At 42.1% G+C, this 72,089-nt stretch overlaps 1 pseudogene; it reads right to left on the bottom strand.

The window, feature by feature from the left end:
- Positions 1–31,099: 31,099 nt before the first annotated feature.
- LOC139706733 (myosin regulatory light polypeptide 9 pseudogene) lies at positions 31,100–43,052 on the bottom strand (annotated as a pseudogene).
- Between the last annotated feature and the right edge of the window lie 29,037 nt (positions 43,053–72,089).

The following is a 72,089-nucleotide window of genomic DNA, read 5'->3' as shown; positions in this document are numbered from 1 at the left end:
TCCCTCCCCAGGTGTATCAGGAGTGAGTTTCTCTCCATTTCTTCTACTGTGCCCTTTCTCTTCCTGGCCTGCATGTCTTCTTCACCTCTCTTCCCAGAACCCTTTTCTCCTCCTTCACTCCTTCTGTTTCCTCACCATTTCCTCCAGGAAGTCCAGGGGACTCTGCCAGGTGCTCCTTAGCATCATTCCCTCCCCCCATCTTTCCCACATGGCATACTGTTTTGTGTTTTTGAAGCCTGAATTCAGGAAATATGTTTGTCCCATTGCATTGCCAGCTCCTAACCCAGCTCATGGCACCAAAATGCCCTGTAAATACTTGTTGAATGAATGAATGAATGAGCAATATTGAATCAGAACTGGGTTATCAAGAAGACTTTCCAAATTCCATTCCACAGATCTTCAGTGGGAAAACCACCATGGAAATCTAACTATAATCCACATTTGCTATGAAGCATAAATTTCCCTTCCAGAATTATTTTGTCACTTATCTACCAAGAAACTCTCTGGAGAGTTAAGTCTAGGAGAAACTTGAGGAGGAGAAGTCACTGGCTTTAAACTATGAGTTTAACCCTGGAAATTAACAGCAGAAACAAAGAGCCTATCACAAAACCAGATCTACAGAGTATGACTTAATTTACTGAAGCATTTGAGTGACAGATCTTTCTTTACATTTATGTTTGAATAGCAACGGAACAATTATGTACAGTTTCAAAACACCGTTGATTGCAGGTTGTCACCAAAAGTGTGGTAGGTTTCAACTTTAAGCAGAGGTTTATCTGCAAACATTTCAGAGCATCCTGGTATCCTGCTGTTCACCTATGAGGAGTCTCTTGTAGGGGCAGGATAGAAAAGGTGGCTGAGTCAGGTCACAGTCAAATGCCATGGCAAATGCCAACCAGGGCAGATCCAATGCTGTTGTGTGCCTCTGCACTGGACCCCCATAAATAGAGTGATGATGTATTTATTGGGTTATTTTTGAGACTCCAGTTGACCGAAGCAGTATCTGACATCTCAATTCCATGGGCAGGTTTTGTCATTTGAGTGCTTCTAAGGTACAAGCAGTACATTCATTCTCATCGGAATCTAGAGTTACAATTTAGATATAAGGGACAGAAGAAGGTCCTTAGCTCTTCATCCACAGTGCCTTTAAAGAACAGCATGGGTTGCTAAGGAACAGCAATAGCCCACTCTGGCGCACACAATTGGTCTGCTGGGAATTCACATCACTGTTTCAACCAGGCTGTCTCCCCGGAAGGAGGCAACGTTTCTTGTTTGTTTCCTGGTATAATGGCAACATGCTGACTTCAGTTCACTTCATCTATTTTGATCGAGAGGAATCTCTGGTAAACCTTTATAAGGGCAAAAGAGAAGTAAAGAAGACACATCTGCTGTCCATTGAGCAATGACTTGATTCTGGAAGGAAAGAATAAAAAGAGCAAATCCATCTTACAAACCGTAAGTCATGTTAGTACTTGCACCATCTGCGTAAAGCCCCTCCACTTCTCTCCCCGTGGTTAGAAGGGTCACGAGTTCTGCCTAATGGACAAGAAAACTCAATAGCTTACTTTGGAAGAATGAAAACTCTTAGAGCCTGAGGATCATGAAAATTTGTTGGAATTTCTAGACTCTTATTAAACCTGGGAAAACACTTTAAAGCTGTTTTCCCAAAATGCCCTTATCTAAGCCTTTTAGAAGAGAACCAATTGAAATTTTTTTTTCACAGCGAGCATTTCCACCAGCTCTTAAAATTCACTCAATGTAGCAGTTTATGGTGACTTAATTAAAAAACAACTGACAATATCATTAAGCTGGTGAGCAAAATAGAACTAATTTCAGACTCAAGTCCTACCTCCAGGCTGCACAGAGCTTTGATTCAATATTTGGGCTTCTTTCCTTTTGTACTCAGGCCAGAATTTAACACTGGGGATTGGTTTGTGTTCTATGTCCTTAAATAGGTGGGTTTTCAGAATAAATGAAAACTAACCAAAGGAAATTGACCATGATTTGTGCAGAATCAAGTAGATTATTGTGTCAAGCACCATGCTAAACATGATGTTCCTTTTAGCCACAAAAATTGCATAAAACTCGCAGTCAAGAGACCCAGATCCCATCTTGGCTCCATAATAAACTGTGTGATCCCAGGCAAAGCCCGTGGACTTCTCTGGAGCAGGTGGATTCCAAAATTCCTTCCAGCCCTAAAATTTAATTACATGTTACTGTCTGAGCTCAAGTGGAAGCACTTGGCAAGCTTCTCAGGAAAGTAATAGCTGTAAAATATAGTGGGCACCTTGCATGTGTTCTCTGTGTTTGCAATGCATTATTTTACTCAATCTCTGTAACAACCCTGTGAAATAAGTACCTGTCAGTCATCCTCTCAGTTTTGTTAGGAAGGAAAGCAAGGGAGGTTACGCAGCATGCCCACAGGTCTGAGGTTAGATTAACCCAACTGTGTCCTGTTCTATGGGACACCTGAAAAGCCTAAACTGACTTGCAAATATACCACGAATGGTAACTTCAAAATAAATATGTGTGGTTTTAGAGTTCTATCCTTTTGAGATAGGTAATAGATAAATGATTAGAGGTAATGTTTATTAATATTATGAATGATACCATTAGTATTACTAAAGATAATAAATTATATAATAAGCTCTAGATCATGGGTTCCAACCTATTTTAATGCACCTGTGTCAATTTCATAGAAATAGTTGCAGAATTGAGAACTTGAGGCTTCAGGGGTTAAGATGGTCAGAGAAACTGTCAGGGACCTGCTTTCACCCTGTCACCTCTGTTTTTCATTCAGAGTCTGGTGCCCATCAGGCCCTTGGTTTTTGAGTCCTCTGTCTAGTCTTGCCCAGGGCAGGAGCTCTGCATTCATTCCAGTGATTTCAGAAGAAATTCTGCCTGTGGGGATTCTACAAAAATGACTGAATGAGGGAAAATTACTTCCAATAGAGTTCCCCAAGAGGAACTTCCAGTGTCCAAAAAAAAAAAAAAAAAAACAAAAAAACCACAAAGGTAGTCTGCAGAGATTGTATGAAAAAACAACATGTTGTCCTAGTGTGCAGCATGATTCAATGTGACGGAAAGGGGAAGCGCATGTATATAAAGTCCCACTTCCCACAGGAAAGCTTGTACCTGTGAAGGTGGGTGACACATGGACGACATCTCCATGTGCAGCATCTTTGAGCTGTCCCTAATAGTACAGTAGACTCGGCTTCTCCTTTCTCCTGAGATAGATCATAGCACAGCCATGGTCTTCAGAAAATAGTGATTTTGTAGGTATTTGCAAGTCAACCGAGACACAATTTAAAAATAGTTTGCGTTTTATGACTCTCCTCAGTTTGCTGTATTAAGTGCAGAAGACGATGTGACAGTTTGTCCCCAGGAAGCACAGAATTTAATTAGACACACAGTTTATGGATGTGATATACATGAATAGATGATCCTCTCACATAAGGTGTTTAATGAGTAGTGCAAACAGCACATTGGAATGTGCCTCATTTGGCTGCAAAGATGTGTAGCTCAATAGCCTTTTAACTAAAAGATTCAAATATGGAACTCCAAAAACTTTGACTTACTAATTATGCGATGTAGCTAGTCAGTCTCTCTGAGCCTTGGTTATCTCATTTTGTAAATGATGGGGAATCAAATGAGAAAGTGAATATGAAGGAAATTTCCACCTTTCTCTGTAATGTTGTCATTTTCAACAGCAGTTAATGGTGTTCACCACAAATGTCCATCTGTGCTCTCTCAAGCATGTGGTGGAACTGAACTTCCTTGTCTCTTTTGCAATTAGGTGTGGCCATTTTACTTACTTTGACCAAAGAAATGTGGCCCCAATGGACATTCATCACTTCCAATTAAAAGTTCTCAAGAGCCTGTATGTGAGTTACCATTTTTTCTCCACCATTATGATTGTGGAAGCAATATCTAGTCTTAATCAACCTGGGAGTTTCTTGAGTGGCCATGATGAACAAGCCCCAGCTATTGGGAACACAAGCAAGAAGTAAATGGGTCTTGATAAAGTCATGTGACTTGGTTGCTTGTTATTGCAACATAATCTGCTAGTTTGGTGGCTAGAATATGTGTCATTCATCCTATCACTTGGGTACCTGTATATTTAGGTGCTAGATACGGCATTATGGTACTGTCTGCTACATCTTGGAGTTGTTTATATCTTTTTAAAAATCCAGTTTTGCAAAAAAAGATGTTGGCCTTAAACTAATCATGCCTTTCTCTCATCTTTCCTGTTCCGTATTAAGTTATATACAGACCAAGAATAGAACTGGGTTTTTCTATCTACTTCTATTCACTAAAAACATCTTAATTGAAGCAAAAAGTTACTGGTCAGGACAAGATTCCTGTACAGATCATAATCATATTTGGAAGAATGGTGGCGTAAAACCAAAGGCAAATTATTTTTATTGTATATATTTCTTTTTTAAACAAGTCTTTAATTATTATAACAAAAAGTTATACCTGTGTCTTATAACTTGGGGCAAAGTAAACTCTTGCACTAAAGTGACACATTTTTTTGATAGAAAAAAAAAATTTATATGCCATAAAGTCAAAAGGAGGGAGACAACCCCTAATTCAGCCACGTGTGGTAAAGCATTGTTGGAGCCTTGGTTAGCAGTTCCTTCCTGAGCTCCAGAGTGTGCAGCATCCATGGGGGGAAATATGAGAGCAGTGTCCCCCTCCAGCAGTGCTTGGAGCCTTGAGGTGAGGGGCAGGAGATCAATTCAGTAACTCGGCAATTGTGATAGAGGTGCCCCTGCTCACTGTCTCCTGTTGAACTTCTCCACAGCTGGCTAATGGCGGCCAGCTGCTAATCAAGGATCATGAGAAGTTGGCTGACACAGTAGAGTAACAGCCCCCAAATATGCTCACCAGGCTCTAGAAACGCCGCTAGCCTTTCCCAACCAGGAGAATGTTGCAGCCAGGCTGACCGTTAGTGCGCGTGAAGAGTCACCCAGAAAAGGGCAGCGAAAATGTGGGCTTGCCTTATGGAAAGGAGGATCTTGCATCCGTTGTCTCCCCAAATTTCACTTTCAGATGTCCACTGTCCCTCACAGACCATCCTCTGTGGTTTCCCCCTGTTTAATGAAGCACGTGAGCTATTTCAATCATCCCCTGTCTCACCCGTTCACAGTGCAGAGTTGGAGCTCCTCACTAGGACATGTTTTACGTTTATTCCACCTGTAAACTAGTTGTTATTTGAGTTTTGCTAATTAATTCAGGTAAGTCTCTGCAGCCCATTTCCTTGGGATTTAGATCTCCTAAAACACTTGACGGTGGTGCATTATTTCTCTCTGTTCTCCTTGGCTGCACTTATCTGTGTTGTAAATGGCTCATTTATTTTCCTCCATCTGCTCTAAAGCATCTACCCCTTCAACTATGCAATCTTTGAGGGCCCTGGTACCTTACCTGGCATCTCCCTGGTATAATTCTCTCCAACAGTAGGACCCCCAGTTTACTTACATTCAGTTTGAAGACCTCCACGGCAGTGAGCTCTGGGCCAGGCACTGCTGGGGTGTTGTTAACTCAGGACTCAAAACCGCTTGCCAGCCAGCGGGTACTGTGGTCTTCTGCTGTCTGCAGGTGAGAAAACGAAGACACAGAAGGCTTCTTGACTTGGCCAAGGGCACACGGCTGACAGTGGCAGAGCTGGGACCCCGCCAGGCAGTGTGGCTCTCAGATCTCTTTCTTTAAATTGCTGTGCTGTGCCCACTCTGCACCCTTTCACTTTGCTCCCATTTGGGCTTTTTCTCCAAGTGCTTCTTCATAACCTATGTGAGGTCTCTTTTTCTGTTTTGTTGGGCTTTGTTTACAAGGACCCTATTAAGACATGGGGAGAAGGTAATGGCTGTGCTCCTGATAGGGCTGCAGGGAGAGTGAGGGTTGAGGAGTAGGGGAAGGGCAGGCAGCAAACAGAGCGTGCCTGGTTCTCTGGCACCTTCTCTGCTGCTAGCATGGAGGTCTGCAGCCATCTCCTGAGATGCACTTAGCAGGGTCTGGCCAGTCTGAGCCAGAAGCCCTCCTCCAGGGTACATTGGCTTCCTCTAGGCCTCCTCTACCTCAGATGGGTCACTTAGCTTCAGGACTTCACTGTGATTGCTGGTCAGGACCAGGAGGCTCAGCATTCCATGATGAAGAGAAGATGGTTCCAGAAAGCAGCACTGGTGGGAGAAGAGGAGCTGACACCATGCCAGGGATGGGGTGGGGGGGTTACCTGAGGAACTGTGCTTCCTTGGTTAGTGGGTCTGAGTGTGCAACTGTGAGAGCATGGGTGTGTTTCAGCTCTCCCACTAAAGCCACAGCTGAAGAGTTGGCCTTAGGTCCAAAGATGCTCTTGTTCTGCCACCACCAGGAACCAAACAAGACCAGTGTACATACTGGGTTCCTAGAAGTCGCCCAGTCTTTGGACTTATACCTAAAAAGGTGAATGTTACTCCTCCAGATTTAAGTTAAAAATATTTCAGTCCCTGGGGCCAGGTTTCTTGATTTAGGACATGGCAGGACTATCACCTTGGGCGGCCACCCTCAAGTGCTTTCCATTTATAGAAGACCGATGGGCTTTGCCCTGGGTGGATCTGGTCAGTGGCCACACCTCGCTGTCACTGCACTACCAACCTCTGCTAGTCTGGTCTCGGCAAGTCGCTCAGCCCACCCATCGCACCCCACTTCTTACATGTCTGGGTTGTTCTACTGCCATCCTAAGCAAAGCCCTCATCCTTGTACGATTTCTTGTGCCTTTTTAGTGTATCCTTTGAGGATTTGATGCCAAGCATGGTACCCAACATTAAAGGTACACTATCCCCTGTAAGGGCCTCCTGACTGGCCCACCTGCTTTCATCCTGTCCTCCACCTGCCTCCAAAAGCAGTGCTCTATGATCTTTTAAAAATGAAAATTCATGCATGTCACTTCTTAGCTTAAAATCCTCCAGTGACTTACGAATTTTTGTCAGATTGAATAAACTCCAGACTTCTCACCAGAGCCCGCAGAGCCCTGCTGGATCTGCTCCCTGGGCTTGTCTTGGATGCCATTTTTTACCTGCCCTTGATTCAGCCACAGTGACCTTGGCCTTGACACTCCCAGCGCCCGCATTGGCACTCGGGTACAGCCGTTTGTTTCCTGGCAGGCTTGTCCCCTCCTCACCTCGTGGCTGGCTTCCTCACACCATTAGATCTCAGCCAACATCCTCCAAGAGGCACTCCTGAGCACCCCATCCAGAGCTGCCACGGCCACTCCCTGGGCCTCTTATTAGCAAATCAGCTTCGTGAGACGGGAGCCTTTTGTGTCTCTGTGTCTCCTGTGCCCAGAATAGTGCCTGGGACGTTGTGGGTGCTGCTATTTACCGAATGAGGGACACACATGATAAGAGCTTGCCACGTTAGCTATTGTTATTAATTGCATTAAAATCTTAATGAAATTGGGGTTCCATTTAGTCCTGGTTCTGTGCAGTAATATGTTCAAAGAAACAGTTATCCAGCAGAGAAAGAAGGCTAAAGGCAAAAACATCGTTACTCAGTCCTCCAAGGGTATATTTTTCACCTGTAACAACATGCTAAAATCCTGTCTTGCCAACTCTGATGTAACATCTGACATGCCACAGCTCCGCCAGCTGCATCTTCCTATCTCCCAGCCAGCCGCCCCCACCAAGAGTTGTCCTCAAAAACCTGGTGTAGCCTGGCTGAGTGCCTTTAGGTGTTGCAGTTGCTTTTTTGTGTGGGTGATGGACCCAGTTTCCAATCAGCATAACCAGAGGTCAGGAGTCAGCAGGCATGCTTGGACCTGGAGTGAAGTTGGTGGTGGAGGTGAAGCTGAGGACACGCTGGACAGTTTGGGTTCCTGCTACAGGGGAAACTGAAGATGTCAGCAGATTCTAAACTGAATGCTATTTAAGGAAAACTACAGTAAATAGCTGTACTTAGGGAGCACTGAATTCTAGGTGCTTTTCTCAAATAGATAGCAGGTAAATCTCCTAAGTCCTGATGTCCTACTACCAAGCTTTAAAACCAGGGTAGAAGGAGGTCTCTACTATCACGGAGCAGGTGCCTTCACACCATGCGTGCACTCCCTAGCTTATTCCTGGCGACCTTATTGACTCTGATTAGATGTTGTTATAAACTTCTTTATTATTTTGTTTATTACTTCTGCTGATCAGAAATGGAACCTAAAAGGGAAGGGGAACTGCGAGAGACAAAGGACATGATACCAGTTGGTCAGATGCAAGCAGACTAAAGTCAAGAATGATCTCATCCCACCATCATAACAGTGACCCTGACTCCTAAATGGGGGGAGGGTCAGATCATGTTTTATCCCCCAAATTGTTTCTCCAGAAATAGATTCTGGCTTCTAGAATCATCGGTGCCGCTGTTCAGCTCCCTTCTATCCAACACACATTTGCAAGGCAGAGTCTTCAGATGACAGGATGTGGTCTGGGGAAGGCAGGGCTTTCCTCTGCAGCAGATCTGGCTCTGCCAGAGCATCCTTCCTGAGCCCTGGGCTTCATTAGCACACTGCTCCAAGCTGACCTCGACTGACTCATCAGGTTACAGAGCAGAGTTGGGAATAGAAATTATTTCCCTGGGGGATCCCAGCTGGATAATAGCTATCATTTGTATGCAGTTAAATGATTTGCAGGGTAGCGCAGTCCAGAGCTCCCAGCTGCATTCTGTCTGTTTATTTCTGGCAGCATATGAAGCACTTTGCTGGGAATGGTTTCTAAAAGGTAAGGTGGATGTGACAGTGACGTCTGGAGTGAGGTTTTTTCCTCCCATTCCATGTAGATTTGGGTAGGAAGCTGGGTTTCAGGTCTGTTGCCAACCACAGGCCTGTCCGTTCTCCCTCATTTCTACCTGCTGCAGCCTCTGGATCCTGCCAAGGGAAAGAGGCAGCCGTAAATATTCATGAGGGACAGAGATTCAGGAGGCAGAGGTCAGGGAACCCTTTTGCCAGGATGGGCTGTTGGCTTCCTGCCTGGCTTCCCTCCTCCTCTATCTCATTCCTTTAGAGGAAATTAACAGATAACGGAGCCATTAGCTTCTCCCTCCAGTGGGAAGAGGCAGGGCCATGTGGAAGGGGCAGGAGCTTCCCCGTGTTCTGCTCAAAGGTGCAGGACTTCCCTGCCTAACATACACCACTGATGAGGGACCCAGCCCAAATAATCCCCAGGCACCTGGAAGCCAACGAGGGTGGGACAAGAGGAGCAGACAATTAGAAGTGGCAATGGTGGTGCTGGTTGGCCAGGGATGGGGGAGGGAGGTGTTCCCGCTTGTCCTCTCGAGGCTGTTGGGATCTCTGCCCATGATAGGGGACTCTTTCCTTCATAGGGGACTTTGCCTTACAGGGCGAAATGCAGTGAAACCTAAATCACAGGTAATTTAAAGTGTGATTAAGTCATTCACGGGCTCGCCTTGCCTCCTTTCTCCCAAAAGTTAGGTTTAAATGAGGCACAGCTGTAGCCTTGCGGGCTGTGGTGAGAGGCTATTTCAGCCCTTTGCCTCACCCAGGGACAGGAGATTGAGAGCTCAGTGGCCTGCACCTGTAAGCCTTCTGGAAATGTTGCCATTAGAAGGAACATCGCCCTCTGCTCTCCTCTTTCTCTTCTTTCTGCACTGAAATCAACACAGACCATGAATTTCCCACAGCTGACTGCTAGCAGAGGACCCAGTCTGTCCCAAGTTGGGGATTTTGCTCTGACAGCCCCATGCTTCTGCCTCAAGTTCCTGAGTTTGAGTTTTTCACTGTTCTCTGGTAGGATCCACCGAGCTCTACCCTTCCCTGAGTTTCGTCTTCTGAGCAGAGATGCACACTTTATCTCTTCATAACCACCCATTCACTTTCTTGGGAGAATTGGTGTCTTAAATCGGATCAATTTACAGAGCAGCCACCACAGCTGTCTCTCTGGCTGCCTTTGCATCAACTGTGCTTGGTTCCCTTTTCTGCTGTGCTGCAAGGAGAGTGGAAGCAGATTCTAGAACAAGTCATACTAAAGAATGTCCTGAGAACCATCACATGTAAGCTCCGGGTCCGTACACTAGGGACAGACTGCTGCAGTTGAACATGATCCCTTTAAACTGCTCTTCACGTGGGCTCCAGTTGCTTCTCTACCTGGGAAGAGGATCTAGTTCCTTTTTCCCTGAGATGCTTTTCAGGCCCTTGGGACTTGGAAAAGGCAATTATCTATCAAATACCAGATGGCTGCGTAGATTAGCCCTGATGAGTAAAAACACAGGGATGGGAACAAAAGATGGTGATTAGCTGGTTGAATAACAGCAGGCCTCTCAGTGCAGATGTGGGAACAAGGGCAGGATCCGATACTAGTTTCTGTTTTCTTGGGTTCATTAACAATGCATTCATTATTTCAATTCTGCTCTGATGTTCGCAGTGGAGAGATAAGGAGAAAGGGCTAACTTTCGTACTACAGCATTTTCATTTTTATTAAAATAACATTTCCCTTAAAATTTTCTGGTAAGAGATGACTCAATGTTATTTTCCACCCAGTTGTAAAGAATAGTGATGTGTACTTCCTGGGAGTTTGATTTTTTTTTTTTTTTTTTTTTTGAGAATTTCAATCTAAGTGTTAAAACTCAGTTTATATGACTACTGTGGAAAAAATGAATATTTACCCTTCCCATATATGCATACCCAGGACTGTGTCGTATAAAAAAGGGAAGACATTCGAGGGCACCCACATGATTTAGGCCACCAGTAAGGTTCTGCTCATTGAAAAAAGAAAGAAAGAAAAGAAACTTTCTAAGATGCTGTCTTATTCAAAACGTAAATTCAAAATTAACTAAGGTCTGAGAGATGATCACAGATCACAGGTCATTTAAAGTGTGATTGAGCCAAAACTAGTAAAATATGGTGCCAAAATGGTAGCTGTAAATACATTTAGTTCAAAATATATCCAATATTTAGAGACACGTTCACCTTCTAAAACATCATTCAGATCCCCTTAGTTATTAATGTTGTACAAGAACTAAACATCATGTTACTTCTTCCACAAAGAAATTGTCAAACTATTAAAACTAGAGTTTTGGAAAGATCAAATCCATGATTGGCCGATTCCATTGCTCTGGGCCTAAAGTATGGCAGAACATCATGGTGGAACATGGTAGAGGATAGTTGCTCAGCTCAAGGAATCAGGAAGGAGGGATGGGGAGGGAAGAAGAGGAGACAGGGAAAGAGGAGAGGGGAGAAGGAGAGGGAGGAGCCAGGACAAGGTGTATAATCCCTGAGGGCACACCCCAGTGACCTACTTCCTCCAGCCATGCCCCACCTGCCTACAGTTGCCATTTTTTTTAAAGAGAAAGAAGAGAGAGAGAGAGAGAGAGAATTTTTAAAATATTTTTCAGTTTTTGGTGGACACAATATCTTTATGTGGTGCTGAGGATCAAACCCAGCGCCCCGCGCATGCCAGGCGAGCGCGTTATCACTTGAGCCACATCCCCAGCCCCTACAGTTGCCATTTATTCAAATTATTAATCTATCCAATGGATTAGTCCACTAATTAGGTTGCAGCTCTTATAATTTAATCATTTCATCTCTGAACATTTCTTGCCTAACATATACCTCATATCTAAAGCTTAACAAATACAAATGACTCATTCTCACAATTTCCTGATAGAGCATCATGAATTTCTTTATTTCAGTGCCATGTTTGCCACTTTTGGTGTGAAAAGTGCTTGTGAATTATATATGCCTACAGTCTTACTACTAAAGATTCTCTACAGACTTCAAGAATGATTACGATGATGATGATGATCATCAATACTTATGCATTATTTACTGTATGTCAAACACTGCTCTGAGTTCTTTACATTTAACCCTCATGACAACTCTGTAAGATATAGTTATCTCCATGGTCCCATTTTTCAAAGGAGGAAATTGACTCATAGAAAATCGAGTAATTTTCCAAAAGGCATTTAACTTGCAAATGGCAAAACCAAGATTGGACCCTGGGCAATCTGGCTCCAGAGTTCTGCTGTCAAACAGGATCTTTTCCTGTTTCTCATCTTAGAAATTATTGAACATTTACTGTTTACAAGGCCATTATTCACAAAGTCGTTGGAGGTGATGTTGGAGAACATGAGGTGCTTAGAATAGAATTCAGTGCCTCATACATGCTGGGCAAGTGCTCTACCACTGAGCCACCAACCCAGCCCCTGATTTTTTTCTTTATTTTTAGAGTTAGTGACCCTTACCAATTGTCTTCAGAGAAAGCAATCTGCATTAGAAGACTGGATGCTTGAAAGCTACCTTCAGTCTAGTTATTGACCTAGGAAGACAGGTGACCACTGGAAGTCGATGGTGGTGTCAAGAGAGGTGTGAGGGAATCTAATCTGTGGCCGATAGTCCTCGCCTGAGCAGCCTTACCTGTGCCCATCACTCAGATTTCTGTATCTTTCTTCAACATCAGAAGAGAGAGACCCCTCCCAGCAGTCACTCAGGGGCTGTAGTACACTCCTGCGTTGCTCTGAACTTCTCTTTTTCTATCAGGAGATGTCTGTGTGTTTCCTTTTCCTCAAGTTGACAGATTTCTTTCTTAGTTCTGTGTCTTCCAAGGACCAAACGTGCATATGGTTTTGAAACCAAACCAAATGTTTCCGGTCATTTCTTTATCATTAATGTTGCCTTTCCTGTATCCTGGACTCAGACAGAGATTGCCTACTTAGGAAGAGACTCAATTACAAAGAGAGGAACATTTTCAGTCACATTTAAGTGGAACATAGAGGGCTTTTCCAAGAATAGGAAAGCTTGATTGTGCTCCAAGAATATTAAATTCAATAGTCGAAATCCAGGACACAAATTTCAATTAAACAGAGGAGGGGAGGTTATTTATTATCACCACATTAACCTTGGACTTGGGTGACTGGAATAGAGATTAACCAGCTAGCCAACTTAAAAGTCGTACTGAGCCTAGCTTTGAAAGTTCTGTTACCAAGTAGCTTGGCAGTGATCAAAATTAAACTTTAATTGAATAATGGTTGATATTGAAACAGAACCTAAATATTCAGAGATGTTTCTTTGCCCAGAGCCTTGGGACACAGATATTTTAAGTCGGAGATACGATGGCCTTTGGCAGTAAATTTTACCATTAAATCCCAAATCTCCCCCATTCAGTACTCAGCCTTGTGCATCTAACCCTGTTGGGGCCACCCCAGCTGGCTTGATCTGTCACCAAGAGGCCACTTATCTGTCCCACATGTCAAGGTCTAATAGTTTCTGCATGCAAGCTTTTCATTTCGATTTTAATGGAAGCAGAGTTCTTTATTCCCAGTGGTAGATCCATTAACCAGACTGCATTGAAGGCCAGGAAGGTTAACTTTTTTCCCTTCAGGACTGATGGTCCCAAGTAGAATACAAAAGATGAAATTGCACTTTTATCTAGGAAAATGCATAAGTTTGATTTCTCCCCAGAGAACCTCTTTGAGTGTAAATGTGAATACAGTCTTAAAAGAGAAGCAAAAAGAAAGACCTGCTGGGGATTGCCCTTTAGAGAGAACAGCCTGAGATTCCAGTATGGATTTTTCACTGGGCAAACACGAGGAATTCCAGGGTCATTGGGTGGTAGCAGTGTACTGCTGCTACATTGAGGCTTTTATGTCTGCTGGCTTGATGGTTCATGACAAGGCATTTTCTTTCTGTGTTTTAATGGTCTTCTGCCTTAAACACACCAAACCTGTGTTTATTTGTCTTTGGTGTGATGGAAAAATTGCTCCAGTCTGCATACTTCATTCTTCCAAGGCCAGGAGCACAGGAGCACCCTTGCCTGGCTATATGTGTGGTGGAATCCACTTATTCTTTCCATGAATTCTTCTGGCACCAAGGAAGATACCTCTTGATTATAGCTGAATATCTTTTGAAAAGATGGTGTTTCTGCCAGAGATGGATCTAACTTAGCTTTTGTCAACTCTGGCACCAGGAACCTCACTGTCCCGTCTACTCCATTGATCTATAGTAGTAACAGATGATGAGCTTTAACCAAAGGTAGAGGAGACTTTAGATAATCCCAGGAATATTAAATGGGAATGTTTGAACACTCAACAGGATGATAAGCAAGTAGATCTATAAATAAAAACAAATAAACAGGGATATTAAATGATATACATTCCTCCCCCACTTAAAGGCTTGACTTATTCCAAAGGCACATCATTCCTAAGGCACAGAGGACTTGTTGCTTTGGTACAGGAGACTGGAAAGGCAGAGGCATTGAGAAGTCATTTCCAAATCCTTCATCTGCATGTAGGGATGGAGGGGAGAAGCCTGGAGGGCCCAGCTCACCAAGTTCTCCTACTGAAGAAAGATCAGAGTCGGGAAAAAGATTAATACAAGAGAAATAAAAGAGAAGCTTACCTCTGTCCTGGCCAGGGTAAAGATGGGAGGAAGGAGAATGAAAAGAGGATAGAAACAGACTGGACACAAGGGGCATCTCCAGAGGTCACTGTGAGTTTTGTGTTGGGAGACTGAGAAATCCAGGGAAGCGTTGCTGGCGCAGAGTGCTCCCGTGCACTCTTGCTGGGCCTGGAGCATCCTGCAGGGGCCCTCAGAGCCAATGTGGAACAGCGTGGTTAGCAGACAGTAGGAATGCTGAGCAAGCAGCAGTAGCAATACAGATGTTGGGTGGACTGTTGGCCCGGTGTGTGGCACAGACTCCAGGGTCTGCAGCCAGCCAGAGCCAGGGGGGAAGCTGAACCAGCTAGTGGGAGATGGCCAAGCTCCCTGGGAGCATTGCTGGAGGTAACAGAAAGGGCCAGCCTGGTACCCTCGGAGACTAGAAGGGCACATAGTGACTAGGAAATAAGAGACATTGCTGCAGAACAGCAGGTACCAGGCAGTACATAAAAAGGGCACGAGCCTGATGCCCCCTCAACCCTCCAGACACTGGGAGGGACAGGGCTCCATTATGGGAGGAAGAGAAGCTATCAGGGAGTCTGAACATTTTCCAAAGCAACTGTTTAAATAATTGTATTGAACTAAAGTTTAAGCTGCATTAAGACATTTAGTTATAATAAAAGCTGTTACATCAGATGTGATCAGAACCAATTTTTTACAAAGTGGTTGAAACAGAATCATAAATAATTTATATGCATATGTATTAACTTTTTATTTTAACTTAATGTAAATGTACATTAGCAGTCTTTTAGTGCAGGGCCAAAACCTTTCCTTTGCATATTGATCTTCCAGTTAGAATTCTGCTTCTTGTTTCTTGCATAAACCATGCCTTTTGCATCATCTACAATTTCTAATTGTGTTTTCTTTACTGGGTCAAGAACTCTTTAAGATTTTGGCAGAGACATTTTGAGTGTAGAATCTTAGACTTCTTTTTATTTTATTTGCTCTTATGAGTTGCATGTTACAGTTGAATGTATTTTGACAAAAATCTTAGATTTCTATGATTAAAAAAAAAAAAATTCTTTCCGGTTACCTTGACACCTAATTGAAAGTGTTAGTGAAAGAAACTTGCCTTAATTAAAACTACCCACAGCATTCGACTGGATTTTCATACACTCAACTCTTTCTCGTCACAGCCTCCCCCCCCAGCAACACACACCATTTTGTAGTATACATTCAGTTATGTAGTTCAAATATCAAAATGGACATAAATAGACTTGGAGACAGAACGGACTCCTTGAAAGCAGGCAATGTGGAGGAATCCCAGAGAACCCTGTTCCCTGTGAGTCCTCGGTGTACACAGGGGAGTGATGTGAAGGAAGGAATGGAGGGTACTGGACAGTTCAAGTCAGTTAAGTGGAGGCTCGTTAAGAGTGGGGGTGGACAGTGGAACATTTTCTAATAGAAGATAAGAGCTCCAAAGAGAGGTCAGGTCATAAATGACATTTTGTAAATTATATTTAATTACATATGCTCTGGTTTAACTTTGCAACCCCCTATGTTTATTCTATAATAAGTTAACGAAGCCATGAATATCCATAGCTAATTTGTAAAAGGATACTCAATGGAACATTGATTTTTTTTTCTGCTGACCTTTTTCCATGATATTCTTGATCTCATGGATAACAAACAATAAGGTTGTTCTTTTTTGTCATGAGTTTATCCTAGTTTTTACTTAGGCACCACCTCAAAAGTCTTTGAAAGGGGCTGGGGTTGTGGCTCAGCAGTAGAGTGCTCGTCTAGCATGTGCGAGGCCCTGGGTTCGTCCTCAGCACCACATAAAAATAAGTAGATAAAATAAAGATATTGTGTTCGACTACAGCTAAAAAAAATAAAAATAAGAAATAGTCTTTGAAAAAGAATCTTCATTGCTATATTTGTAATAAATACAAATTCTGCCACGAATTCTTCAGAATTACAGCTATATGTTCTCCCACTTGGCCCCAGGTTGGTTTGTCTTAGCTCCGTGATTCTGGTTCTCTATTTCTCTAATATGTGTCCTCTTTTAACACGATGACTTCTCCACTCTGCCTTTAGACTAAATAGCTCCTTGAAGCTACTTTTAGTGGGAAATGTAGCTCTCTGATTGGGGTCCAAGATGGAAACAGTGTTTTCTCCCATTGAATGGGCATAGGGGTATTTTCAGTTGATCGCATTTCTGTCTTCCCCTTACCCTATCTCTGCTTCCGCCTGTCTCCAAAGGTGTTCCTGTTCAACCTTTCCATATCCAGTGTTGTACAAACTTCTCCTAGTCCATGCTTAGCTACTGTTTATCTAGGTACTAGACTAATCCCAATTCTCTGTTGCCACCAGAGTCTGCAGGGAAGCAGGTTGAAGGGACATTTTATGTGTGTGTGCATGTGTGTTTACCTGGTTTGCAGAACCAAAACTCCTACAGGCCACTCCTAACATGGAGCAGCCAGAGAAGTTCAATGACTGCTCATTGAGTTGGTTCTCCAGCTGTAAAAAACATTCACCCAGTAGCCAAACCTCCACTGCCTTTGGCCAATAGATTGAGGTCCTTGCATTTCTAATTGGTCAAATTTGACATCCTTCCCAGGCTGGATGATCAGAGGAAATAACCCTTATCTGTTTATTTGTTTCTTTCTTTCATTCTGGTACTGTTTTCTTTAGAACCAACATTGTTAGGAACTGTTAGAGTAACTTCACAGTATTGGTTACTATATGTGATCTGTTGGTGGCATATTCTTGAATTTTACTGTCAAAATATTGGAGGGAGTTATTGGTGAACCTCCCTGAAATCATTTGAATGGATATTATTGTTTTTTTTTTCTACTGGAAACACAATTTGTGATTTATCCCTTGCTCTCCTACCTCTGAACCAAACCTATAAACTATGTAATGTAAAATAATTCTAAAAGGCATGGAGCACCAGCTACTGGGCTGGGGTCGATTTTTAATACCCTGAAAAGGCTTAGGAATCAAAACCCACTTTAAAACAACCCATTCTCTTTGTAAGTAGAAACAGAACTGTCAGCTGAGAGCATATTTTAACAAATCTCTGGGAAATGTGTCCTCTGTTGATTTGTGCTGTTATCCCTGGAAAGAGCATATAAGGAAATAAGTCTTTCCAATCCATATTTCCTTTTGATAAATCCTTGGCAAAAGCTTCTCTAATCCGAAGTTTTAAGTCTTTAAGAAACTTTTGCTGGATGATGCATGCTGCAAGGATATGATATTTTAAATATCACGTTGCATCCAGACATCTGAGAGCTTAGCATGCAAATTAGTACATATCCTTTCTTCCCTCCCTGTGTGTGAAGATGTATGGAACACATATATTCTGTCATGTCAAATCAGTCAGACATATCAGAGAACCAGACCTTGGCACATCAGCCCTTCCAGTCATGTCTTCTCACATTGTTATGTGAAGAAATTGTGCTGTATTTTATTTCAAGCTCTTCACTATTCTTTTATTCTACTGGGGAAAAATTTTTGAATCCACATGCTTATTTGTGGCCTGTAAGACTAAAGTTTTATCTCTGAGGACCTGGAATCAGAGGATCCACGTCTGCCCAAGGAATATTCTCTTGGCTTTCATTGCATTTTAATATATGTGAGTGGGGGAAGGGATTAGGAGATGAAAATCTTTTCTGGCTGACTATCACATCTACACCTAAATTCGTTCATCATCACCCACCAACTCCAATGTTCAGGAAACTTTGGCAGGACGTTACCTAGGAGAAGGGTGTTACGTGGAGCTCCCGCAGGGTTGAGAGGCTGGGAGGAGAAATTCTGAGCCCTAGCAAGGCTGTAACTGACTCGTTAGCAGAAGGAGTGGTTTTGAATGGGATCCAGCAGGACAACATGGCTGGCTTCCAGTTCCCTTGCAAACTTTGAGGAAACCATCTTCCTGCTTTACTAGGCGTTGCATATATCAGAACACCAGTTGTTGGAAAAGGAAAAAGATAAGAATGAACAACCAATATGCGTATATATATATATATATATATATATATATATATATATATATATCTGATCCCTCATGTGCTACTTCTTCCCCAGAGCCATGAAAAGCTGCTGTTAAACTTCATTCCGTCCCTGGCATCCTAGGATAAGAACCACAGCTCATTTCCCTTCTTTTTTTGATTCTCACACCCCATTAAGATTGAAGCTAATTTGTCACATGGACACTAAGGAATGCTATTCAATGTGGAATTAAAAAGGAAATTTATAGAGAACAAAACCAGTAAGCCCAGAAGCCCTGACATTTCATTTTCTTGGAAACCGTTCCCATTGAACCCAGCCACGCTGCACATGACACATTTGCCAAAGGAAAAGTGGTGTTGTAGTGGGATCACCTCCTCATGTCCACTGCGAGTGAGTCATCTGAAAGAGGCTGGATGCTGTACTGTCCCTGTCCCCATCCCTTGTCCTTCCCCAACCTTACCTGACATGACATTCCTGGGTTCCAGCTTTCAGAGACAATGTGTTTTGTCCTATTTATCTTGGTCCTTTTTTTTTTTCATACAAATGGAATGTTTGAGGAAGTGGATGGGATAGACTTTTCTTTGTGCTTTTGGCTGCACATTCCACATTTATACTAATAAGGATATTACTTCCTGCCGGGTCCGGTGGTACACACCTGTAATCCCAGCTACTCAGGAGGCTGAGGCAGGAGGATCGCGGGTTCAAAGCCAGCCTCAGCAACAGTGAGGTGCTAAACAACTCTCTAAATAAAATACAAAAAAAAAAAAAAATAGGGCTGGGATATGGCTCAGTGGTCGTGTACCCCTGAATTTAATCCCCAGTTCAAAGAAAAATATTTCTTCCTGTCCTCAAAACCAGAGGACCAATAAACACTGTCCATCTACCAAGGGTTACTTCAAAATCCCAACATGAATTAGGCAGGATTAGTTGAGCATACTGGTGAACTGACCTCCCAGAAGGAATGGTGTTTCAGGAGCCATTTAGCTTCCTGTTTTAGATGGGGTAGGTAAAGCCAGTTGCTTTAACTAAAAGCCAAAAATCTCAATGGCTTGACATGATAAAAATATGCTTACTCTTCATGCCATGGCCTGCTGCAGCTCAGCAGAAGGTGAGCTGCAGAGGAGTCCTGTACCATATAGTCATTTAGGGACCCAGAATTTATCTTTTATGTAGACCCTCCATCTTCTAAAACTCAGTGCTCCTCTGTGGGGTTCTCTGTACCTACCCAGTAGGGAAAGATGACAGATAATGGTGAAGGAGAGGGTGGGTAGGGTTTCCAGGCCACTGACTAAAGCTCAGATGTATCCCACTCCCCACAACTGCAGGGCAGCTTTAGAAATGTGGTTTAGGTCTGTGACCTGGAGAAGAAAGACCCGAGTCCAGAGAACATGCAGCATTGACTTCGCCTTGGCATCTTTTTTCTTGGTACCCCACAGCAAGGGGGTGTGCGGTCCTGATCCCAGGGAAAGCTTCCCATGATGTCGCTAAGACATGTAATTTGGTGGATCTAGGCACACGCCCATCTGTTCCGATTTTATTCCTTGCGCTGTCCAGAAGGAGATGACCTTTCCGTATGGAGGGGATCTTCTCTGCTGTCCAAGGTAAATATGTATAAATACTATATATTTAAGTCCAGTTCTTCAGGGGAGGGATGCCGACTGTTTAATGTATACATAGGAGACGTGAGAGGGGGAATTATCCATTCATTATCACCCACCCTGGGGAAAGCTTTGAAGGATTTGAACTCTCTATCAAAGTTTCTCTGTAGGGAAGGGGAAAGAATTCTAGGCTTTGAGATGACCAGAAAATGACCAGATGATCAGAAAAAAAAAAAAAAAAGCCAGAGAGATTTCAGCATAATGAACGTGGAATCAAATGTCACCAAGACGTCTAGTAACAGAAACTTCCCTGACGCAAATTGGATGTGCAGTGTTCTAAAGAGATTCATTTACGTCTTATGAACTTATGCCAAAACTCAGGATGTGAGGAATTCTCTACTCAAGTTGGTTCTTGATGAAGAAGAATTTAGATAAGATGGATAAAAGACTCGTGAAAGATGCAAAAAAAGGAAAAGAAAAAACCCAACATATTAACAAAGAACTGATAGGAGCTGAGGGCCGTTTTACATGCACATAAGGTTTTGGCTTGTGAACTCAAATGTTTAGCAGACCTTTCAGCATAGTGTGGTGAAGGGGTGGATTGACATTCTTATTGGGTATGCAAGCATTTCACAGGGCGAATTCTATACGTGGACAATGGGGGCCCATCAAACATGGTGCTCTGTGGTTTTCTTGCAATCCTATACCCCAAAAGAGATACAGAAAATGAAGCATTCCTTTCTTATTGATTACAGTACTGACTTCCTCTGCCAGGAAAAGGCCAGCACTGCTAGAGGAATTTCATCCCCATGGCAACAGAGATCTCAACTTTTAACTTGCCATCACAGGAAAGGGAAATTGTCTTTTTTCTCTAGTCTTAAGGATTGCAATGTTGTGAACGTGGGGATGACTTTTGATTATGGGGTTTTGTTAGAACATCTGGGCCAAAGGGCTTGTGTCCAAGTCAAGGCCTTTAGGTCTTTAATATGTCAACCCAGCTTTTATTTATACCAGGGCAAGAAACAATGCTTAGATCATGCAAGATATCGTTTTCCTACCAAGAAAATGACCTTATTTTTATTCCAGAGGTGTCTCAAGGGTAAGAAGGATAAGAAATTTCATTTGTTGAACTTCTCTGAATATTTCCAGGCCCCCAGAAATGGGGGATGGAGGGAGGAGCTAATTAAGTCAATCTCTGTTTGATGTTACTGTCTTCTTTTCATGCTAAGTCAATGACCTTCTTCTTCGATGAACCCTCTTAAGACAGTGGGCCCATCCCATAAAGGATACTTACCTGATCACTGTGCTCTAGAAAACTCAGCTCCTCTATAAACAGGGATGTAGAGAAATCATTTGCCATCTCTATTTTAAGAGCTTAAAATGACAGCGTGTTTGATTGGCTGTCCTTCTTCTGTAGAGAAGCAAGGCAGGGTCTGGCACTGGGGGAGACATGACGTTTGCAGGTCACATAATCTGTGCTGGGTACCACTCTAGCTTCTTGAAGCACTCAGAGACTCATGTGGCTTTTCTTCCTGCCTCTTGTGAACAAAGAGGCACACTGGCTTCTGCTGGGTGTCATTAGAGACAGTCACTTCTACACGAAGCTCTAAACTAAGAGCTCACACATTCTGTGACAGTCGGTGCCAGAAATGTTATGATTCCATCAAAGTTGTTTCAGGAGCTGGTATTTGAATTAAACAGTAGTTTTTTCAAAGGAAAAAAAAAAGGAGCCCTGAAAGTGACAATCTGGTTCTTTTTTATTCTTGCTTAAAAACATTAAGTCATTTTTCATTTATAATTAATTGGAGAAAGTGACAGCATATACTTTTGTGAAGTACAATTGTGAGTAGAACTCACAGATTGGAATGGGAGGTTCTATAAGCAAGACAACCGTGTAGAGATGGTTGTTTTAAGGTTGGTGAGGGGAAGTAAAAAATCAAAGAAGGGACTCAGATTTCACAAAGTACAGGACCCCACAGTGCGTTAATAACTGGGTTTTACATTCACCAAAGTTTTCTCTCCCACTATAAATTATCTTTATTTAATGAGAAAACTTTCACCTACTTTAGCAGGAAACAGAAATGTTTTTAGAACATGTTTTTTGGGGGTAGGCTGATGAGCACCGTGGAAACAACCAGCCGTAAGACAGCAGTCGATGACAGTCACTCAAGTGTATGTCACTCTTGCTGCATGCCAAAAAGCATGGGTCACAGCTCTGCTTGATGTCATTTTACCCTGAAAGCGAGGCTGATGATGTCACCTCTGTCTGGATCTCTGCCAGCTTTGTGGTGAAGGGAAAGAAAATTCCCTTCTGTTAATGGCACAGGGGTTATTACAGTTTCCTTCCTGACTTCCTGCCTCTAGCAGGTGGAGACTCATACCCCTGTCAATGCCCAGTGTGGAGCCCCTGAAGAATTGCAGGTGTGCTGGTGTAGGGATCAGACTTGATTTTTAGAAACTAAGAGGTGGAAAGCAGGAAATCAGCAGGTGACCATTACAACTGTCCACTGCTAGACTCGGGCCCTGCTGTGAGTGAACCGGTGGGTGAATTAGGCTGCTGCCACTCTGTTCTTCAAAACCTGATTGCTGATGCGCCCAGCCTGCCTGAGTGTGTCTGTGTGTCCATGGGGCAACATGCTGGAGGGACCCAGCCTCTCACCACCAGTCTCTCTAATCAGATGAGTTTCCCAGCCCCGACCCCTACCCATCTGCCCCAGCTTCTTCCACTTTCCAGATGGTCATTTTGCTGAGATCCAGGCATGTCCCCTGGCCACAGCTGCACAGGTTCTAACAGATTAAAGGACCAGTGCTTGAGCATGGGAGGAGGAGTGATAAGGCCATTACAGCAGCCAAGGAAGGACGTGTGAGACTCGTCACCTGGTAATGCACACAGGGGAAGGGTTTCAGCATGGGTCACTGAGAGGACAAGTCCATTACAAAAAAACATAAAGCTCAAGGATGCATTTGAAGTAGGTAAGAAAATTCGTGTATCAGCTTATTTTGACGGCTTTGAGTTTGAGGTTTGAGAAGGAAGGATGACTATGAGCAGTTATTCAGCAGGCAAATGGGAAGCTCTGGAAGGAGTCCACAGTCAGAGGCGTAACTAGAATGTGAGAGTTTGGAGGGACTGACTAGGGAGGAAGTGTATAGGAGGAAGAGGGGGGAAGCCTGGATGGGCAGGAAAGACTACCCAAGAGATAGCCCAGAAAGAGTTAAGATCATAAACTCAGAAGGAGAGAAGAGAAAGGAATTAGGAAAGTGGAATACACCACGCTAGAGTCCCCTTTTATGTCCACAGGTAGGAATGAGCCTTCCATGGACAATGACGTTGCCCTTTATGACAAAGCTCACATAGGTTTTAAAACATCCCTGTGGATTCACCTCCACTCTCTGTCATATGGCAAGACAGGGAAATAATTTTTGCCCTCCATGTTGTACGTGTATATTCTCATCAGAGGGGATTTAGCCTCAAGGGGATGCAAGTTGGTTTGGGTGATTAGGAGAAGCCTAAGAGATAAACATATATACACCTTGTAAAAAAGTTAATTGTAACCCTGTCTTTCCTAGTGGGATGAATCCCTTTTTTGGCGGGGAGGGGGCATTTTTAAGTGTTGCATTGTAATGAGAATTTAAATAGATGTTCATTGAAGCCCCATTTGACCCTAGGTGTTTTAGGTATGTGAAGAATATACATGTGACTGTTGAGGAGTGTTGGTTAAGGAGAAATTACAGTAGAAATGGATTTAGTGGAAGGAAGTATTAAAGGAAATACAGATGGCTCTCTGTATCCACGGGTTCCACGTTGGAAGATTCATTCAACTGTGGGTGGAAAATATTGGATTTAAGAAGATTGCATCTGTATTGAACATGAACCGACTGTTTTCTTGTCATTTTTCACTAAACAAAATTGTATTGTGGCTATTTAGATAGCATTACATTGTATTAATATTACATATAATCTAGAGAGAATTTCTAGTGTGCTAGAGGATATGCATAGGTTATATGCAAACACTACGCAATTTTATATAAGGAACTTGAGCATCTGTGGATTTTGGTATCCCGGAGGTGTCCTAGAACCAATCCCCCATGCAAACCAAGGGATGGCTCTGTGTTTGAATTGCCAGAATAAAGGAAAGAGGACAGTCCCTGTCAGGGATGTGTACCAAGTGGAAATTAGTGGTGAGAGGCTTAAACGTCAGGGCATATGGGAGGAAGCAGGGAAGGATACCAGCTTGCTAAGGAAGAAGAATGTGTTGGAAAGCAACAAAAACGAGCTGGGAAATGTGGTGTATTAGGCAAAAGGAAACCTGACTGGATTCTTGAAAAGGAATTTTTGTGTGTTTGAGAAAGAGAGATTTCAGAGGAATAAGTCATTGACTTCAATAAAGGTAGAAAATCAGTGAGAAGTCTTCCTCAGGAATCCATTCCTGAAGTGTCGCTTGTTCTCACACATAGAGCATTCCTGAACTAGGAGAGAAGGTTCTAGAAAAGATTTGGGCATGGCTTTGCAATACTTTTGTGGTTAGCTATCAGGTGCCCTCCAAAAGTTCATGTGAGGGACAATGCAAGAAAGCTTAGAGGCGAAATGATTGGGTTATGAGTCTTGACCTAACCAGTGGATTAATCCCCTGATGGGGATTAACTGGGTGGTAACTGTAGGCAGGTAGGGTGTGGCTGGAGGAGGTGGGTCCCTGAGGGTGTGCGTTTGGGGTTTATGTTTTGTCTTTGTTGAGTGGAGCTCTCTCTTTGCTTCATGGTGGTCATGTCCTAAGCAGCTTTCCTCCACCACTCCTCCACCACGATGACCTGAGGAATGGAGTCAGCCATCTAGGAACTGAGACCTCTGAAATCATGAGCCCCCCCCCCCCCATATAAACTTTTCCTCCTCTAAAATTGTTCTCGTCAGGTCTTTTCATCATAGCAGTGAAAAAAACTGACTAAAACAGCACTCTTTTTTTTTAATGACAAAGGGAAGCGAAAATGTATGAATTCATCTCCAGCAGGGGTGGCGAAAGAAGAGGTAAATTTTTGTCTTTAAATCAAAGATAAAAAGTCTTTTGAACTGTTGTTCTTGCCCTTAAACTTAAAAAAAAAAAAAAAAGAAATCTGTAAGAAAAATCAGAGGAAAAAAAGGTGATCCTTTTGATTACTTTTAGAGACCCTAAAGAAACAGGTCTTCAGAGCTCATTCCAAAAGTAAAATGAGCTTATAAGAAGCCTGTGTGCTTATGGACGATACGGACACTTAGTAGGTGTGAGTTTTCAAGGCTGGTTTTTAGGCAGTTCTGCATGCTTTTATTCAGAGAGGAGCAGCATGGTTTGATAGAAGGACAGTGAGCTGAGCTATCAAAGTCCTGAGTCGGAATCATGGCTCTGCCTGCCACCAGCTAGCTTTATGACCTTGAATAACTGAAAGTTCTGAGCCCTCCCCCCCAAAAAAAAGAGAGAGAAAAATAAGCAAGGCCACCAATGCCTACTTTATGAGTCTGATGTGAAGCCAGCAATAAAACAGTCCCATCTGGAATGTCACTGGGCAGACAGTCACTGCACAATAAATGTCAACCGGCATTTGCTGCAGGCACAACATGGCACCAGAAGAGAGGGAGGCCTTAGAGGTACCTTCAGGTTGATTTCTCAGATCAGTGGGAATAAAGAGAGAGGCATGTTTCTTCACATTACCAAGCTCTTGTATAAAAATTGAGTTTATTATCAAATGTGTTAAATATAAACATTAGTTGGAATCAGTCATATTGATAAAATATTCAACCATTAGTTGGAATCAGTCATATTGATAAAATATTTAACTATCAGGCTAAATGAAATGCAAATGCTTAGGAATGGCAGGAGCGTTAATTCTTAACTCACACCAACCCCTACTTAATGCAGCCTCACCTCTTTTCCCATGAATTAGTAACATAAGTCATTGCCCTGCACACTCCCCCTCGAAATCCTGTAGTGTATTTATGCCACTTTTGCTGGGGGCCGTTTTCTGGATTCATCAATAATAATGTTCAGGTAATAATTAAGCATCTCTCTTCCTTAGTGAGTTGACTCATCTCAAACTCAACAGTGAGAAAGAAGTAAAGTTGCTTTTTCTGCTTCTTTTTTTTTTTTTAAATCAACTTTCTGAATGTCCAAACTGAAAAGTATCAAAAAAGCAAGAAAAACCTCATGATGTTTTTCTCTTGTGCAATTCCACGATTTTATTTTCCAGTCATCAGGGAAGTTCATTCACTTTTTTCCCAAATTCCCCCATCTCTATAGGCCAGAAAGCTGCCTGAATATGTGTGAGACAGAACATGGGTGAGACCGACTTTCCTCCTCATATGGAGCAGCTTTCTTATCTTCAAGCCTTTGGAATCTCCTTCCTGCTTATAAACTCAATCTCATGATGAAATTGCAACTCCTTTAATCCTATTTAATATAGCCAAGACCATAAGAATACAAAAAAATTAATGACAAAGGCCCCTTCATATGTGCCATAGGAGTTACTGTGTACACCGACCTCAAGGCATGAGCAATCTATGTATATGTACCTGTGCAGTTGCCTGTGTGTGTCAAAGATGACAAATAATTAAATAGCAATCAATTATGAAAATTATGCCTGATCTTAAATATGGAAGGAAGAAACTTGTTCCAATCATACCCTAAACATTTTAATCCTATTCAGAATAATAAAAGCAATCATTATAAGAATAGACAACCAATTATATTTAAACTTCCTTATAATTTATAAGTTATGTCCACGTGTGTTATTTAATCTAATACAGAATGATGCCGTTCTCATTTTTCAAGGTAAACAAACTGAGGCTCACAGAATTTAAGTGACAAATGTACAACCTCCCAGCCTTCAGAGAGAGACTAGACATGATCCAAGATCTCCTAGTTTTGCTCTCTATTCTTTCTCCGTCAGTTATTGCTTTTCTCTTCTGAACATTTTCTTGACATCCCACCTACGCTTTGAGGTTCATTTCAACAGCCTTCTTCATGTAGGATTCCCCAGTCACCCCCATTGGGAAGAAATGCTTCTGGTTCTCAGCTCTTACAGCCCTACACATTTCTGTGATTAACCTACAGGGCTTCCTGTTGTCCTTATCGCTATAGGTGTCATTACTACTCCTAGATGGTAAGCGCCTTGAGACCAGAAGCTATCTCATACTGCTTACTGGGTAGACATGCAGGCAAAGGGCGAATGAGCAGTGAATGAATTGATATAAGTGAATGAGCACGCGATGTTACCACAGTCTCTGTCCTGAAGCCATGTTATGGTAACTCATCCCAAAATCGTAGAGCTGCCAGTTAAGTTGGGAAAGGAGCTCAGACATAAGCTGGGCCAAGCTTTGGATACCAAGACATAGGGCATGGAGAAACATGGTGGGCACACGTATGGGACACTGGTCTTCTCTTTACCTTTGTTGGATTTCTCTTTTCATGCTGTTCTTTCTCAAGGCCACGAGACCTCTGGACCTATCAGGTAGAACTATCCCATGTTGTCTTTTGCTATCTAATTGTTCTTCTTCGGTTGGTGGCATGAAGTTCCTCCACCCTTTTCCTTCTATCTATCTTTTGAATATACAGTGGTTCCTAAGCTGTTGGGACGTCTTTGGCCACACTGGTCTCCTGGTCATCTTCTACAGTTTCTCATCTTCTCATTGCTCTGTCTTGCTGATCACTGTTATCTAATTGGGGCAGCAAGAGAATTATTTTGGAAGAAGATAACACTGCTTTTAGGAGGGCTCCCACAGAGGTTTTTATCACCATGTAGCCTCTGAGCTTGGAAACTCCCAGCAGTATCTCAGATTACTAATCAAAATGGAAACCAAGTAGCAAGATAATTAAATTAGAAAATACCTACAAGGTCCCTTTCCAGAATCTACAGTTTCTAAGGATGATGTGGCCATATAGATTGATGTGTTTCCTTTGGAAAGTAATTCAGAATATACATCCCAGATTTGCATATGTTTATACCTCATTCGATGTGGTGATTTCCTTCTGGGAATTTAGTTAAAGGAAATAATTTCTAAAGTTAAAATATGAATGCAGTGTATCAGGTAGGGAGTTGCAGTTAGGAGTGTGAGAGATACCACTGTAACAGCTTAACAAAATGGATATTGATCCTTCTAACGTAACAAAAAAAAAAAAAAAAAAAAAAGAGAGAGAGAGACCAACATTCCAGACTGCTGAGGCTGTTCCATGGTGCCACCAACATCCCAGACTCCTTTAGTGACTTTGGTCCTGCTGTTCCCCTGTGGTACTGTTGTGGGACAGACAAGGGTGGATACCAAGGATGTAGCAGGAAGTAGGTTTATTGGCTGCAGCCAGGTTCAGAGGAAAAAAAGCTTTCACTACAGTCCATCAATCCCCCTGAACACGGAGTTCAGGAAGTTTTAGAACTTTATACCCCGTGTATAGGGGGAGGGGCTCAGAGGTTCACAATCTGCAGAAGTCCACATAGCAGGAGGTATTTTCTCATTCTTCTTGGCTCCCAACTCAGGCCAGGTTTTACAAAAATAACCCCCAAGGAAGCCGTCTGTGAAAATCAGTGCTTGGGAAAGAGAGTTTTCCTCCTCCCTTCCCCACCAGCTGGCTTTCAAGGACCTAACTAACTTTGAAATGCAAAGGCCTTTGGGTTAGTCTTTCTTATCACACTCTGCTTCTGCTGGCATATCCCCCGCCCGAAAATTTGTTTGCAGAAATTTTGCTGAGAGTCTATGAACAGTTATGGTGAGGGTCTCTGGAGAAGCTTAATTAAGATTTTCTGTGGAGGAGGGGGTGCCGCTACAAGGCAAACGCATCCCTTTGTTCCAGGTGGAAAGAGAAAAGGACAAGGGGTTGATAAGAAAGACTGACCCAGAAATCTCAGATGGACTTCCCTTTATATCTCTTTAGCAGAATAGTGTTTCCCCTAACTGCAGGGGAGACGGGGAGGTTAAGATTTGGGTCAGCGGCTTTTCCAGGGTAACCAAAATTGAATTTTGTTAGTAAAAGGAAATTGAGAGAATGGCTATTGGTAAAACTAATAATGTCTTCCACAGTAATCAATAACAAAAATAAAATAATGAAGGCATATGTGTATCCATAGATAACAGAATGATCTAACACAGAAGGTTACAAGGTTACATAACCATATTAATTATAATTTGGTCAGGAAACAGAAGCCACTCCAGATACGAAGAATGGAAAACTCTTATTAATTTTTATTGCTATATTATAGTTATACATAATATTGGGGTTCACTGTGATATATTCATACATCACATAACACATTTTGATTTCACACATCCATCCCCATCTTCTGCTCCTCTGTTATTGGGCTTGTTTTCCTTCTGTTATTATCATGAACCACCACCACCACCACCCCTCCCCTCCACCACCTTGTTACCACATATGAGAGAAAACATACAGCCCTTGACTTTCTGTGTCTGGCTTATTTCACTCAGCATGATGATCTCTCGTTCCATCCATTCGGGAAACATTTTCATACAGGGGATTAAAGGTATTTTTGTTCTTGTTCGAAGTCCTGGGGATTGAACTCAGGGGTACTCTATGTCACTGAGCTACATCCCCAACCCTTTCTATTTTATTTTGAGACAGGGTCTTGCCAAGTTGCCCAGGCTGTCCTTGAACTTTCAATCCTTCTCCCTTAGCCTCCCCAATCACTGGGATTACAGGCATTGCTACCATGCCTAGTGAATTAAAAGTTTACATAGCCTTTGGAAGGTGGGGCAAGGGAAGGTCAGGAAGGCCACTGTCGTAGCTTGGATCCTCCCAAAGCAGGGTCTGCGGTCAGGACTTATGAGCTGAGAGCTTAACTGAAAGATGATCCCAAGGAACAACAGTAAGAGAGTGAGGGGAAGAGGGATGCCAACATGATCTCATGTTCCAGAGGCTGCACTGGGGAAGTAGAAACTCGATTCTGTCAGACTCTAATGAGAAGCATACAGGTGTCTTCCAGAATGGTCTCCCCAAAGTGTGAAAGGTTGGAGGGTTTTTATGTTAGCTCCCAAGAATGGCCCTCACCTCAGGAATATGAGCTCAGCCTTTCCAAGCTGCACACAGGTATGTGGGCTCAACTAATTCCCGTGGCATCTGCAGTGTTGGAGGAACCTAGAACAGAGAATGGAAATGAGCAGTTGCACCTGAACTTCAGCAGGGACACTGCCAGCATGATGTGAGCTGAAGTGTATACAGAACTGTGTGGTCATGGCTGAAATCAGAGGTGAAGCCAAGAGGCAGGAGCCAGGACACAGAGTTATCTGCTACGGCAAATTTGAGAAACTCGAACATGAACGAGTCATAGAGGAACAGCCTGCAGCCCCAGGGGTGGTTCTCTGGGGGATACTTAGGATCCTCTGGCAAAACCCTCCATCTCTTGCCCACCACGGTCCCTCAGCTGCTACTAGAGAATGATGGTTTATCTTGCAAGTCACGCGGGTGTTTCTGATGTGGAATCCAGTGGGAATCCTGATGGCAAGGGCCTCTCCACAAAGCAGTTTCTAGGCTTCATGCCCCTGAAGTGCAGGGGAGAACTCAGAAGGAGAGGAACCATCCTAAATATCAATAAATGATATCTGACCCACCAGAAACTGATGAATTACTTATGAAGATTTAATAAAAACATCTATAACCTGTTTGAATCATTTCCAGTGTGCCTTGCTGGTGAGGGAGCCGTGGCCACCCTGGGGTTAGGGCATCTATGGGGAGGGCCAAATGCACTTCGCCTGACACTGGATAGATGAGGCCAACGGGAGTCCACTCTTCACATTTACTCATAGCTCAGGGATGAGGGTTCTGTGCACCATGAAGGACTCATGGGGGTCATACTTGGGGGTGGCATGAGCACTCAGGTTTTATACTATCAAGAGGGGATGGGTGTTCCTGGTTCCCTTGGGAGGACATGATACTTGTATGAATAATTCCACTGACTGCTCCCTGTGATAAGGACTGTTTGACGGAGGGGACCTTATCCATGAAGCACAGTAAGGAAGGGAACTTGTGATTAGGCCATTTGAGGCTTTCCGGAATTTATCAGATGTCAAAGCAGTGCATAATATTAAGCCTTCATTTGAGGCCTTACACCACGTACGTGACCAGCAATCTTCACTAGTCTGGGTAGAAAAGAAAAGGCACGTCTTTTTTAAAAATAATTAAGATCAAATGTCTCTCATTTAATCATCTCATTTTTGCAAGGCAGCCCTTTCCTCTGAAGATTTCCTCTCTTCGGTGGCCAGCCTAGGAACGTAACTAGCGTAACTCCATCCCGAGGGTCAGTCTTTGATTTAGTGCCCCCTAGGAAAGGAAAATAAGAAAGCAGGGGCTGGCTGTTAGCATTAGGAAATATTTGAATGAATGAAAACAGTTGAATGACCCAGAAAGCAAGCTCAGCCAAGAGAGAGAAGCTCTTCACTGCATTGGATTCTGTGGGTACTTGTCCCTGGCTGGTTGTCCATCAGTCCCTCTCCCACTGGTCCTGGTGTCCATGAAGAGAGGAATGCAGTCTCTCCTCCTGGAATTGGAAACTCAATTCTCTTCATCTCAGCAGCTACTGCCACAGCCTTTAGCAGGTTGAAGGGGAAAATGCAAAGAACCCAGAGCCTAGGAAGCCTTGCCCAGCCCATGTGCTCTTACCTGAATCACTTCCTGGGTCAGGAGTCATAGGTAACGTTTTCGGCATTCCGAGCACATCACTGTTTTATGTTCTTGTTTCCCCTTCCACACACACGTTTTCCCCCATCCTCTGCTAACCATCCTGTTCAATATGGTAATCACCAGCCACATGGAGCTGTTTAAAGTTAAATTATTTAAAATTTAAAGTTTAGTTCCTCCATTAAACTAGCCACGTTTTTAAGTGCTCAATAGCCATCTGTCGCATGTAGCTGCTATAGTAGATAGCACAACTTATAGAACATTTCCACCATCCCAAAAGTTCTGCTGCACAGCACCACCTACATCAATGTTGTAGGATCATTCATTTATTTAACCAGTATACCAAACACCGACTGTGTGCCCGACCCTATTTTAAGGACTAGGGATACCCCAGGAGTCAAGGCAGACAAGACTTCTGCCTGCATTCTAATTTGCAAAGCTGCAGCTACATGTCAATGTGTATCAGTGGCTGAAGGAGGGGCAGCACTGGCAAACAGATGGCTGATTATTTTTTAACTTCATCGTCCATCCTGAGTCTGATTTCTTGAGGCATAGCTCATTTTTTTTTTTTCTCCCAGCTTGTAGATCTCCAAGTTTTAGACTGCTGATTTGCAAAGCAGAGATGGCTTACATATTTGATTTACCTTTAAGTATTGACTGTCATTGTTAAGTCTTTTAAGTAGGTTCTGGATGAGAGGTTTATTTGAAAGTTGTTGTTCTAGGATTTAATCATTTAAATCAATTCTGGCTGCCTGTGTTTAGAATTTCAATTTGATGGAAGATCTTGTTCTGGTTGTGTTACCATGACAGAGACAAGAAATACATTGCAGGCACTCTTGTTGGGTTTATTCCTACAAAACCTGTGTTTTGACCCCTGTTCCATTGGGATTACTTATACGGCATCAATATTACTAGCTTGGGAAGCTGAATCATGGGTAGGTATGGTGTTTCTAAATTAGCCATTAGAATTCAGATACACCACACTGAACGCTTTCAACAAGAGCCATGAAGGCCAACAACACCAATCCATTTGAACAGGAAAATTGTAAACATCTCCCCTATTAGTGAACTGACAAAATATAGTATGTTACATCTGCAGGGACCTTGATGATAGCTCATTCTTTTCCAACTACCTCTTTTCTCATTTTATTGGCCCTTAAAGATGGGACTGATTTGTCCAAAGACAGTGGTTTGATGAAACCCTGCCATACCATTAGAAATGGAGTCCAGACATTCACGTGCATCAGGCAGGGGTTCTCAACTTTAGCATGCATCCTGGAGAGCTTGTTGAAGCACGGATTACTGGGCCCTGCCCGCAGGGTTTCTGGTTCAGTGGGTCCAGGTAGGGCCTGAGAATCTGCATTTCTAGCAGGTACAGGGTGCTGCTAATGGTATGAGGACCACACTTTTGAGAGCCACTGTTATAAGCCATGTGATTACACTATTGTGAAGTTCCTGAGAGCCAGCTGACACAGCCAGCCAGTCTGGAGGTCTCAGGATCCAGCTGCACCTGTCTGATCTATCCAGGTCTGAACTTGGGTTTGGCACCACCTAGTGGTGGCTGTGTAATGCTGTGTAATCGTCATGGGGATTCTGTGTCCTGAAGCTGGTTGGGGTTTCTGGGATACTCTCTACAGCAATCTCATGGTTAGCAGGTGTTTGCTTTGTTATATTGATCTGAGAAGATTGAGTTTTAGGGATTCAGCCTCCATCCTTAGCTTTCTGCTGCTTCTCTACTGGTCTTGCCCTCTCCTGCACATACCCTGCTCCCCCAGCAGATGAGAACTTTAGCCCAACTCTCTCAAGAGCTGGAGAGACAGTCCCCTTATATCCAGAATGGAACCATTGAGGGATGTTATAGCAGCCAGCAGTACATCTTCTGTTATTTAATGTACTCACACTCTTGCCTTACTGACCTACCTCTGTGCTTTGTACACTTTTCTATCTCTACCTGTCAAAATCCTTTTTTTGCTGTGGGAGGGGGTGGGTATACTGGGGATTTAACCCAGGGGCAATTTAGCACTGATCTGTATCCTCAGCCTTTTTTTTTTGGAAACGGGGTCTCACAAAATTACTTAAGGCCTCACTAATTACTGAGGATGTCCTTGAAGTTGCAATCCTCCTGCCTCAGTCTCCCAAGATGCTGGGATTACAGGCATGCACCCCAACATGTGGCTCAATATCTATCTATCTCTATTAATTTCTAAACCTTAGCTCAAATTCAGCCTCCTTCAAAAACGGTGTCCTACCACTCTCTAGAAAATACCTTCTGTTATGGTTTAGATATGAGGTATCCACAAAAGCTCATGTGCAAAACAATGCAACAATGTTCAGAGGTGAAATGGTTAGGTTGTGAGAGCTTTGGCCTTGGTTGATGAAGCCACTGATGGGGATTAACTGCTGGTAACTGGATGGTGCGGTGTGGCTGGAGGAGGAAATTCGCCGGGGCCGTGACTTTGGGGTTTATATTTTGTCCCTGGTGAGTGGAACTCTGCTTCCTGGCTGTCATGAACTCCATCACTCCCTTCTGCCGTGATATTCTGCCTTACCTCGGGCCCAGAGGTGTGGAGTCAGCCAACCATGGACTGAACCTGTGAAACCATGAGCCAATGAACTTTTTATCCTCTAGGTTGTTCTTGTCGGGTCTTTTAGTCACAGCAATGAAAAGCTGACTAAAACACCATCCTTCCTTCCTCAGAAAGGGTCACAACCTGTTCATTATACCTCCACTGCCTTCCAGACTCTTCGTGGATGTGTTGTATTGTTTAAGTCTCAAAACAACCTTGCAGGGCTAGGACTGTGGCTCAGTGGTACAGCACTTGCCTAGCATGAGTGAGGTCCTGGGTTTGATTCTCAGCACCATGTATAAATAAATGAATAAAATAAAGGTCCATCAGCAACTAATATATATATAATATACTAAATAATATATAAACATATGTTATATAATATATAAATTATTTAATATAATTATATATATATATATATAATTTTTTTTAAACAGCCTTGCAGCATGTGCTTTGTACCTGTTTTACAAATAGGAATACTGACTCTTCTGAAGGTTGGCATATTTTCTAGTTTTCATAAGTTCCAATATTAGTTGTCTAACACAGGTAGCAGGAGCAAAGCTGGCAGTAGAGTGATTTTTGACAAAATATTCTCTTCCCTGCTAAACCATAAACTCTTTGAGGACAAGGGTCATGTCTCCGTTTTTTTTTCCCCCTCAGACCCAGCCCCTGCTACTAGTGGTTGTCACTGTATTTTTCAAAGCCATTGATCTCCTGGCTTACCCCTGCGAGTTCTGTAGTTTCCCGCCCTGCTTCTCTCTGCATACTTGGCTCTGGTCCCTGGCGGGGAGGGGGATGCCTTCAGTAGAGCTGTCCCCCTGCCCCATGGTCCCAGTCAGAATATGCAGCCTCAGTCTCTTTCTCCCGTGGTGCAGTTTTGGGGGAATGGATGCTCCGTGGCCCTTCAGAACGAGCGATTTGGAGCAGAGTGGTTTCAGCTTCGTGCCTGGCTGTCAGTCTGCAAGCCTTCTCCAGCTTCCCACACCCTCTTCACTCCCCTGAACCTCATCTCCTCCCCGTTTCAGTCATTATCACCTCACTCTTGCAGACATCCCTATGAGTCAGGAAATCGAAACAGTGAGAGGTTTATCAAAGTCAGAGACTAGGTGAGAAACCACCAAGGAGTTTTAAACTGGCGTTGCTTAAAACTGGAACTGCATGACAGGCCGTGGATCTAAATATTTAAGAAACACTGACTCACTCCTTTTCTGTTTTGAACATAACTTGCAAATGTGGTTTCATTTCTCATCCTACTTCTCTCGTGAAACTGCCACTTTCAGGAGAGAGAATGAGTGGGCCTGGCCTCACTGTGGCTCTGATTCTCTCGGAGGCTGGTGCTCCACCAGGCTGCACAGCAAAATCACCTGGGAACTTCCCCTGGGATTGCTTTCCTTGATCCCAAGGTGGGCATGACATGGGCCTTGGCATATTCCTCCTGTGTTCTAATGGTCTTCATTCGGTTCTTGGTTTCCAAACCTGGCTCATCATTATAGCAGTCTGGGGAGTCTTTTAAAATTGCCTCATCCCCAAACCTGGGAAGTAGAATTCCTGAGGAAAAGACCTAGGAATCTATTTTTAAAATAGATTTTGACCATCAACTAGCTTTGGGTACCATCAGTCTTCGGGCTTCTAGATGGTTCTAGCCCTTCCAGTTATCAAAACAAGGTAGACTAATCAACATGATCATTTAAAGCTACTTAAGTTCTTCACAGATGAGGCCAAATATATAACTTTTTTCCCATGCTCCTGGAGCAAGGCAGAAAAATGAGGCTCATCAGAAATGCATGAAATGTCATGAACTTCATGAGATTGAGCGTTTCTGCAGAATCTAACTTGTGCTTACTCCATACTCCCAGGGAATAGCTGTTATCTGATGGCCCACGTCACTCTTACCCATTTTTTTTTCCACTTAGTTATAATTTTTAGCCCAGCTATATGTTCAACAGACCACCTTCCTTACAGGACCATTTGAGTCTAATTATAAAGTTTCAAAGATTAAAACAGAATCACAAGTGAAAACTATCTTCCTAGTAACTCAAGAATTAAGGAGTCCTTCAGGTAGGATGAGAGGCACTGAGGAAGGGGAACATAAAAGAAAGGGGTTTGAGGTTAAAGGTCAGATTAAAATTGATCAATGACTGTGATATTGTCAATAACTGCACATATTAAAAGGCACTGCCTCTTCAGAGCAGGCTTCCTGGATTTACATGTTCCTCTCACATGTACAGCATTCTGGTAAGAGTCTTGCCCATTTCCTATGGCCTCACCCCCCCTGTAAAATATCAACACATCTCTCAGGACATGTGCCTACCGCTCAAAGGAAATACATGTGTTTTTAGGTCCCAAGATTCCACTTCTGAAGTTATTTCTCAAGCCCTGTGAAAAGAAAAAGAAAAAAGGAACGCATTTTCTGTGGACAAGAATATATCTCTTTCATAAGTACTACAGTCAAAATGATAGAACGTGCTCCTTTAGTATCTGACATCTCCACAATAGCATTTAATTCCCTGACCTCAATATTCAGTCTTTAACACCAAAACCATAAGAGAGGAAGTGTGATACATATTCTTCACCTCCCACGAGCACCTTCCTGTCTCCTCAAATGAGATAAATGGTCCTAATACACTTTAATTCCGGAAGAAGGAGGCCTATGTCATTCTAATAAGCCTCAAACGCCTGGAATTATTTTTACACCATTGCTGGTTCCACTGGTTGTGGACACAAAGCTCTCTCTCTCCCAGCAAATGCAAATAGACAGCCAATTCTCAGTCCTTCAGCAGAATTCACATTGATTGATTCCCTTTTGTAGGATTTTTCCTTAGCAGGAGACAGAACAGTTTTTGCCCTTCTGTTTGCAATTCAACATCTCAATGGATCCGACAACCTTCTCTTTGATCTTCCATTTTTCCAATAAGGAAACATGAAGGGAACAAGAGGAAAAGAACTCTGTTGGAAGTATTTTCTTGCCTTTAAAGTGAGCCTGGCACGGTGGGTGGTGCATGCCTGCAATCCCAGTGACCGGGGAGGCAGAGGCAGAAGGATCTCAAGTTTGAGGTCAACCTGGGCCACTGAGCAAGATTCTGTCTCAAAAAATAAAAAGGGCCATGGATGTTAGCTCAGTTGTGAAGTGCCCCTGGGTTCCATCCTCCAGCCCTGGGATAATTCGAAGAATATGTTTTTCTTCCGTTTTCCCAGTTCTGTCCTCAAATAACCAAAAGCAGCATATACCATTAGCTCAGGAAAAAGAAAGAAACATACAATGTACTAGGTATACAATAGGCACTTTAATTCATTTAATTCTCTAAGAAATCCTCTAATTTAAGCATTAGTCCTATTTATAGTTGAGAAAGTTGTGGCTCAGAGAAATGAGGTGACTTTCTTAAGGACACACAGCCAAGCTACTAAGCCAGGAGCCTGTCTTTTCTATCTACCCTACCCCTACCTTGGCACCTGTGAAACTCATTGAGATGCCTTCCCTGAATTACAATGTAACACAGCAACCCTAGCTTCTACTGTGGGAAGATAAGAAGCAGCCACAAGAGAACATTCTGTTCATGTTCTTTTTTTTTTTTTTATACATTCTATACAACTGCTGCTGAGAATACTATTGATTATCAAAAGATCTAACGATCTTTTCTTAGATATTAGTGTCAGAAGTTTGTATTTATGAACAAAATTAAAATGCACTTCTATTTATACAGCCAGAAATAAATCATACTGTCCTTTTCTTTAATAATAATTTTTTTTTTAGTTGTAGAGAGACACACTATCTTTATTTATTTGTATGTGGTGCTGAGGATCCAACCCAGTGCCTCATGCATGCAAGGCAAGCGCTCTACCATTGAGCCCCAGCCACAGTCCCTGATACTGTTCTTTTTATCTTTATTTTTAGGAACCCCCAAGGGAAGTGTATTGCTCCATTCCACTCTAGGGTGAAATTAAGTTATCCTTTCTCCACATGATTTCGAATCACCCTTTCTGAATGTATTATTGTGCCTTGACATATGATAATTCTATTGCATAAGTTTTATCTACCTGTAAGCTACATCAGGTCCTTTTCAAAGAACACAGAGGTGTAAAACACAAATAAGATTATGAATAACATTCAGTTTGTATCCCAAAGAGGAATTTATAAATCCGATTTAAATAAGATACTAGATTGAATAAAAGGGGATACTTGGAGAATAGTCTGAAAACCCTTGGTTCATTTCTGACTCAGGAGAACTGAGGTGTGGCCTGGTCTGTCAACTCCTGTTGGGTGCCACTTGCTAACTTGCACTGAGCACTGACTGGCTTAACCGGGGCCAGGCACTCGGCCAAGTGCATTACATGCTTTGTCTGAGTCTTTGCAGCAAGCCTATCTAAGTACCATATTTATCCCTTCTATGAAGAAAAAAAAAAGGAAGAAAGAAAGAAAAATAAATCCAAGGATCAGAGACATCAAGAACTAGCTCAAGGGCACATAGATTTGTCAAGGTCAGTTTGACCTTGACATCCTGGTGTCCTTGTGCTCACACGTAACACAGAGGAGAATGTGCCTCTCCAGACTTCCGTGACATTGGTCACTTCAGTCCTACCCTCTGCCCTTTAAGAAGCTAGATCCAAGGTTTACATGTCCATCAGCTCTCCCATCTCCCTCGTTATTTTCTACAGCCTCTCTATACAGCACATTGGCCACTGGCTTGGCCAGCTCTTCCCTTGTCCTGGGGAGATGCAGAGCCATTCCAGTTTCACCTGAGCTCTCCCATTGGTCTCGGGGGATTTTTCTCTATAAAGCATCCCACAACTGTCTGTGTTTAGGAAATTGGAGAGCACCTCAGAACTACGCTCAGGAGCCATTTTTAATAGAAAACCAGCAAAAAATGGAAAGGATATGGCCATAAATAACCATGGACGGGGCACTTGTATACAATATGAGAGCTGCTAGAGGAGGCAGAGCGCTGCCTTGTTAATCTTCTTCTGGGGGGTGTGGCCTCAGGGTGGCTAAAATTTTTTGCCACTTTGCATGTTCAAAAATGACTATTGAAAGACCCCCACACACACCTTTTTTTTTTTTTTAACTGTGAATGGGATTTTTTCCCTCTCTATTTCTATTTTGGAGAGTTTGCTGTTAGTATGCAGAAAGGCTACTGAATCTTTGTTTTAAAAAATTACAACTTTACTGATTTCATTTATCAGTGTGATAGCATTTTCATGAGGTCTTAAGGTTTTCTGTACATAAGACAGTGCATCTGTAGACAGAGTCAGTTACCTTCCTTCTTTGCAATGTGCACACATTGTGTTTCTCTCTCTTACCTGATTGCTCTGATGGGGCTTCCAATACTGTATCAAGTGGATGTGTTGAGAGTGAGCACCCTTGTTCCTGATCTTGGAGAAAATGCTTTCAACATTTAGTATGATGGTAGCTGTAGGCTTGTTGTATTTGGCCTCTATTCTTTAAGGTATCCCATTGTATAACTGACTTCTTGCAAGGGTTGTCTTCATTCTGTGGAGTGCAGTTAGGTTTATAGGTTCGCCTACATCGGTGCATCCTTGTGTCTTAGATAAATCCCCCTCAATCTTGGCAAATGATCCTTTTAATATGCTATTGAATGTGGTTTGCATGTATTTTGTTGAGGATTTTTACATCTCTGTTTATCAGGGATGTAGGCTGGTAATTTTCTCTTCCTTTGGTATCCTAGTCTGCCTTGAGTATCATAAAATTAGTTTGGAAATTTCCCCTTATCTTTAGTTTTTGGGAAGAGTTTGACTAGGATTGGTATTCATTCCTCATTAAATGTTTGCAGTACATTATGGCTTACATGTTTTCTGTGTCACCAAGAGACACATGCAAGAAGGTAGAGGAGAAATGATTGGGTTATAAGAGTCTTAACCCAATCAGTGAATTAGTTGCCTGATGGGGATTAACTGGGTGGTAACTGAGGTGGTAGGTGTGGCTGAAGAAGGTGGGTCCCTGGGGTGAGCCTTTGGGTATATATTTTTATCTGGTGAGCGGTCCTCTTTCTCTGCTTCCTGATCATGATGTGAGCTGCTTCCCTCGGCCATATTCTCCTGCCTTGATGTTCAGCCTCCCCTTGAGCCCTGAGGCATGGAGCCAGCCTTGTATGGACCAAGACCTCTGAAGCCATGAGCCCTCAAATAAACTTTTCCTCCCCTACAGTTGTACTGATTGGGTCCTTTAGTCACAGCAGCAAAAAAGCTGCCTACAACAGAGTGGAACTTAGAGATGAAGCCGTCAGGTCCTGGCCTGGACATTTCTTTGATGGGGGAGTTTTTATTAAGGATTCAATGCCCTCATTTGTTACTGGTCTGTTCATATTTTCTGTTTCTTTATGATTTGGTCTTGACACATGTCTAGATTGTGTGTGTCTAGAAATGTATCCATTTCTATCCAACTTATTTGTGTGTAATTGTTCATAGTAGTCTTAGGATCCTCTGTATTTCTGTTAAGAGGTGTAATGTCTCCTCTTTCATTTCCCATTTTATTTAAGTTTTCCTTTTTTCTTAGGATAGATAAAGTTTTGTCAGTCTTATTTATCTTTTTAAAAAAAACCTTTAGTTTCATTGACTTTTCCTGTTACTTTTCTATTCTCTTCATTTATTTTTTCTGATCTTTGTTATTTCCTTCCTTATGCTAACCTTGTTTGCTCTTTTTCTAGTTCCTTAAGGTATAGTGTTAGGTTATTTATTTGAGAGCATTCTCCATTTATGATGTAGGCATTTATTGCTATAAACCTTTTTTATTAAAACATATTAATTGTACATATTTATGGGTTTCAGTGTAATATTCCCAAACATGCATATAGTATGTACTTATCAAACCCAGCCTCCCTTTTTCCACCCCTCCCCTCCCACACTCTTCAAAAATCTGTAGGAATTGCTATTCTACTTTCAAATCGACATTTTTTTTTTTAGCTTCCACCTGAGGACATATTTGTCTTTCCATGTCTGGCTTATTTCACTTAACTTAATGTCCTCTAGTTCCATTCGTTTTACTGCAAATGACAAGTTGTCCTTCTTTTTATGACTACATAATACCCCACTGTGTATATTACCACAGTTTACTTTATCCACCTGTCTCATGATGGGAACCTAGACTGTTTCCATATCTTAGCTATTATCAATAGTGGTTCAATAAACATAGGTGCCTGAGTTGTCTTTGATATGCTGATTTCATTAACTTTGGCTAGATACCAAGAAGTGGAATAGTTGGAGCTTAAGGTAGATATATTTTTACTTGATTAAAAAAATCTCCTTACTCTTCTCCATAATGACTGTACTAATTCACGTTACCACCAATGGTATATAATAGTTCCTTTTTCTCCACATCCTTATGGATTTCATTAATTTCATTATTATTGTTTTGGTAATAGACATTCTAACTAGATGGTATCTTGTAGTTTTGATATGCATTTAATATTGGCTGGTCATTTGTATTTCCTTCCTTCCTTCCTTCCTTCCTTCCTTCCTTCCTTCCTTCCTTCCTTCCTTCAGTGTGTGCCCAACTCATTTGCTCACTTAATTGGTTTACCTTGGTTTTTGTTAAGATTTTTGTGTTCTTTATATATTCTGGATATTAACCCACTGTTAGATGAGTATCTGGCAAAGATAAATTCTTGTTCTGCAGGTTGTCTCTTCATTCCATTAACTGTTTGCATTGCTCTGCAGAAGCTTTTTGGTTGGATAGAATCCTCTTGGTCAATTTTGGCTTTTCTTTCCTGTGCTTTTGGAGTTCTATTCAGGACATAATTGCCGTGTCAGTATCTTGAAGTATTTCCCCCTTGTATTTTCCTCTAGTAGTTTCAGGTTTTACTTTAAAGTCTTTTATCTGTTTCGAGTGGATTTTTGTAACTAGTGAGGGATAGGGGTCTTGTGTATATGGATATCCAGTTTTCCCGGTGCCATTTATTGAAGAAGCTGTCCTTTCTTTTTTTTTTTTTTTTTATTTTATCATAAAGTTTAATCATGGTTCAGAAAAAAAATTGAGTGAATAACTTTCTCTGAAAAAAATATATTGACTCTTTGTAGAGTGCAGTTATTGGGGGTGAGGGCAATGGTAACTTAAATTACCCTATTTTCTTTTCTGAAAATGACAAGAAGTCCCATTTCCAGTCTGATTATAAAGATACATGAGCCTCAGAATGGCTGAGAATAAATACAAAACAAGAAAGACAAAAGCTGTAAAGCTAAAAAGCATGCAGTGGGCTCTAAGAGAAAAATCTCAAAAATACCCAAAGTGGCAACAAGGAACATTTGGCTGGAATTTGAAGATCTTTTCAGTCATCTTTGTCTTTTGCTCCATGTTTAAAGATGCACGTGAACTCTATGTAATTGAAATTCCCCTTTTTGTAAACAGGGGCTTCTCTGTACAGCTCATCCACTTCCTCCTCTGTAAACCCATCACCCATGGTGGTCAGCAGCTCTCTCAGGTAATCCTCCTGAATGGTGCCAGTAGCTTCTTCATCAAAGCAAGCAAAAGCATTTCTGATGACATCTTCTGGATCTGTGCCATTTAACTTCTCACCAAACATGGTTGAGGAACATGGTGAAATGGATGGGTCCTGGAGCCTCATTCATCATGGCATCCAGGGATTCGTCAGTGGGATTCTTCCCAGTGAGGCAAGCATATCATACCAATCTTCCTTGTCAATGAAACCATCTCTGTTCTGGCCAATCATGTTGAAGGCCTCTTTGGATTCCTGAATCTGTGATTGGTCAAACATGGCAAACGTATTGGATGTCGCGCATTTGAGGGCGCTTCTTGGTGGTCTTGGTCTTTGCCCTTTTGCTCGACATGGTGGTGGTTGAATCCCTACACAGCCACGAGAACCAGCACCTTAGCAAATCCCTCGCTGCCTCTATCACCACCTTTCTACCCCCCGAAGAGGCTGTCCTTTCTCCAAAGTATGTTTTTGGTGCCTTTGTTGAGAATCAGCTGGTTGTAGATGTATGAGTTTTCCCCTCGAGTTTCTAATGTATTCTATGGGTCTATGTGTCTGTTCTTATGCCAGTACCATGCTGTTTAGTTACCATGCTCTGTAGTCATGTCTTAAAATCAGGCACTGTGATGCCTCTAGCTTCATTGTTTTAGCTTAAGATTGCTTTAGTTATTTGGGATCATTTGTTTTTCCACATAAATTTTAGGATTTTTTTTTTCACCTCCACAAAGAGTGTCAGTATGTTGATGGGATTGAAGGATTCTGTAGATTGCTTTGGGTAGTATGAACATCTTGATGATATTAATCCCTCCTACCCAAAAACATGAGAGGTCTTTCCATTTGGGGGTTTGTATCTTCTCAAATTTCTTTCATCAATGTTTTATAATTTTCACAGTAAAAGTCTATTAGCTCTTTAATTAAAAATATTTATATGTATTTTTATTTTATAGTCATTGTGAATGGGATTGTGTTCATGATTTCTTTCTCAGCAAATTTGTTACTGGCGTAAAAGAAACTACTAATGTTTGTAGGTTGATTTGGCATCCCACTACTTTTCTGAATTTGGTTGTCAGTGTTCATAGTCTAATGGTGGAGTCTTTAGGTTTTTCTATATAGAGAATCATATCATTTGCAATCAGGATTGATTTGACACCTTCCTTTCTTAATTGGATGCCATCTATTTCTTTTTCTTGCCCAATTGCTCTGGCTAAGACTTCTAGTATTAAATGAATAAGAGCAATGAGAGTTGACTCCCTTGTCTTGTCCCTGATCTTAGAGGAAATGATTCCAGCTTTTCCATTCAATATAATGTTGGCTGTGGGTTTGTCACATACAGCCTCTATTATATTGAGGTAATTTGTTTAGAGTCCTATAAGCCTTCTATACCACATGGTCATCCATATCTTTCCCAAGTTATTTTCTGATATTATTTCAGTGAATAGATTTTCTATGCCCTTATCCTTTTTCCTCTCACCTTCAGATATTATGAAAATGCATTATTTAATGCTGTCTCACAGATTTTTGAATACCCTCTTCATTTTTTATTCTTTTTCTTAATAGTGTTTTGAGGACTAGGATATTTCAAAAGATCTATCTTCAAGTTCAAATATCCCTCCTTCCACTTGATCTAGTCTGTTATTGAGGCTTTCAACTGTATTTTTTATTTGACTTATTGAGCTCTTTCTTTCCAAGGTTTCTGTTTAGTTCTTTTTCCAAATGTCTATCTTTTTGGTGAAGTTCTCATTCATATCCTACATCATCTTCCTAGTTTCATTTGACTATTTATCATTCTCTTGGATCTCATTGGGTTTTTTAAATAATCATCCTTTAAATTCTATCTCAGGCATCTCATTCATTTCTATTTATTTGAAATCTCTTGCTAGAGAGTTACTATGTTCTCTTGGAGATACCATATTGCCTTGTTTTTGTTTGTTTTCATTTCTTGTGTTCCTCTGTTGTAATTTGTACATCTGGTAGATAGTTATCCCTACCACGTTTAGGGGGTGGCCTTTGTAGTAAGTAGTTTTTCTCCTGAACATACCTCTTGGAGTGTTAGTTTGTTTTGCCGTGTTGGCTTCAGCTATCCTTGGGCACTGAAGTAACGTCTCCCCAAAGCTGCTTTGGCTGTAATTAATAGACTTTGGGCACAGTGCATGCCATGGCAGAATCAGAATCTCTGTGGCCACACAAGAGTGGGGACACTCTATCAGTTTAGACAGGTGTGATACAAACAGCAGTGGTGTGGGGTACTCACTGTGTGGCTACTCCTGTATGAGGTTAGTGGCCCCTATCAAGTGATGGGGGTTTCTCAGGCATCTGATACTATTAACAAGGGCCTATGCCACTAGCAACCCCAGAAGTAGAGAGTGCTTAAGGCCTTTATTCTCCAACCAATCAGTGGTGCCAACCCAGATTCTTCAAGGGTAGGAGCTGCAGCACCTCTCTGGCACCCACAACTGTGTTTAGCAGGCATTGTGTGGGGGTGGGACTATGGTCTGGATGATAGAATTCCCTCTGCCACTTCAGACGCACTGCCTACTCAATAGTGGGGCCTCAGCCAGAGCTGGGCACGGTTCCTCTTGAGGACCCCCTTTGGTCATGTGTGCCTGGTGATGGGCAACAAGGGGAGTCATGGAATTGTTCAAGCCCCCTCAACCCAATCCTGTGGGTAGGACAGCAGCAGGAACTGTGGTATCCAATCCCTTTTGTAACAGGCAGAGGAAGGACAGCAGGTAATGGGAACTGCCTTGAGAATCTTTTTCAAAGCAAGAACACTATGCAGATTTCAGATTACTTATGAGTGTCTGCCTTCAGTCCTGGCAGTAGTAAGAGTCCACAGTTCAGTTGGCGGTGCCTTTGGTCTAAAAGGGCAAGTGTCTTGATCTCCTTGTTCTTGAGGGTAGTGCTCTCCATTCTCCATGTGGCAACACCCATCCCCTACAGTGCAGGGCACCTAGAAGGCTTGGGACACAGCTACCCTGCTGGGCCAAGTTGGGTTGGCAAGGCAGTTACACCTCAAGCCAGTATAAGAGGAATGTCTATACAGTCCCAAAGATGAAAATATGCAGGGGTTTCTGACCTCTAGCACAGCCTAAATTCAGACATTAGCTCCCTTTTCAAGGTGGCTTCTGGCTACAACAACCTGGGTGTTCAGTGGGAGCTGATAGGAGATCCTTTTTCAAAGCAAGGATACTGTGCAGATATCAGGTTACTTATCTAAGCAGGCTGCAAACCCATGAGGATCATGAAACTTTCTAATAGCTAGGATAGCCAGCATCTACATGGATACAGTTTGATGCAACTCTTTTATCCTTATCCCTGCAAAGGAAGCCAGGTTGGAAGATATTGGAGTATTTTATTTCTATTACTATGGTGTTGTCCCAGATCTCTGAGTCTTAACAAGGGACTAGTCTCTCTGATTAGTTTCCAGTGTTTCCTTCCATGGTCACTTACCTCACTATGAAGCTATATTCCTATTACTTGGGTTCCTATTTGTGGAAAGGGAGGTGAGTACTGGGCACTTCTGTTCGGCCAGCTTGACTGAATCTACCTAAACTTTGCCTCAAAGTACTCATGAGTTTTGGTATATTACATGTCCATATTCATTTTTCTTAAGATACTTTTTGATTTCCTTTTTAATTTCTTCTAGACTCATTGTTCAAGAACATATTGTTTAATTTCCATGTATTTGTGAATTTTCTGAAATGCCTCTTGTTATTGGTTCCTAGTTTAATATCTCTGTGGTTAGGGCAGATCTTGATGTAACTTCAGTCTTCTTGTAATTGTTAGCATTTCTTTTGTGGACTAACCTATGATATGTCTGAAGAAGTTTCCCTGTGGGCTTGAGAAGAATGCATATTCTACTACTGCTGGGTGGACAGTTCTGTATATGTCCATGAGGTCCATTTGGCCTAAGGTAAGGCAGAATATCACGAGAGAAGGCATCATATCATGTAGGGAAGCTGCTTCCCTCATAGCAACAAGGAAATGGTGTGGGGCAAGAAACCAAAGGGAAAATATACCCTTCCAGGGCACACCCCAGTGATCCACTTCCTCCTCCCACACCCCCCCCATGCCTACAGCTACCACCCAGTCAGTCATTCAAATTAGGGTGGACTGATTTGCATACAGCTCTCATAATCTCATCAGTTTACCTCTGAACATTCTTGTATTAACACAGGAGCTCTTGGGAGACATCTCCTGTCCAAACCATAAAAATTGGCCATTTTTGTCTTTTTTTTTTTTTTTTTTTGAGTTCTGGGGTTAAACTAAGTCAATTTTATCTAAGTCTAACTACCTCTGCTTTCTTTTCATTTCTAATTATTTCACAGCCTTGTGAGTGCCATTTTATTAATAATTTTCTGGCTGTTTGTAAATTATTTGTTATTTCTTCTTACTGTCTTCCATTGTGAAAACTGATTTCCACTAATGGTATGCTTTGATTTCTTATTTTTTTATCTGTTGTGTATCTGCTGTAGGCTTCTGTTTTATGGTTACCACAAGGCTTATATAAAACATCTTATAACAGACTATTTTTACCTGATAACAATTTAACTTTGCATACAAAACCTCTTTACATTTCATCTATTTCCATATTTTATGTTTCGATGTCACAATTCACCTTTTTGTACTATGTGTCCCACAACAAATTATGATAGCTATTGTTATTAATAGTTTTGTCTTTTGACCTTCATACTAAAGATATAAGTGATTTACATACTACCCTTAATGTATTAAAGTATTTTGAATTTGTGTGCATACTCTTACCTGTAAGTTTTACCAGTAAATAAGAAGTTTCCATGTTACTAGTTAGTGCTTTTTTAATTTTTTTCCCCCAGCTTGAAAAACTCTCCTTGGCATTTCTTATAAGAGTGGTCTGACAGTGATGAACTCCTTTAGCTTTTGCTTGGGAAATTCTTTATCTGTCTTTCACTTCTGAAGAACAGCTTTGCCAGGTACAGTTTTCTTGTTTGGCAGATCTTTTTCTTCAGCCCTTTGAGTATATCATCCCACTCTTGCCTGGTCTATAAAGGTTTCTACTGATACATCTGCTGTTAGCCTTATTAGAACTCCCTTCTATTTTGTTGGCTTCTTTACCTTTGCCTTCTTTGCCTCAGAGTCCTCTCTCTGTCTTCCATTTCTGATGGCTCAATTATAGTCTTTTTATAACAAGTCTTGATGTAGTTCTGTTTGGATTGACTCTAACTGGAGACCTTTGATCTTCCTGCACTACTTATATCTTCCCAAGATTTGGAAATGTTTTTGTTACTTCTTTAAGTTTTCTCTTCCTTTGTGTCTCATTCTCCTTCTTTAGTCCTTATAATTTGAGTATTTGCTTTCTTTTTGCTTCCCCACAAATTCCATAAGATTTCTTCTTTTCATTCCTTTTCCTTCCCCCACCATGTATTTTCAAATACTCAATAGATTTTTTTTCTCCTGTTCGATTGTTTCTGCTATTGACACTTGCTGTTGCATTTGTTTTTATTTCATTTGTTATATTTGGAGGCCAAAATGTATTGTTTTTATAATTTCATTATATTAAGTTCTCAATTTCATCAGTTATTATTTTCCTGATTTTATTGAGTTGTTACTCTGAATTTTCTTGAAGTTCATCAAGCTTCCTTAAAATAATCATTTGAATTCTTGGTCAGGTGTTTAATAAGTCTGCATTTCTTTAGGCTCAGTTACTGGTGCTTTATTTTGTTCCTTTCGTGGTGTCATGTTTCCTTGTTCTTGACCCTTGTGACTGTGCATTGGTGTCTGCATGTTTGCATAAACAAGAGCTTATTCCAGTTTTTGAAGACTTACTTTGGGAAAGCCCTTCACCAGCCCGTCTAGAGATTCTGGGCAGGACATCCTTTCTGTGGGAAGGCTGGCTGCTGAAATTCTTGAGCATCCTGGCCTTGTGCCTGGTCCAGGAGGTGGGTGGTCTTGGTTCCTAGGTCCAAGTGGGCCTTGAGTCTGGAACCACTGGGGTAGACCTGTGATTTTGACTGCAGAGGTGGGCCTGGAGTCTGGGTCTGTGAGTGTGGGTTGCTTTGCCTTTACTCCATCCTTTGGCTGCAAAGCTCTTTATTTTCTTAGGATTTCATTTCAGAAATTAGTTGTTTTTCTTAGAGCATTTAAATTATTTCCTGAGGGACCATACTGATGCAATTAATGTTTACTACTCTATGGTTAAAAAGAGGCTTTTGATGTAATCTAATTGTGGCTCACCATCTATCCAAAACAACACAATTGACCCAAGAGACTCTGTGAAGAAAGCATCATTAGAACAGTGAGTGAGTTCAGTCAGGTCACAAAATGAATAAAAAGAACTCAGTTGTTTTCACATGGAGGAAATTAGAAAATGTAATGAAAACACATTCTATCACAGTAGCAAAAAAACAAACATAAAATGCCTAGGAATTAACTTAATAAGACTTTGGAACTTAAATAAAGGAAAATCACTACAAAACTCCACAGAAGGACCTAAATAAAGATGAATTTTGAATACATAGTAGGCCATATGGTGCTTCTAATTGAAATAGCCTAGTGTAACCCAGATGATCCTGTGTCTCTCAGATCTACAGGCTTCATTATTTCTTTGGTAGCTGAATAAAATGACTATATTCCATGCATTGTTAAAAGTCTATCACTTTTTCAAAAATCTCCAAAACTTTTTTGGAGATTATTGATCAAAATAAACCACAATTATTTTTTTGTTCTCCTGTTACTTGACTATCCATTTATTAATTCACTCACTGTTTATTTTTGTATACATTTATCAAGTGCTAACCATGTCCTAGGCACTCCTGTTATTTACCCACTGGCCATTGCTTGTGACTGCTGGACTGCTGCCTCTAAGAGACACCCTTGTCTTGCCTTGGGACATTGCCCCTGTCAATCACCTGTACACAGCTATTTTGTGCAAGACTTTTCTGAGGTTTGGAGGATACTAGTGGTGGGTGAATATTGTGGGAGGGAAGGCATACTGAGATAGCATATATGTACAAATAGCATAAATCAAGAATCAACTAGAAATTAAAGTTCACAGGTCACACCCTGTGGGAAGCTTCTCACTTAATGCTTTGTGTTTGGGTCTCACCTGCTGCCATCTTTTGCAATTCCCTCTTCCCGTCACTCAGACATCTCCTGTTCATCATGTCAGCCTCTCTGATTTCTATACCCTTTGTCCCCTGTTTTAGTCAGCTGTTTCACTCCTGTGACTAAAAGACCCAACCAGAACAACTTTAGAGGGGGTTTATTTGTGGGATCACAGTTTCAGAGGTCTCAATCCATAGACAGCAGGTTCCGTTCCTTGGGGCTCAAGGTGAAGTGGAACATCATGGCAGAAGAGTGTGGCAGAGGGAAGCGTCTCACATGGTGATCAGAAAGCAGTGAGAACAACTATACTCACCAGATACAAATATATACCCCAAAGCCACGCCTCCAATGCCCCGCCTCCTCCAGCCACATCCCCACCTGCCTTCAGTTACCACTCAATTAATCCCATCAGGAATTAATTCACTCCAAACCTTCTTGCATTATCTCACACATGACATTTTGGGGGATACCACGTCTAAACTCTTTCCTAGTATAAGCCTTTGGAAACTCACTCTTCCTGTTATTTCATAGCTAAGAACAATTTAGCTGTCTCTCTCATCCTTACTCACATAGCTGGGGGCAAGGGTGGTATTAATTTGTGTAACCAAAGAAGTCATTGAGCTAGTGTGTTCTCTTCCCTTAGGAAAAAAAAAATAAAAACATTTCTCACACCCTGGAAAAAAAAATTTGTTTTCTCATCTCCAGAGCAACACGTTTTTAAATATTTATTTTTCTGCTCATCACATTTGTATTTTGAAGAATTCAAATCTCTCCCAAGCAAACAGAAGATAATTTGAACCAAAATGCCAATGATATTTTCCCCTGAAATTCAATAAAATGATCTTGAAGTTAATTTGGAAGGAAAAAAATAAACTCAAAGAACAAGATGAATCTTAAAAGGAAGAGATATAATAGAGGACTAACTCTGGGTTTAATATTAACACTTTTCTAATGGAAGAATGAGCAAGCAGAGAAAAAAAAACACAAAATCTACAAACAGGTTTAATAATATGAAATTACTGAGAATGTAATAAGTGAAATAACTCCAGAAGAAAACACAGGCAAGTATTTATGTAATCTCTGACTGAGGAAGGTCTTTCTAACCAAGGTGGAAACATTCTTATTAAAATCATTTTAAAAACCAGCATGGATAAACCTTAAAACCATTATGCTAAGTAAAAGAGCCAGAATAAAGAGATCACATATTGTGTGATTCTGTTCCCATGAACTGTCCAGAGTAGGCAAATGCATAGAGACAAACACTAGATTCGTGGTTGCAAGGGCAGTTGGGGCAACTAGTACTGAGTACGGGGTTGTCTAGAGTAACTAACATGATCTGTGTTAGGTGGTGACTGAGGGTGGCTGAATAACTGTTGAATATACTACTAACCCAGTGAATTATATACCTTAAAGGTTGAATTTTATGATAAGTGAATTAAAAAATTTTAAGATAAATGAGGTCTACTAATGATGTCATAAGAAAACCTGCATGTCAGTAGAGAATAACCAAAGAATATGATTAAAATTTTCCAATGCAAATTAAAGCAATGAGATGGAGTATGTACCTATTTGCTGGCCAAGATGAAAAGAAATTATAGATTTCCATCATTTGGTAGAGTATAATCCATTTAACCTATATACTGGTATTGATGAAGAGAAATGGGCAATATATTGATTTTGAAAGTCTTAAATTGTGTTCTTGTGTTTCCATTTCTAGATCATTTTCTATTTAAAATAAAGTAGTAAAGCAATAGAATCAACACAGAAAAATGTCTGCGGTTATAAAGTAGGATACAGAAAATGACATGGACCAACAGAAGCACACATTGGGAAGACCACAGAAATGCACTCCAAAATGAGAGCAAACCATTGCCTCTTAGGGGCAGGATAACAGATAATGTGTACTCCCTTGTTCATTCTTGTCCATATTTTCTGTTACTCCGTACAGTTCCAGGAGAAAAGGTGTCTCTGGAGAAGGGTGCTCTGAGAAGTTCCCTAGGAGAAGGAGGAACTCAAATCAGGACCAGAGGGTTCCTTGGCTGACCTGATGGAAAAGAATTTTCAGCACACACCTGTGGGAGGCACAGACAGAGGTCTATTTAGGAAAGTAGACCAACATTCAAGGGAGAATGAGGGCCATCTAGAGAGTGAGAAATGCATTTTGGGTTCCCAGCTCCTCCTTTAAAGGAAACTCGGTGAAGGGCAGGTATGGGAAACTATGTAGGAATGATTCTCGTCTGGTGATCTCAAGAGGATTTCTGGTGGCCAGGTCAATGTCAGGATGCTCAAGCCAATGTCATCACTATCTGATCAATAGCTAGCACCAGAAAGTCACCTCAGCTATAGGTTCCTCAAGATAGCATATCTCTCTTTGCTTAATCTATTTGTTGAACTGTTAATTAACAATATTCAAGTAGATTTACAGATTTTCCAGGAATTTGGGAGTAACGGGCCTGGAAAGGAGACAGGCTTAGGGATAACAGGCCTGGAAAAGCATACATAATTTCTCTATTAAATTTTTATTTTCTTGTCCTTCCTTGACATCTCCTTTCTACCGATTTCTTATTTATTCTATCCTTCCTCAGTCTTTTGCAAATATCCTATGCCGGAAGTATATTCTTCATCAGGAAACAATTTGTAAAAAGTTGTTTTAGATAATATAACTTCAAGTGTGATGAAACTTTCTTGTTCTTTTTTGTTTGTTTGAGGTTTTGTGTGTGTGTGTGTGTGTGCGCACGCACACACACACACCTTAGCAGGAACGAGATTAGTAAAGAAACTTCTAGAGAGATTCATGAATGTTCCAAAGCCAGATTCTCTAAGTCTCACCACATGAGATGCCATCAGGACAATTCGTGGTTTCAGGATTTGACCAATTGATCTTGTGAAATGGTCATTTTACAAGGTGGACCATTGTGAATTAAACTGTGGTGTATCTCAAGGTTTTTTTCTGCTCCAAATACAGGTATATTAGAATTCACTGCCAGGATCACATTAAATGGAGTGCTTTGGATTATTGATGATTTTTCTCTGGATGTAACCATTTTCTTCTCCTATTTTCCTAGACAGAATCATGAATAAACTGGAGGATAAGCAGGACCAGATGATACCATGAAGAGAAGTTTACAGGCCCTCTATTGCCAACTGTTAAGTAAGTTCCAAGTGTGTTTCTTCCTCGCTAGAATAAATATACTAATGTTGCTGCTTGCTGAGTGCCGGAGACTGACCTTTGTTCTAGAGGAAGACCAGGGCTCAGTCAGTGAGAAGGGACAGCATATTTACCCTCTGCTGCATCTAGATGAAGTATCGAGCATTAATGGATTCCAGTATTTTGAGTGTCTATTGTAACGTGGACCCCGATATAACAATTCTAACATGACATATTAAGCATTTTTAATTTGAGAATGCGTCTCCAAAACATTCTTGCTCTTGGTTTTGTAGTAGGGTCTTCTGGTATGATCTTCCTTAGGTTCCTCACAGGGAGGAAATGGTAGATAGTGTTTTCTGGATTTTGTCACATAGAACCCATTAGCATGCAGTGACAATATGGCCTTTGGCTTGGACTGTTATACATGTTGCATATGATTCTCAGATAATGAGTGGTAGAAATGCGGTTTCTTGGTTTTGTGGTGGAATAAGGAGTTTTTGATTATGATATATTCCTCGTGGGTTTTGGGGAATGCACCACAAAGCGCCCGCCATTTGCCGTGTAGTGATTGTACAGCCTTTGGGATTGAACAGTTACTATGCAAAGGTACAAGCCTGTACCAGTTGCTGGTTTGGGTGTTCTAATTGATCCACTTGGCTCCACAGGCATTGCCCATTCCAAGTCCAACCAAAGGCCCCGAAGTTGGAAAACTTGGGGTCTGATGCAGTGATAAATGGAGGGCCTGTCTTTCCTAGACTAAGGCAGCTCCTTGTTAACTTGCACTGAGAAAATAAAAATGAATAAAATGCAAAGAGATTGAGATGCAAATCACCAGCCCAGTCAGCCCTTAGAATTCAGCACTTCAGGTTATATTGTTGTATCCCCAGTGCAAAGCACTTTATCTACAGACAGCATTCTGGCTGAGTGTTTTAATTGACTTATTTCTTCTGCTACATTCTAATCCCTGAAACACAGATCACGTAAGGCTATTTCAGCCCGGTGGAAAGTCGCCAAGACTTGCGGGGACTCTCTTAATGTTCTTTTCCCATGTGCTCTATGGACTGTTGGCTTCTTGCCTTTTTTTTTTTTTTTTCTCTGATAAGCTGGTTTTTTAAGAAAAGGATTTACAGATTGAAGAAGCAATGTCATCAAGGAATGATTAACTCTGCCTTGATGGGAGAGGGAACGTTTGAAGGATAAATAGGATTTCACACACAAACACACACACACACACCTCAGAGAAGGGGAGGCAGGCTTCGGAGGAGGAGGAACAGGAATTGAAAAGGCAGAAGAAGTACCTTTTGAAGCAGCAAAATGCTTTTTGAGCTCATCTAGGCTGATCATACATCCCAAAGTTTGATAATATCAATATGAAGGTCATATATTATTTGAAAGGTCTTGAGTAAATTATTCTACACTTCAGAGACAAGTCTTAGGCCATGACAGGTCTGTGTTCCTAAACTGAGCAACTATGAAACCTGAAGAAAGAGGTTTCAATCATCATCCAGGTGGCTACAGAAACCAGCTGTGGCTCAACACCTTGTGGTTTGCAAAGCTTGCTGGGATGAGCAGCTTCTCCAGGTCAGGCAGCTCTTTGCTGGTTAGGAGGTAGACAGTGGTCCCCACTAAACCACCCCAATTGTTGGCATGCATACACACACATTAGCTCATAAGTGTCGTCTGTGGCCAGTCACTAAGTTACACCTATATATACATTGTTCACAAACAAAACAATTTTGCCATGTCTAAAATAGACTTAAGAATGAAAGAGGCAACACCAATTTAAGATGTTCTATGTAATTCCGAAAACTAATATTTTTAATTTTGGGGGGAAAAAACCTGCACATCCAGGTTGTTTATTGTTACATTATAAACTACTCCAAATGGTGGCTTAAAGCAATAATAGTCATGTATTTGCTCATGAATCTGCTACTTTGGCAGGGACTCCTGTCTCTGCAGCAGTGTCGGGGACCTAGGCTGGAATGACTCCAGTGGCTGAAGGCTGGAACAGCTGAGACTGGGCCAACATCTCTCTCTCTCCCTGAGGCCTTCTCACATGGCAGCTTTGGGCTTCATCGCAGCATGAGAACCTCAGAGTGATCAATCCTCTTACCCAGCACCTCAGTACTTTGAGGCTGGAACAAAACCTATAAGAATTAGCTTATGAATTAGACTTGAAAGACCTAGGATAATACTGTATTAGTCAGCTTTTCATCAATATAATGAAATACTTGAGGCAGACTAACTTTATAAAGAAAAGAGGTTTGTTATTTTGGCTCATGGTTCGGGAGGTATAAGGTTTCCAGCCACATCATGGCCTTCATGTTGGCAAAGATCCAGGGATTCACAGAGCATTACATGGCCAGAGACAGGGAGCATGCATGTGTGTGTATGTCTGTGTGATCTCTCCCCATCTACTTACAAAGCTAAGATTCAATCATGAGGGCTATACCTAATGACCTATGTCACTGTAATTCATTCTCATTCACTCGCTCTCCAAAGTTCCAACCTCTGAGCAAGTTTGCATCTTGCCAATGATGTCATGTGAGGCTGAAAAATCCCAGCTTCTCTCTGGATCACTGTATCACAATCAGCAGTCACTGTGTCACTCACAGCAGCCTGTGAGTCTGATGGGGGCTGAGAGATGCAGTCTTTGGCAAATAGGGTCAATTGAGATTTTAATATTTTACTTTTATTGGTTCAATCTCCAGCACCAAAAAAAAAAAAATACTTATTAAAACTGTCTCTGCCTTTTATTTCTTGGGCTGCACTCCACAGCACAGAACTGAGTGTTTTCATCTTGCCAGCGTGAGCCCTCTGGGGAAGCTGAGCACATTTTTTATGATACCTTGGAACAAATGAAAATCTGAGGTTGGGCATGGTATTGGGAGCCTTCACAGTTATGTAAAACTCCTGCCCTTCATTTTTTCTTTCTAAGACCTAGGTAATCACTTAGGTGTGAAGCTAGTGGAAGGAATTCCTAGGTTTTTGAACAAGGAGACCAGAGTTCAAATCCTCTCCCTACCACTCTGTATCACTTACCTTAGGTAAGTGAATGTCAGTGAACCCCCAAAGAGAAGTGAGATATGACGGCCCCACCCTGACTGAATGCATGGCCAGTAGAAGACCCACGATGGATGCCAGTTCCCTCGTTGGCCTTCCTCTCTGGAAGAGAGGAAGGCAATCTCTACTGTGCATTTATATGGGATCTTCTGGTTTGCAAAGCATTTTTTCCAAAATTTGATCTTCACAACAACCTTATAAGGCAAGGTGGGAATTAATTGTCACTGACCCCATTCAACAGAGACCCCATTGTCAAGGCCGCCTTTCCCAAGCCACATCACATAAAAATGCATTGAGTAATGGAAAGCAAGGAGCATCATCACAAGCCCTTAAGAATGTGACGCTGTAAGGGTAGCACTGAGTCTGGGTCATGAATTAGCATCCTGGTCTTAGCCTGAGTTCTGCATACTGGAAACTTTTTTGCATTGCTTCATTGTTCAAGACTAAGGCAATTATTGTGAGTTTGTGAAAATATCAAGTTTTTGTATGCCAACATCCATTGAAATCAGAGTTGTTTGAGTACTTGGAATTAAGAAGTAATTACATTTGGTAACTTAAGTCCGTGTAATACACCCACACACATTTGAATTTCTGAAGCCATGCTCTGTGTTATTACTAGTGCATCCTATTTGCTCCCTCCTGCATCCTCTGAATATACCGATCCCTGCTGATCACACAAAATAACCCTGCGCTCAACCCAGAGAACTGCCTGCAGGTCCATGTCTTTCAGGTGGGGGAGGGGAGGAGGAAGCTAAAGAGATTCCCGATGTGAATTTCTGTTCCTTACTTGTAGAATTGAGAAGGGAACATATACTCCCTTTTCTCTACTGGGGCATGGGTCTGTCTCAGTCTTAGATTATGCACTGGGGGGGGTCTGGGGTTGTGGCTCAGGGGTAGAGCACTCGCCTGGCACATGCAAGGCCCTGGGTTTGATCCTCAGCACCACATAAAAATAAATAAATAGAAATAAAGATTATGCACACATGCGCACACGTACACACACGCACCGTATTACCTGTCTCTCTCAGACTCTCTTAGGTATAGTGAGGAGTTGACTGGATGTGGACTTGATTTTCCCCTCGGAACCCATCTTTTGATGGGATGCTCTGCTTCTCGTGGGATCTCTAGAACTGAGTAAAACCCTTTTCTTTTAAAGTGAGAAAACTACCTCTTGTGCCTCTTGAGTCGTCGCGTCTTTAACTATAAAAAGTCCATAGATTAATGTCTTCCACAAAGGATTAACATCGTGCCTCTCCTCTCCCTTCATGCCTATCCTCATCCGGTGGTAAACACAAAGTCCCCACCATGTGACCTTCCTAGGCCAGTTGCCCCACCAAGCTCTGTGATCTGAGGTTCTCATATGCTCCATTAGATGGAAGGGAATCGAACAAAACTAATGAAGATCAAGGTGTGCTCAGTGTCCCTCAACCCTCAGGGATATCCACATTTTAAAAGAGGTGAAGTCTACCTTCTAAATGCAGGCACTGTTTTGGTATTATTTTGAAGAGCGGTGTAAACAGGCAGGCTTCCCAGCTTCTGTTTGTCTGGATGTCCCCGAGTGAGCCATGGGTCTAGAATCTTCAGATCATTTTTCATTCTGGGCTCACTCCTTTCTTCTTTGGCCAGCTACTCTCGAGAAACGGCCTTCTTACACTTTATCTGTACCCTTGTGTCATCACCAATCACCCAGATTTCTCAACATCCCCACCCAAACCCAAAGTCATCTGGACTTGTTTTCTGCCCCATCTCTGGTGCATCTGGACGTCTGTTCCCGTCGACGCCAATGTGTGAATCCATTCAAGTCTCCGTGTCCTCACTGTCTCTGCCTTGGAGAAGGGCTGCCAGTGTTCTTGCCTGGACACTGGAATAGTCTCCCTGCTTCCTGTCCTGTTCTTAAGCCTCCTTCTAATTTCGCCCTCACTGTGCTTCAGAATTAGCTGCCTGTCCTCTGCATAAGCTCCCAGGGCATTCATCAAAAGCAACCGCTCTTGTGGTGTCTCCACCAAGTCCTGGGGACGCGCAAGACCCTCTCAAGAACTCTTTTAGGCCCTCCCTTTCCCAACTACTCATCTTTATGAAGTCATATTTTTTTCCATATATTTGAACCAAAATAACATATCTCAACAGATTGAATGCAAAAGCTGATATGAGAACCAACTGTCTTTCATAAACCAGACATTAATGAGACTTACAAAAATATAAAGCAATGCCACCTATTTTTTTTTTTTTTTTTGGTCAGGAAATATGGCTATTTTTCACTAGGAAAAAAAAGGTTATTTGTTAAAATGTGAAATTTTGTTGTTATTTTTAATGACTTAATTTGTCGGGGGGGGTGGGCATAATCAGGGATTGAACCCAGGGGTGCTTAACCACTGAGTCACATCCCCAGCCATTTTTTATATTTTATTTAGAGACAGTGTCTCTCTAAATTGCTTGGGGGGGGGGGGGGCTCACTAAATTGCTGAGGCTGGCTTTGAACTCACGATCCTCCTGCCTTAGCCTTCTGAGCCACTGGGATTTGTGCCACCATGCCTGGCTGTAAATTAAAATTTTTTGTTTCCCAGATTTTTTAACCCTTAATACAGTGAGTATCAGTAGATATAATCCATATAAACAGAGGCTTTTTCAGATCATTTTTCATCCTGGGCTCACTCCTTTCCTCTTTGGCCAGCTACTTAGTCCTTAGTAAAATTTAAGAATATAAAGAAGTCATGAGATAAAAATGTTAGATAATCACTGACCTAAAGGATGAATCTTCCATTCCTTAGGTTAGCATTCAAGTTAAGAGCCTGGTGGCCAACTCTCTCTCCAGCTTTGTCTCTCGGCTTTTCTACATTTCATGCCTCCCCCTCCCCACCCCCACCCCCACCCTACACACAAACCGCTCTGCCCAGAAGATTGCCACAGTGTGTTCCAGCCATCACAGCTAGTGCTAAATCCCCCACAAGGTGTGTAGCTCTGGGTACGCATGTGCTTGTTTTCTTGTCTTCAAGTTCCAGGGTGACCTCTGTTGCTGGTCTAGTCTAGAGCTTGAATCATAATGGGACTCAATACTGTTTTCATTTAATGACCATATTTTATCAAATCTAAGCTGTCATTCATTATAAGATACACTGTTATTTGACGAGCCTCAAAGAAAAAAATAACTCTTGCTTGAACTGTCCCACACCATCAATTACATCTTACAATGTGGAGACACAGGCATGGACAAAATAATCAGTAGCTGGGTTGTGGCTAACCGGATAATGTAGTCCCTGAGTCTCTGTCATCAAATTCTCCTTTAGGAACCACATCTCAGCAAACCCATCTGTCTTCCCAGCTCCCACCCCAGGGAGACTCCATGGAACAAAGAATTTCCCCTTCAGAAGCTCGAGAGAGATCAGAGGAGCCAGGCCTTCACTAACTGAAGTTGGCTTGTGTATTCTGTCTTCATGGTTCATTTATCCTGATAAGGGAGAGGAAATGTCCCCTAAGATTAAACTATAACTGACATTTAGGTCCAAACAAATGTCCACTCTCAGTGGGTGAAGATGGTACAGCCCATCCTAACACTGATGTTCTCTATGCAGGGCTGCATTCCCTAGGCATGAGGAGGTGACAGAGACTCGCCTTTCTTTACAGGGTCTTCCTCCCTTCCTCCTCCACCAGAGAGCATTTTCCCTTGCCTTTTACACTGCCTGGTGGCAACCTTTATGGAGTGTGACAGTGAGTGACAGCCACGACTGAGGAGTTGGATTCTGGATCAAGACTGCTTGAGTTCAAATCCTGACATTTCCAAATTGACTTCACCCATTTCCATACAAAACATGCCAATTTGAATGTGTCCCCACTGCCCACAGCTGTTGGGCTACCTGTCCCGGACCTTTTGCAAATTCGTCACTGCTGACGACACTAAAGACTCATTTCTCTGGAGAAGAGAAAAGAACAACATTGTCACAGGCTGGTGAGCTGATCTTTGCCATTTAGTAGCAAAGACCAGCTCGTCAACCTGTGATAATGGTGACAACACACTTAGACCTCCAGTGACATCAGGGAAATGAGAGGCATCCATTTCTTTTTTTTTTTTAATGCCTTTTAAATTTGCTCTTTATATATATATATATATATATATATATACACATACATATACATATATATATATACACACACACATATATATTATATATACACACATATATATTATATATATACACACATATATATTATATATATACACACATATATTTTATATATATATATATATATATATATACACATACTGACATACATACATATAGTATAACTTCCCATCTTGTAGTTGTACATGATGTGGAGTTTCACTGATCATGTGTTCATATATGAACATAGGATAGTTATATCCAGGGCTGGGATTATGGCTCAGTGGTAGAGCTTGCCTCGCATGTGTGAGGCACTATATTGGATCCTCAGCACCACATAAAAAATAAATAAACAAAATAAAAGTATTGTAAAAAAAAAGAAAAAGAAAAAGAAAGTTATGTCTGATTCATTCCACTGTCTTTCCTATTCCCATCCCCTCTCCTTTTCCTTCATTCCCCTTTGTCTAATCCAGTGAACTTCTATTCTTCCCTCCCTGATAGCAACCCACATATCAGAGACAACTGGGGTTTGGGGTTTGGCTTATTTCACCTAGCATGATAGTCTCCAGCTCCATCCATTTACTGACAAATGCCATGATTTCATTCTTCTTTGTGACTGAGTAATATTCCATTGTGTATACATACCACATTTTCTTTATGCAGTCATCTATTGAAGGGCACCTAGGTTGGTTCCATACTTTAGCTATTGTGAATTGAGCTGCTATAAATGTTGATGTGGCTTCATCACTGTAGCATGCTGATTTTAAGTCCTTTGGGTATAAACTGAGGAATAGGATAACTGGGTCAAATGGTGGTTCCATTTCAAGTTTTCTGAGGAATTTCCATTCTGCTTTCCAGAGTGGTTGCACCAATTTTCAGTCCCACCAGCAATGTATGAGTGTGCCTTTTCCCCCACATCCTCGCCAACATTTATTGCCACTTGTATTCTTGATGCTTGCCATTCTCGCTGGAGTGAGATGGAATCTCAGTGCAGTTTTAATTTGTATTTCTCTAATTACTAGAGACACTAAACACTTTTTCGTATAGTTGTTGACTATTCATATTTTTTCTGTGAAGTGTCTGTTCAGTTCCTTGGGAGGCATCCATTTCAGGTCTGAAATTTGATATTTTAGCCAAGTGCAGAGGTGCAGGCCTGAAATCCCAGTGACTTGAGAGGCTGAGGCAGGAAGATTGCAAGTTCAAGGCCAGACTCAACAACTCCAAGACCCTGTCTCAAAAAGATCTGGAGATGTAGCTCAGAGGTAGAGAGCCCTTGAGTTCAATGCCCAGTACCAAATAAACCAAGAATAAATAAAATTTGTTATTTTAGACTAATATTAGATTAGTTTGGTATTTTAGACTAATATTAGATTAGACTAATATTTAGATTAGTTTAATCTGATTGACTCTGATGGGTGTTTCTCAAACCTAGCTGCATATCAGAATCTCCTGCTCAGCCTTTTACAAATCCACCTGCCCAGACCCCACCCGCTATCAATTAAATCAAAATCTTTGGGTCAGGGCCTTGGGCATAAGGTGATTCTGATGGGCAATAGGGGCTGAGAATAACTAACATATCTATGCTTCTTCAACTTTAAGGTGCACTAGAACCACCTGGTGGGGGGGGGGGGCTTCATCACTGCTTGCTGGGTCCACACCCAGTTTCTGATTCAATGGATCTGGGATGAGGCCAGGAATTTGCCTCTCTAGGTTTGCAGTGATGCTGCAGCTGGTGCAGAGGTCACACTTTGAGAATCACGGCCTCAGACTTGAGAAGGCTGTCCTGGAACAGGGTCCACTGTCAACTTCCCTGCATCACTGGGCTCATAGTGGAGAGTAGTTCCTGGAATAAAGCCAGGGTGGATTAGGGAGGCAAAAGGACCGAAGGTGCTGGAGGAGCCATAAGAATCACTCACAAGCGTTGTGGGTTAGGAGCTGTCAGAACTTGGAGTTTGTGCTAGTCTTTCGGTTACACTGCAAGTGCAGTTTTTACTCTGTTTTAAGATGCAGAGTACACAAGGAGGGGGCTGGCTGGGGCTACAAAGCAAAGGTGGGACACAAGAGTGACTCTCCACCCTGACTCTTCATTGCTGCACACCCATTTTTTTATTCCCTTTTTAAAAATTGATTTTAAATACATGATAGTGGAAAGCATTACAATTCTTATTACACATATACAGCACAGTTTTTCATATCTCTGTATATAAAGTATGTTGATACCAATTTGTGTCTTCATACATGTACTTTGGGTAATGATGTCCATCACATTCCTTCATCCTTGCTAACCCCCTGCCTACTCCCTTCCCCTCCCACCCCTCTGCCCTATCTAGAATTCATCTTCCTCCCATGCTCCCCCTCACTATCCCACTATGAGTCAGCCTCTTTATATCAGAGAAAACATTCGGCATTTGTTTTGGGGGGGATTGGCTAACTTCACTTAGCATTATCTTCTCCAACACCATCCATTTACCTGCAAATGGCATGATTTTATTCTCTTTTATTGCTGAGTAATATTCCATTGTATATAGATGCCACATTTTTTTAATCCATTCATCTACTGAAGGGCATCTAGGTTGGTTCCACAGTTTCGCTATTGTGAATTGTGCTGCTATAAACATTGATGTGGTTGGCTGCATGCCCATTTTATAACTCAATTTTATAAGGCTATTTCTTCCTCACATTGGTGGCTCATTTGTAAATCAAAAATTTGAGGCTGGATTTTTCCCCCCATTATGAAAAGATTCACATATGTTCTCTAGGGAGAATGGGTCTCTGTAGTTCAGAAGGGTCTCTGTGGGTTAGCAAGTGCCCCTTTGCAGTGACCTTAATCCAGGAGGTGTAGACACACCCTGTTCTTAAAGGTATCGTGTGGATTGAATGCCTTTTACATTTTCTGTTGTGATCTTTAGATTTGCTGTAAGTCACCAATGTTCTTGCAGCTAAAACAAAAACCTTAATGAGACCTTCTCATTATAAGCAATACTAGTGAAGACTGAAGAATAAAATATTCTTAAGAAATTCAACTTTGCGACTTTTGCGTACATCCCATTACCCCCTTGGTGGGGAGTGTGGCTGAAGGAAGCCGTGCTCACATTTAGGAGAGCTATTGACTTCCGCCAATTTAAATGTTAGCTCATCATGAGTAAATCCAATTTTCTATACAAAAGTACCTCTGCTAGGACTTGGATTTAAAGGATGTACTTTGAGCTCTCCTTTCTTCATTTACAATATATGACTCATTTTTCTCAACTATAATATGTAGATGACGAGTATAATATCTACCTTGAGGATTATGAGAGTTAAATGAGAAAGGTATAAAAACATTTCATATATTGCAAAATGCCTCCAAAATATGGGTTGCTGTTTTATTGCTGTGTTAAATAACTTAGTTCTTATTTGCTTTGCAAGTCCTGTTTTTGTTTTTGTTTTTTTTAAACAGTCTGAATGTTCTTACTCAGATGCAAGTTCAGGAGATTCCTCGCTAATCCACATAAAGCTCATGAACTGCGTGATTTTAACTGTATAATCTTGCTTGTCAGGATCTGGCAAAATCCTGGGAGATTTTTCTGAATAAGAGAAAATTGAACAGAGTTTTTAAAATTAAAAATACTGATTTTTTAGCAATTCTATATTAGCTTTGTAATAAATCTCTGAACGTTTTCTGAAACATTTAATCATTGCCTTGACAAACATGATTGACCCTGGGGAATCCTCAGACTGCAACCAAGCAGCCCCTAAACCAAAACACCTTGCCTTTGCAACATCTTTATTCATTTCCCCTTCTGTCAAATGGACATGTGTATTAGTTTTCTATGGATACTGTAACAAATTACCACAAACTTAATGGTGTGAAATATTTTTTTCTCTCCCAGAGGAAAAAGAAGGCCCCAAATCAAAGTGATGATGGGGTCCCCACTCCCACTGAAGGCTCTGAGGGAAAATCCTTCCTTGACTCTTCCATTCCAGTGGCTCCACACATCCTTTCCCTACAGAGACATGAGTCCAGTCTCCACCCCATCTTCACATGGCCTTCTCCTCTTCTCCATGAGCCTCTCTCTTAGAAGGACACTTGTCAGTGGACTTAAGGCTCGCCTGGATAACCCAGCACAACCTCATTTCAATATCCTTAGCCTCGTTATATCTTCAAAGACCACTTTCAAGGTTAAAATGTGGACACATCTTTTAGGAGATCACTGTCATAAGGCTGTCGAGCCCTTAGCAAGTGCCTCTTTCAAAGTAGGTGCTCAGTAAGCAGTGGATGTGGGGAGGAGCGGGTAGGGATGTGAGGAAGCAAATCTGGTAGGATTCTGCAGCCTCTTGGAGAAGTTGGACCATAAAGTGAGGGCAGCAGAGGGCTGTCAGGGGATAGAGGGCTGAGTGTTTTATAAAACAGTGACTTGAGCTGGTCTAAAAGCTTCCGGGAAGGGTCTGCAGGGTCCACGTGCTGTCAGGATGTGAGCTTCAAGGGACTCGAGATGCATATGGATGCACAGCCCCAGGGCAGGGACAAGTCTGGCTGTGATTCTCACACCCGTGTGGAACTCCTATGCTCAGGGTCTGTTTTCTGCCCTTGCCAACCAGTGCCATGGCTGTGTCCCCGATTGTGCCCTGGTGATAAGAAGAGGCAAGAATGGAATCCCCTGTCCAGAGACCAGTGAGTCTCGTTAACACTGAGCATAAATATTGATTCCCTGAAATGTTTTCTTAAAGTCAGACTCTGTTTCCACCGGGCAGGCTCTGTGCTCACAGCTGTAGGGTCTGCTAATTGTACTGTCGTTCAGAAGAGAACCCCAGGGCCCTCTGTAATGGGGGGAAAATGCAGTAGTTTACTCTGAAAAGCCTTGATGAGATGAAGAAAGGAGTGTATCCCCAAAAAGGCAGAGAAGCAAGGAGCCAAGAGTCACCCAGATAGGGCACAGGTACCCGCTAGGTCATGACCAGCATCCCTGGTTGCAGGAGGGGACATTGAGAGGGGCAGGTTGGCAGCTCTAGAGTGAGGCACTTAAGCAGAGGTAGTCTGGAGGGCGTAAGGAGGCAGGGACAGCCCTCAAGCCTGGGGTGGGGCCAGCCAGAGTGGCTGGGCATCCTTCTTGTCTGAACTCATAGAACCACCTCTAAGAAGCACAATGTGGGAGAACTTCTGAAGGAAGAAAAGGAAGCTCAGACAAATTTAGTCACATTGTCATCAAAGTTATTTTGCCCCATAGCCAGTGAAGAACAATTGAGCTAAAAATAAATAAATAAATAAAACACAATAACTTCTTTAAATAAGCAACCTATAGACATTTTATAGGGAACCAAAATGTGCCATATTTTCACCCAAAAAATTGTTCTATCGCTGTCAGGATATTCCTTTCTCTTTGGGAAAGTGTCGTACGTAGGTTGGGCAGCCACCTTGAAACAGATCTGAGGGGAAGAGTCCTGTGAAGTGACTTGCGAAGAGGGGTTCCCAGGAGTAACCCATGGAGTGTGGAGGAGTGGGCATGGTAGGGGCAGGAGGCCCTGCAAGGATGCAGTGTCAAGCAAACCTCCAACATGGACTCTGGCCTGTTCTCTCCTGTGAGCTCTGCTAAGGGTGCAAGTCACACCTTCGACTTGGCTGCATTATGGGTGACAAGAGTTGGGGTTTTACGGTCCTGGATCTGTTGATCACTACTTAAGAAACTAAGGGTACTGTACAAACACTTACCGTGAGTGACTTTCCTGTTGACACATCTAAGACCTGCAAAGCATTTGGAACAGTGCCATACATCCTGGGCCATTATTTATTTCAATCATTGTCACCTCTTCTCCTACTCCTCCCATTTGAGCATCAAGTAAAAGCTCAGTTCTCTGCCATTTCTGAGACCTGGTTCTAATTCTAACGCACCATTATGAATCCAAACCCTGCACCTCCCTCTTCTCCTCTGAGAACCCCAGCTCTAAGTCTCCCTGTCTGAGAACCAGGCTGGAGGTACCATCTGAGTCTAGAGGTTGCTGATTAAGGGCTGATTATTAAGCACTCTGCCATGTGCCCCTTGGTTAGAGATGTAATTGAAATTCCCTCTGGTTGTATCCCAGGGGCTTCTCCTCTGTGTTATTAGATTGTAGTGATAAATGAGCGCAACCAGGTATTTTATTCTCTCCCTGGAGATGTGGCTCTTCTAGACGTGGTAGCCTTGGGTGGTTCAGATTGTCAGGCAAGACTCTATCAGAGAGATCGGAGCTATGGTTTTATGTTAGTGCAATTTGATAGCCAGACAACACAAACCACATAGATCATTTTCAGTTCTCTAAAAGTCACATTTGAAAAAAGCGAGAAACAATGAGTGCTGTCAATTCAAATAACACTTTTGATTTAACCCAGTATATCCAAAATATGATCATTTCAACATGGAATCAACATAAAAAAAATGACTAGTGAGTTATTTCGCCTTCTTTTTTACAAACCAGGCCTTTGAAATCTCATATGTCATTTGTACTTACAGAAAGTCTCAATTTAGACACTACATTTTTATCAGAAATATTCAATCGGCATTTAGATGTCCTGAAATCAGTATTTGGAGAAATAGATTTATATTTGTCAACATTTTCTGATAAGTGAATTAGTTTTTTTTTAGATTTTTTAAGATTAAATAAAACTTTAAAAATCAGTCTCTCGGTCACAATGGCAACATCTCAAGTGCTCAGCTTACGGTGGCCAGTGCCTTCAGGGGTCTGTATTAGTTGCATCAGACTCTGGGCTTTGAAGTTCCTTGGCCCCACCTGCCCTGTGTCAAGCCTGAGGGCACAGAGCCTGGTACGTGGAGCCCACAGAGACAGCACACCCAGGCCGGCTGCCAGGAACCAATGGCTGCAACTCTAGCCCATTAACTTCTTGGCCTTCATGCTGAAAGAGAGGGGTTAGAGAATCCATTGAAGATCTCGAGGGTTAAGTTGCTTTATTCTGATTTGTTCTCAAATCAGAGAATTCTCACAGCATTGTCCAGGGTTGAACACAGAACATGGGGTGCACATGCAGGTGCCTCTGGGTGCATCCCAGGACTTAGCAGAGAGAGAGAATCACACACAGCAGAGGACCTGAGACCAGAACAGTCCTCCTGAAGTGGCCATATCTCACATGCACCCACCCCATGGAGGCACAGAGAGCTAATCTGCAGGCGAAGGCTGAGTCTCAGATCTCCTGTGAGGCCCTTAACTTACGAGGGGCACTTTTAAGAAGAGGATGTTGACATCCACTCCCCTTAGAAGATCTCATGCTGATTAAATGCTTATCCTACCAGAAGCTCTGTGGGGGGGGGGACTTTTCATGATGTGTGTGTCCCTTGGGAGAGGAACAAGGGTCAGCCTTATGTTCTGAAACATCCGATGTCACAGGCTTCTGTCATGGCTCTAAGTTAATTACCAAATGACAGTTCTTCTCTGCTACAGCCATCGGTATACTGACTCTAATTGAGATGTCCAGCATGCACATGCCCAGATCTCCAGGGTGCCTGACAAGTGGACAAAAGCTGGGGTCTGTCGTGGGGAAATTGACCTCAAGTAACATCTTTGATCACAATAATTTGCAGGTGAGCTCTTTCCCAAATGAGCAAGCTAGTAAGGATGGACTCCTTAGTAGACAGCCCTATATTAAATCCCCTCTCTGTAGCCCCTGGTTGGCACTAGGCCATTTAGTACCCTTCTATTTTCATTGTCTTTCTACACATTTTTGTTTTGCGGGGGGGTGGATACTGGGGATTGAACTCAGGGGCACTCGACCACTGAGCCATGTCCCTAGGCCTGTTTTGTATTTATTTAGAGGCAGGGCCTCACTGAATTGCTTAGTGCCTCGATGTTGCTGAGGCTGGCTTTGAACTCACAATCCTCCTGCCTCAGCCTCCGAAGCCTCTAGGATTACAGGCATGCCGGCTTTCAACACTTTGATGAAAAACCTATTATGTGCCAAGCATTATGCAAGACGTGAGCCATCTCTTAAGAGCTCGCAGGCTGGTGGAGAGAGAACCTTCACACAGAGGACTGGGTACAGATGCCATCCCTCACCATCCTTCATCCTACAGAGCATCTGCTGAGTGTTTGGCTCTGCAGAGAACTCCAAGGGAAAGAGATAGAAGACATAATCTCTGCTCTTCAGAAGCTAATAGTATAATCACCATGACAGGTACAGAATATCAAAAGAAAAAGATAGGACATTACAGGACATAGTAAGAAGCCCATGTCTTAAATCCAGCCTAACTAGCAACAAAGATGACATTTTCATCCCCTTTCTGACTTCTCTATGTACTTAATTGGTTCTGAAGTGGGAGAAAGGTGAGGATTATTCCCCATAACCAATATGACAACCAAAGGAGACTGGCAGCAACAGACCTTTGGTACTTTATTAAATTATTTCCCCTCCAAGATGCCACGGATTCCTCCTAGATAGGCATATTTTAGCACCATGTTACTAGTAAGAAAATGCAAACCCAAAAAGCCAAGAATTAAGCTCCAGATCCTAGAACCAAGAACTTGAACCATGATCTTTTTTTGGGGGGGTGATGGGGGGTACCAGAGATTGAACTCAGGGGCACTCTACCACTGAGCCACATCCTCAGCCCTTTTTTGTATTTTATTTAGAGACAGGGTCTCACTGAGTTGCTTAGTGCCTCACTTTTGCTGAGGCTGGCTTTGAAATCGTGATCCTCCTGCCTCAGCTTCCCAAGCTGCTGAGATTGCAGGCATGCGCCACCACATCCAGCTCATGATCCTCTTACTCCAAGTCCAGTGTCTTTTCCAGAATGGCACTTTCTCCCATGCTCCCCCAAGTCCCAGCCCGTGCACACGGAAATCCTGTGCAATCCCTGGAGGAGAGTTACTGTCAGATCATGTCTGCTTCTTAAAGGTTTTGCAACTTTAGCCAGCGTCCTGCTCCACCTTCCCCTCGCAGTGAGCCTTGCCTTGTTTTATTTAGCTTTTTGGTCGTTGGTCTTTTCATACCCCCGATCCCAGATCTGTTTGAAGAAATAAAACAAACAGAATAGAGGCATTGGCTCACCAGTCAGATATTGGCTGGATAGTATTTGGGAAAGCAGTGTTGCCTCCCAAAGGCATTGGGCCATTCCCTGTAACCAGCTGATGAATCCGTAGCTCATTTTAACCTCATTATTTTTTGGTTAGCAAGCTCTGGTGGTGCCGTCCTTATGGCTATATTTTTAGAAGTCTTACATTATTATAGCAACTGTGAAAAAGAAGGAGAAAAGAAATCTGGCTCCCAACATAACATCCGCTTAATTGTTTCTGGAATTAAATTTGTCTCCATCCAACCCTCAAAGGGAGCCCCAGGCCTGCTGCTGACTGAATGTTCTTACCCTTACATGGTGACTGAGAAGCTGCCTGGTGACAAGAGATGCTTCAGGGGACTAGTGGTGGTGGCCCTCCTCATCCAGTTTATTCTGGTTACCCACTGGGCCTGGGGTGGGGGGTCCAGGAGAGAAAGGGGCCACATAGAAGGCATGTGTACCAGGGACGTCTCATCCACAGTGTCAAGTGACGCATTCACAATTGGTATTGAGTCTGATATTCTGGTCTTGGAACTCAAGCCTCACCCACACTGTCATGAGACAAGGAGATGGGAATGGGACAAACCCACTGTGTGTACACTGAGGTTTCACCACCACCTCGGGGGTCCTCCGGCAGCACTCTCTCCCCCACCTGCCCTACTGCTGTCTCCCAGGCCCTCACCAGGGCAGGTGGAGTATATCTTCAGGTTCACCTTCTCCATCCCCTGCTTCAGACCTCTGCCTAGCTTTCTCCATTCCACCTCCAGTTTTCTGCAGACAGTAGAACCTCAGGAGTACCCACCAAATCCCTGCCAGCATCTTCCCAAGGCAACTAGACTCTCTTTTCCCTAAACTCTCAACACTGAGGTCACCCAGTGATAGGGAAGCAGACTAGGTCTTGGATCTCTGGGTATTGCCCAAGTTCAGATTCCACAGCTGAGCTCTGGTTACCTTCCCTGATTAATGCCGAATATTCCACATCTCTATGAACCTGATGAGCCGGCCTTACCAAGTCATCAACAGCAATGTTGTCTGCACAGAGTTAGCTTCCCCCAGCTGCTCTCCAGCTTGACCTTGGCTCTTTCATGAGAGCCCGGGTTCATGGCTGAGAGGTAGTGCTTGGGTCCACACATCCTGCTGCCACACCCATCCAACACAGCAAAGGAGATCAAGGAGTCAGAAAGGGGCTCATAGTGGAGTCCAAAGTGGTTATGGAGAGATGGGGAATTAGATCGGGGACGTGGACAGGTAGAGAAGGAGGCGAGATTTCAAAGAGGAAGAAAAATGAGAGAGATTTAGAGTTAAGAGGACAGAGTTTTTTAGAGCTACCTTCACTCTCACAGTTATGATGTGGACAGATGTAAGTCATTCTTTTTTCTTCGCTAGTGAATATAATTTCCACATTATAGTAAAAATCCTTAGAAACTCACCACGTAGTTGTCTGAACATCTCCATGGTTTGGCATTGGGTGATTTGCAAATATCTTACAAAACCTCACAGATTGATCATGAAGGGTACCTTTACTAAGGCGATAGTTTGGAATAAATTGCAGCAGCGGACCAAGGTAAGTGAATGTACCAGAAGCCAAAGGTGTCTCAAGAAATGTAAAGCCTAAAGTGAATTAAAGGGGCACCAGAAGATCATCCTCAAATAACAAAGTTCCTCGTATTTGCTGAGTCTGGGAGTCAGCAAGAGAACTACTTGTTGTACTGAATTATTTATAGCAGAACAAAAGCAGAGTCCTGGAAGCAGCCAGACCTTAGTGATGTGTTTACAAGTTCAACAGAAGCTCCTACGTAGTGACATCAGTTTTACTGAGTCTTTAGTTGTTGTCCTGGCCACTCAAATGCCTGGTGAGATAACTCTGCTCGTCTGTTTCCCCAAAGTGCTGACATTTCAGAGGTGTGTTCATCAGACTGGGAACCTGGCCCTAGGAAGCACCCTCATCTTCAATTGACGTTCTTTAGTGTATAAATTTTCTTTCAAGGAATAGAGAACTTTTAAACTTTTGAATAACAACAAGTGATTTTCATGTGTACAGTAGAGAGTTTTTTAATAAAGAAATTATAGTCTATGAAAAAATACAGTAGTTTTATGTACTTGAAGCTAAATGAAATATTTTTTCTTGGGGTGTCAAGAGACTACTATCCAATAATCTAGAAATAGAGTTTAATAAATATTTAATAAGCAGTAACACCTCAAATGGGCTAACTAGAAAAGACCACATACTGTCATTATTTATGTTTCTTTGGTAAGATTTCCCTGTGCTGTCTGACCCCAATCTGCTGATCCGATGGGACTCAGGGATGATTTTTTAGATATACTAATTCTTACCACTATCCCATGGAATTCCAATATTGCACTGTTTTATTAGCAATTTTCTGTTGTGGAGTTCTGTTATCATCATCATTATCATCTCTTATGCTATTGATGAGGGTGCCCTTGAAATTGCATGATTGACCAGAAGCACCTGGATTTCAAGTTTTGATAGGACTTTGGGGTAAATATTGCTGTTCACAGATTGAAATGCTAAAAGAGGAAGGAAAGTGTGATTCACTTCAATTTTTCCTGCTATAATAGTATTAAAAGAGTTGGAAAAACTTCTAGGTTTAAGAGATAAATGAAAACAGGGTCACCACTTGAGGTCACTCACGTTGTGTCCTGCACAAAGTAAGGGCATTGTATTCGTTTATATGGTGTCAGCAATGCCTTCCTGGAGTTAATGGGTCTCATCTGTAAAGGACCTGAATGAACACTTTAGCAGTGAAGTAATTAGGAAAGCAATAACATTTTAAACAGTTCATGATGCTGGACCTATAAGTTCTTCCAGCTGATAACTTGCCCTTTAGGTTTTCTGCGTATAAGTTCTAGTCAAACTTTTCTTGAAAGGGTATGTTGCAGGAGCTCCTGTTCTGCCCCAGAAATACCACAGAAAACAAGAAGAGTAGTTCTATGGCAGAAATATTTGTCTGAGAATCAGAAATAGCACAACTAGCACTGCTATTAACTTGCTATTGACCATTTCACTTTCCTGGACCTGAATTTACCATTTTTAATGACCTCAGTTTACCTACC

This window comes from Marmota flaviventris, chromosome 8 (genome assembly GCF_047511675.1).
Source record: "Marmota flaviventris isolate mMarFla1 chromosome 8, mMarFla1.hap1, whole genome shotgun sequence".
Lineage (NCBI taxonomy): Eukaryota > Metazoa > Chordata > Mammalia > Rodentia > Sciuridae > Marmota > Marmota flaviventris.
Note: the sequence above shows the minus strand (reverse complement) of the source record. Positions and strands in the feature narration are given on the sequence as shown.